Consider the following 72,089-nt stretch of genomic DNA (forward strand, 5'->3'; position numbering starts at 1 on the left):
AAGATCTCTTGAATGTATATGGTTTACCAATTCTTATTTTTCAATTGTCTAATATTTGTAGAAGGTTGTCGGTTCTCTCTTGCAATAGATAACCGGCTTAGGACTGAAAAATGTACCTAAATGTGATCAATTAGATATGAACCTACGTTGTCCTTACACAGGATTGCACCTATTACTATGCTTCCCTCAGATATCAACATAGAAGTTCATAGCTTCTTAACCCATAAAGATACAAGGATTGAATCATAAAATCTATCCTACCCTCTTGAATATTCTCATTTCCCCTTCAAGGTTATCCCTCAAACATCCTTACACGGGCTTGCACCTGTCACGTGGATCCCTCGGAAAATTGAGTGAGAGTTAATCTCTAAAAAGTCTATAAGATATCCAAACAATTAATCAAGAATGAGAATTAAGCCCTAATCACAATTAATCATTCAAGATCCAATTGATACAAACTAGGCAACATCATAGAAACAAAGAAATGGCAAATCCACAAGAGCTTACATCAATTTATCTCACAAATACTCCCTCCATCCTAGAACAAAGAGATCTACTCCATAAAACGAAGAAAAAAACCAAAGATAAGAAGATTACAAGCATTTCTTCAATCCCAATCCAATAAGAGGAGAGAAAGAAAACTTATCTACAATATAGCTCCATCTTCGGATCCAATCCTCGCTCCCGGAGTCGAATTCGCCAAGATCTCCCATTAGATCGCCCAAAAATCCTCCCAAGAATGGGAGGAATCCACCAAATCTTGCTTTCTCCCAAAGGAGAGAAGATCCCCTTTCAAATCTTCAAAGAGACTTTAAATAGAGGGGGGCTTTCGGGCGCCACACGGCCCCGAGGCATGGTCGTGTGAGGTTCACACGGCCAGAGCCTTTCCCCTCTCTGCCATCCATACACGGTCGTGTGGTGTACACGGTCGTGTACAACTCCCATCAAGATCTCCAAGCACGGTCGTCTAGATCCACACGGCCTGGACTGCCTCAACTTCTGGAAACCTGGCACAGCCATGTGGTGCACACGGCCAGAACACTTTTAAGCGCTGGGAACCCTGCACGGCCATGTGATGCACACGGCCAGGGCCTTCTTGGTCTCTAGAAACCTTACATGGCCATGTAGATCCACACGGTCATGTAAGGATTGAACTCTGATTTGCTTCAAAACTTGGCACGGTCGTGTGAGGTTCACACGGCCAGAGCACTCCACCCAAGCAGGGCCGTGTGTGGCACACGACCAAGTGCTTTCTCCAATGCTTAGCTCATAAGTTTGTCCAAGAATGTAGAATCTTCACCAAATTCGACTCCTGTGTACAAAAAATGCACAAAAAGCATATCTCCGAACAAAAAGAGTAAATATGCTAAAAGAAAAGCTGGAAGTATAAAAATGCATAGATCAAGCAAACTCAAAGTATGTAAATGTGCATCAAAACATGCATAAAAGTATATAAAATCTACTCACATCACCCGACCGATGCAACATGATCCGCCAAGGTATCAACCCTATAATCTCCCCTTGCCACAATCTAAAGAAAATAAACACTGACTCCTAAGGTGGCTTATGGGTTTGGAATGGGGTCCTCAGAGGGTAACCTTCTCTTATCTTTTGTGAGTTTCATCAAGAATATGGACATGTTACTTGCAATTGTCGAAGGTTAGAGTAATAGTTAGAATGAATGATTGAAGTATATCCTTGTATGAGAAACATACATGATAGTCCTTGCCACGCAATGGCAAAGATAACTTCATCATTACCCCCCAAGACAGAATCCTCGAGGTCCTCAACCTCTTCTCCCATCTCCTCAAAGTCAACTCCAAGCACCATCCCTAGAAGAAGTGGTAATCCAGAAGCCTCTACCTATTAGGGGAATGATCAACATGATTTTTGGAGGTACCTTAGATGGTGATCCCAATCGATATCATAAAATATATAGCCAAGAAGAATGCATGATTGTTCATGCACATGAAGTTAAAGCCGAGCCTAGTTTGGGGTTTAGCCCTACTAACTTGAAAGGCATCATCATTCCACACAATGATATTTTCATAATACATGCTTTAGTGGCTAACTATGTGGCTAGGGTATTTATGGATACAGGTAGTGCTAGGGAATAGGGAGCCCGATGTGAATGCATACTAAAACATGTTTCATAAATATGCAACAGAGGCAAAAAAACAAATATAATAACTAATTATTACTTCACAAGCACCACATGGATATAGGGATACATTCATGCAGACATAATCGTAATATAAAATTTTATGGAATAACATTTATTCTACTTATATTGATAGATGATGTGAAGAGGAAATGACATCAACCAAGCGATGCTATTGAACCTCTCCTCTATCTGTATTCATGTCGAGTGATTATTAAGATGACTTCACAAAGTCATGAGCCTCGAGTTCATCTTTAGTAATAGCCAACGTATAGAGACAAATCTTCTGAGAGAGACCTCTTCGATGATTTGGTATCTGGCGGTGTTAGCAACTAAACAATACTAAACATGAAGGTAAATGGATAGCTTTGATACCTAGTGGCTTATGCAACCAAATGTTACAATACTAAGTGAACAACGGTCTTGTAACCACTATCTGGAGGGTAGAAAACCTGCCACTAACATGGGAGAGAGTCTAGGATGTTGAACACCTGGAAGAAGCTGGTGGAGACCCAACTCAACCCAACGGTTAGGTTGCCGATGGTGGATAGCAGTAGGCGGCTATTGTTCTCTTACTTGGCAATGGCTACCACTATCCACTGTTAGCGGTGCTTGACCCCGGATGTGGCTAGGTGGCCAGAGGGAATTAGGCCACCGATTAGGTGTTCCAATGGTGGTTTGTCGATAGTGAAACAAGAGGGGCAACCCCTCTTGTTGGTCGACAATGGCTAGGAGAGAGAGAGAGAGAGAAACCTAACTTTTAGGTTTTCCACCTTTAATTATTTCTCTCTTCAACATGATATAAATATATCTCTTAACAGGTTTGGATCCAAATCTAAAACTTGTATCCATTAACCCATTAACCCAACCCACCAACTTAAATTTGGTTCAAAACCAAACCATGTTGGTTCAAGACTAGACCACTTGGTTTAATAACCAAACCATGTTTAATTAAAACCAAACTAATTTGATTCATAATGCAAACAAATAAGGTCAAAATCATCTTCAAAAGATATGGCCCATCTATGCTTTCTTTTCGAAAAAATATCTTTCATATTTATCTTTCGTTTGGTCCAACCAAATTTAGTCTCTCTCAACTTGAGAATTTTATTCTCAAACTTGTATTTATGTCTTTCTAACATACTCATAGTGTGTGTGATCCAATAAATTTCTATTTATGTTGGTTATTCATAATTAACCATTAATCATGGATTGACCATGAGTGGCACCTAGTAGTATATCATGATCCTCAATTAACAAAAAAAAATCAACGGTTGATTCCAAAACTTCTTCTAAACTCTTTAGTAGCTATAGTGAGTCGTGTCTCATTCCTTTCACTCGTCTTATACCCACTTAGTTTAGGACATGGTCTATGTGTCAGTCCCCACTAGGCTGACTACATCACACCTATCCAAAGTAATACTTCCTTGTCCTTTGGATTTAAATTACTCGGACATGTGTCCAAGAGTACCTTACTCTTGACATGTGATGCTTTGGCTAAAAACTTCAAGTAATAACTCTGACAAGAAACTGTAGGATGTACATCTCCTTTTTAAGGAGAGGTGAATCCTCTATGGGCTATCTAAATACCTTTGGACACTTTGCCTTATACCCAATCATCCCAGGTCCACACCTCCACAAAGATGTATGCTTATGATATCAAAGTATAAGTCTCCATGACCATGATGACTTGAATATCTCAAGTTGAAGGAAACTTGTGATTGAACTTGCAATGAGATCTTCATTGACATATCTATAAATGTATAGAACCATATGAAGTCTCATAACAAGTCACTCCAATGAACTAGTTACCCTTAACTAGAATTCACGTTTAACTCTTGACATCCCAATATCTCTATTTAGTGAGGAACAATAGCTTTTTAAACCAAGGAGTACAACATATGCTAGTCTCACAGAATTATTGATGTCCAAATTCATTAATTCATTGACTAGAGACTATTTTAATATATTCATAATTATACTTATAAAAATACTCACTAGAACTAGAATGCTTGCAACCACAGAGTTAATCTACTTACACATCATACTATTATCCTGCCTAAATTTATGTATGAAAAGTGCATAATTTAACTAAAAATCAAACACATAGAGGCAGAAAACTAGCTCTAATACTAATTGTTGGTTACTACTCAGAATTCCATTCTGCTTCCCCTGTACAAAAATTTATACAAGCACAAAACTTTCCTAACAACCTATGTGTTCCTCATGAGTTAAACTTGAATTGGAAAAGAAACTTAACAGTTTTACTTCAAGTTCAACTCATGCGTTCTTTAGTAATTAAAACTTGGATTGCAAACGATACTTAACATTATTAATCCAAGTTCATCCCGTGTTACCGAAGTTGATTAAATATCTATTTCAAGTATTGGCTTCCAGGTTAAACATGGCGAGGCACTCGGCCTTCTTGGGTATGAGATCATCCACCACTTCCTAGACAAAGCCTTTCAAAGAAATTGGATATTTTAACTTCTTACAGTAACCCTAGGTTTAACTATAGAGACCTCAATAGAAGCACAAGATCAAAACACTAAATGGAAACACAAAAATCAAAACATGAAATCGCTAGCCTCTTGTGTTGGTATTTCAGGATCTATACAAAGAAAAACTAGTTTCGCTACGGAATTAAGAATTAGTTATACTTTTCTTTGTAAACAAAGGCCTCTTGATCTTCTGCTGTATTCCTCTCCTCCTCTTGGACGTCGTGTGGGAGATGATCTACCAAGATGAAATCCACCCACACCTTCTTCTTTGCCTACAAGTTTCGGCCACCCAAAGAATGCCAAAATAGGAAACTTCCTTCTCTTCTCCTTCTTCTCCAAGCAACCGTCGGCCCTTATGTTCTTCCCCTCCAAGGAAGGTTTTGGCCACCAAGCAAGATGAGAAGAATAATAGCTAAAAATAGTGGTCGACCCTAGGAGAGAACAAGCAACGAAAGAATAGAGAGAGGGGTGTCGGCCACCAAGGAAAAGAGAGGAGCTTTTGAGAGATTTTTTCTTCCTCTTGTAAGGCACCCTAACTTTATAACAAATTAATAGTTGGTTTTTTTTTGTCACACAAATAATAGTAGTGACTCTGTTGTGGAGAATACTATTAAATGTGCCTATGTGTATACCATTACTGGATACTTAGTCCAATAAATAGGATTGTGCCCCTTCAGTTGGAGAAGATCACACGCTCCTAAATAATTTCCTATAACCATCCATAAAGGAAATTTGATCTAATGATCCGTAAACAAACTCATCCATTGTGGAGGGAGGCACTTAGAGCCAACACGCAAGTTTGTTGCATCACTTATAAATCAGTAATGGAGACCATGGAATTTATTTACTAATCCCTCTCCCACTTTGTTTTTTAAGATGAGGATTTTATCATGCACACACATCACAACAAATAAAAGCAATAAATATGGAAAAACAATTTCCAACTATTATGGCATCTTCCATCACTGTCCTCCGTGTGCTGCCAACCCTAGCTGCTGCCATCTTTAACCATCGCAATCTGGTCTAGTCACCGCATCTATCTTGCTTCTTTTTCCGCTGCACCTCTGGTCCTCAAATAGCACCACACCTCGCAAGGATATGATCCGCAATAAAAATAGAATTTTACATATATCAATCCTATATTCCACAAAGGAATGTACATAGAGTCTAGATCAAACAATAATGTAAAATCCTAAAACTAATACAGCTCCTTCTATATTTAATACATACAACCATGCACCCACATAAAATGCCCTCGACAAGTCCGAGGGTCCAATCACACACAATCACAATAGGCCATAATAGTTGGAGCCTGCAACCACAGAGTTAATCTATTTGCACATCCTACTATTATCCTACCTAAAATATATATGACATGTGCATAATTAAACTAAAACCAAACACACAGAGGTTAAAATCTAGCTCTGATACCAATTGTTGGTTGCTACTCGGAATACCCTCCTAGTTCCCCTGTACAAAAATTTGTACAAGCATAGAACTATCCTAGCTACCCATGTGTTCTACTAAAGTTAAATTTGGATTGCAAATGATGCTTAACATTATTAATCCAAATTTTCCCTTTAGAAGTTAAACTTGAATTGAGAATGAAACTTAACATTCTTACTTCAAGTTCAACCGATGTGATCTTCCTAAGTTAAACCAAATTACAGAAGTTGATCAAATATCTATTTCAAAGATTGGCTTCCAGGTCAAACGTGGCGAGGCACTAGGCCTTCTTGGGTATGGGATTATCCACCACTGCCTAGACAAAGCCTTTCAAAGAAATCAGATATTTAAACTTCTCACAGTAAACTAGGTTTAACAATAGAGACCTCAATAGAAAAATATTATCGAAACATGAAATTGAAACAAATATCGAAAACAAAAATGATAATTAAAATTGATAACCTCTTGTGTTTGGTTTTACAAGAACTATACAAAAGGATGCACTAGTTATGATGTGGAAACTTATAACAGGTTATATCTCTTGTATCTTATAGACCTCTTGATCTTCTATTGTATTCCTCTTCTTATCTCGGGCGTCGTGTGGGTGACGATCTACCAAGACGAGAATCCACCCAAGCCTTCTTCTTCCTTCCAAGTTTCGGCCACCAACTTTCTCCAAGAGATGATGAAGTTCGGCCACCAACTTTCCTCCAAGAGATTCTAGACAAGAGAACCTCCTTCTCTTCTTCTTCTCCTTCAAGCAACTGGCCATTAATGGATCTCCACACCAATATGTCGCCGGCCACCAAGAGGGAAAACAAAGGAGAAGAGAGAAAGAGTAAGGGCAGGCCACCACCAAGGAAGAGAGGAGAGAAATAGAAGATGTATTGTTGGGTGAGGCACCCCCTCCTTCTCTTTTATATTCCTTGGTCTTGGCAAAAAAGGAAAGTTTTGTAACAAAAAATAAAACTTCCTTTCTTATCTATGACATGGTCGGCCACATGCTTATTCTCCAAACAAGGAAATATTTTAAACAAAATTAAAATCTCTCTTTTAAAATCCTTTTTGTGAATAGTTATAAAAGGAATGTTTTATAAATTAAAATCTCTCTCTTTTAAATCCTTTTATAGATATCTATAAAAGATAAGATTTAAAATAAAAAAATGGTTTCATAAAGGAAAGTTTTATAACAAAAATTAAAATCTTTCTTTCACATTATAGATAACTACAAATAAGGAAAGATTTCAAATCTCTCTTTTATTCCTTTGTAGAAATTTATAAAAGGAAATATTTTAAAAAATTAAAACTCTCTTTTAAAACCAACATAAAAGGAAAGTTTTTAACAAAATAAAAACTCCCTTTTATTTCCTTTTATGACCTATCTAAATAAGAAAAGTTTTATATTAAAATCATCCCTTTAAATCCTTTTTATGGATCTCTATAAAAGGAAAGATTTTACAAAAAAATAAAACTTCCTTCTTAATCATGGTGTGGTCGACCCCTTTCTTAGGCACCAAGCAAGGCTTGGATGGCCTTAGCTTGGGCTCCAAGCTTAGCTTGGGCGTCCCCTTGCTTGGTCACCAAGTAAGGCTAGGCCGGCCCTAGGTTTGGCCTTAAGAAGCTAGGCTTTGGGTGAATATAAGGCTTTATATAAGAGGTTACAATAGGGACTGAGAGGAGGAATTGGTTTTGGTCTCCCGATGAGCTTGAGCTTCCCATGTTCGCCCCAAACACTCAACTCAAGTTCATCAATAATAACTTATACTACTAAAGATTTATTATTACACTACCGCACCAATCCCATATTATAATATGGGCTCCTTTTTATCATGAGTGTGTTAATCTCCCTGTGTTTAAGATATTGAATGTCCACTAATTAAATGAGTTACTGACAACTCACTTAATTAATATCTAGCTCCAAGAGTAGTACCACTCAACCTTATCGTTATGTCAGACTAAATCCACCTGCAGGGTTTATATGACAATCCTTATGAGCTCCTCAAGAGGGCATCATCAACCTAGATTACTAGGACACAATTTCATTCTATAATCAACAACACACGATATAAATAATATCATTTCCCAACTTATCGGGCCTATTGATTTAACGAGCTAAATCGCACCCTTTGATAAATTAAAGAAATAAATATTAAGTATATGTGTTTATTATTATATCATGATTAAGAGTACACACTTCCATAATAACAGAATTATTGTTCTCTTATATAGTCAGTATAAAAAGAAACTACTTCAAATGGTCCTGCTCAATACACTCATAGTGTACTAGTGCAATTTATTAGTCAAGATAAAATAATACCTAATTACACTACAACCACTCCAATGGTTTGTCCCATTCCATCTTGGTTGTGAGCAACTATTTTAATTTATAAGGAACTGATAACATGAACTTCTATGTGTCTCCTCACACCATGTTATCTACAATATAAATTAAATGGACAACTACACTTAGCATAAATGTAGACATTTGGCCAATATGATTCTTATAAATGTTTATAAAGAACTAGACTTTTAGTATACACTCTAACAATCTCCTGTTAGGATCCTTCGTACGGCTAGAGAGGGGGGGGTGTGAATAGTCGACCCCAATCTTTCTCGTTTCTTCCTACGATTAGGTTAGCGCAGCGGAAATACAAAGTAGAAAGAAAACAGGAGAAGAAAATCAAACCTTAACACAGCGATGTACGAGGTTCGGAGATGATACTCCTACTCCTCGGCGTGTCCGTAAGGTGGACGAGCCCTATCAATCCGTCGGTAGATGAGTCCCCGGAGAACCGGCTAATATCAACTCCTTGTGGGTGGAGAAACCTCGCCACAATCACTTGCAACAGCAAGCTAAGAGTACAAGAGAATAGCAAGAACAAAATGAATGTAAAACAAACAAGCTTGCCTTCTCGTCGACTGAGGTCCCTGATGAAGTAGCAACTCCACGGACAGATGCAACAGCAAGCCAGTCGAAAAGCCAGGGAAGCTCACACGAAGCTTCAGCGGTTGAGCTCAAGAAAGCTCGAGCACCGTAAGCGAAGCTTCAGTGAGAGAACTCCGAAGGAAGAAGGAGAGACGACGCCAGATGCCCCGATCCTTTATACGCGAAGAAGAAAATGAAGAAACTAGCGTTGCGTCGCAACGGTTAGACCCCGATCGTCCACGCATCGATCAGGAAGAGGTGGATCGGTCCACGGACCCGATCCCCTTCCTTTCCTTCTCGCGATGCTGGTCTCGATCGATCCACGCATCGATCAGAGATGGCCCGATCGGTGGACCGATCAGCCGCTTTCTTTCGCCTCTGTTTTTTCGATCGGCCACGTGATCGATCAAGAACCGAAAGAGCTTGTCAGATCCGATCGGTCACCGACCGATCGAGAAAACATATACCGATCGGTCTCGGTGACCGATCCGAGCTTGGTTTTGCCCAAACCAAGTCCCAAGACTTCCAAACCAATATCCGGTCAACCTTGACCTATTGGTACTTCATCCCTAGCATCCGTCACCCTTGACCTGCTAGAACTCCTCGCCAAGTGTCCGGTCAACTTTGACCTACTTGGACTTTCCAACACCAAGTCCGATCATCCCTGATCCATCTGGATTTTCCTTGCCGGATTCACTCACCGGGACTTTCCACACCGCCTAACATCCCGCTTAGGACTTTCTCATTGGCTCACTCACCTGTGACTTTTCCGTGCCAAGTCTCCATACTTGACTTTTCGCCAAGCTCCCTGGACTTTTCCGAGCCAAGTCTCCATACTTGACTTTTCCAATGCCAAGCTCCCCGCTTGACTTTTCGCGCTGTGCCCCCGCTGACTTTTCAATCAGTCAACCAGTCAACCTTGACCTAAGGTTGCACCTACAATCTCCCGAACACCTATTCTTGTCAAACATCAAGAATACAACTCTCTCACAAAGTCAAACATCAACATCAACTCAACTAGGTCAATCTCGACCTAAGGTTCATCAACCATGACCTAAGGTTGCACCAACAATCTCCCCCTTTTTGATGTTTGACAAAATCCAAAATCAAGTTAGGTTAACCCGATAACCTAACTTAGGTTTTCCAACCATCTTCCAATGTCCAATGTTCTTTTCTTGAACATTCTCCGGACATTCTCCCCTTAGGTTAACCCGATAACCTAACTTGGGTTCTCCAATAATTCTCCCCCTTTTTGACACACATCAAAAAGTATTCCAATGTTCTTCCTCGAACATTCCTTGACATTCTTCCCCTAGCTTAGGTTAACCCGATAACCTAACTTGGGTTCTCCAATAATTCTCCAATGAACGCTCTCCCCTTTTTGACACACATCAAAAAGAAAAAGAGGGTATCAAGGTCAAGAGTTTCTTCCTAATGAAAGTCCCATACCTTTCATTGAAACTCTTAAATTCCCCTTGATACTAAACTCAACAACCAACTTAGTGATAATCCCATATCACTAATCCTTAAAAGTCTTTTGGAGTAAAAACTAAAATTCAACTCTCCCTTGACAATTAGGTAAAACTTCCCTAAAGATCAACTCCCCTTGACCATTGCACCAACAATGTCTCGTGAGTTTCAAACCTTTAGAAATCCACAAAACCCAACTTCCACCTGAAATTTAGATCAACAAATTGAAAATCGAATCGGCACGCGATCGATCGGTCCCGCATCGATCGAATCTCGATCGGTCCCGACGATCCACGCTTCATCGATCGCATCGATTGTCACCGATCGGTCACGGCCGATCGACTTCGGATCGGTCCGTGACCGATCCACACTCGAATCGAGATTGATTTCCTTCCTGGAAATTCAGAAACTCCTAATAAATTCCAGAAAATTCCAAAAATCGTAAAATTTTGAGGATACACTCCTCATACCATATACTATCACGGAAAAATAATTTTCTATGAAAATAGTTTCCATTTTTCAATCTTGATACAAAGTTCAAAAACTTTGAAATAGTTCAAATTTAAGTCATCTTTGTATCATCTTGCTCAATGAAGAATGCTATCACTAGGAAAGCTTCATCAAGGTTTTTCAAATCAATTTTAAAATGTTTTTAAAACCATTTGAATTTAGGACCATAATCTTAGGGCTAGATGTACATGACTTGTACACAAGCTTTCCCTATGATCCTTAATTTCTTGAATTAGGGTCATCTAGGTACAATGACTATGCACCTTGATCCTAACTCATGATCCTAATATCTCACACACATCTAAGGTGCATCAAACCACATTCAAGTCAATTTGATGTGAGATATGGGTTAAGGTCAACTTAGGCTAAGTTCTCATGCATTTTCTAAACATCAATTTGATCTCAATATCAAATTATATGTTTGTCCTTAAATCAATTTTATTGATTATAATGCAAAAGATGATGACATGGCATATATGATATCATAAATGGAAAACATGTGCCAATGTCATGATGTCATGGCATAAAGTATGAAAACTTAAATAGAGCATGACATATAAACTAGCCTAAGCACTATCATGACATTTCAAATGATGATAAAACTAAATATGATGTCATGGCATGGCATATGACAACCAATCATGGGAAGTTAGCACAAATAAAATACCTAAATTCCCTATCTAAGTATCCTTAGCCTTAGCTAACTTAGAATCTAACCCTAGATTGCCCATATATCCCTAAGAGACAACCAAAATCCCAATTATGGTATTTCTCTAGGTTTTCTTAAATTGTGCCAAATGAGATTAAAATCGATATTTTTCAAATATGGCACAATTTACTCTTTAAGGAGTAAATAATAATCCTTTTTCATTTTCAAGGGTTATCAAGACCTTGAAAATGCTCCTTGAGTGTCAATTTCCTCAAAGTTGGGTTAACTACCCTTCTAATTGGAGTTGACACTCTCTAACCCATCTATGGGATAGAGAAGATGCTCCTAGGAACCCAATACCTATTAGAGCTCATTGGGTTCACTAAATATTCACTAGGGATAACTTCCCTAGCAACCCTCCTAATGACCCTCTTAGGCTTTGAAGCCTTGGTCATTTGGGTCTCATCAAGGTCAACTATAGGGGTGACTCCCCTTGTAACCTTGGTAATGGTCTTCCTAGCCCTAGGTTTTGTTCCATAATCAAATGGAACATTGTGGTAAGTGGGCTTGACCATTTGGGACTTAGGTTTGTGACCCAAACCTTTCTTGTCCTTGGACTTGGGTTTTTGACTCTTAAACCCTAGAGATGACTTCTCCATGTTTTTAAGAGCCTTTTCTAAATTATCAAGTCTTGACCTCAAGACTTGATTCTCCTTCTCTAGTACCTCAATTTTTGATTTGTCATTTTTCTTTGAGGCATTCCTAGGCATGTGTCTAGTTGATTTGGGATTCCTACCTAGGTTCTCCTTAACCTTAGATGAGGTAATTCTAGGGTTGGCTTTCCTAGTGTTATCCTTATCTAGGCTCACATGTTTGGCACCTAAGCATGTGTATCGATTTCTAATGTTATCATGCTTATCATTATTGACTAGTGCAATAAAATTTCTAGCATGCATCTTACTAGTATTGCACGAATGAGACTTAAATGATACCTTAGGGTTTGCCTTAGCTCCCCCTATAGAAGTGCTCGGTCTCTTGCCCTTGTGAGGTTGCCTCCCCCTCGGACAATGACTCCGATAATGTCCCCTTCGCTTCGGCTTCCTTGACCTTTGGCGCCGGTGGAGTCTTTCTTACCCTCTTTGGACACTTACTCTTGTAATGTCCATGTTCCCTACACTCAAAGCACATAATGTGTAATTTAATTGAACTTAAATTGCTTGAGTTACCTAGGGTTGAGGGTGGATGCGAGCTCTCTTCTTCATCCCTTTCGGAGGTAGAAGCTTCTTCTTCTTGCTCCGAACTTGAAGAAGAACTCTCCTCCTCTTTGTCCTTAGATGTTGAGTAACCCTCAACTTCTAATTCGCTCCCTCCATGATGTGAGCTACTTGGCTCACTAGGCTCCTCTTCATGGCTTGAAGTGGAGCTCTCCTCATGGTACTTGGCCAAGTTATCCCACAACTCCTTGGCATTGTTGTATTTACCTATCTTACACAAAATATTAGTAGGTAATGAAAATTCAATTGTTTTAGTTACCTCATTGTTGATCATGGATTGGTGGACTTGTTCCTTCGTCCACTTGTTCTTCTCTAGAGGCTCTCCTTCTTTATCCATTGGAGGAGTAAACCCTTCTTGTACACAAAACCAGTTCCACATATTAGTCCTAAGAAAATACATCATCCTTACCTTCCAATATGCGAAGTTGTCGTTGTAGAAGGGTGGAATGGTGATGTCTTCTCCGAATTGATCCATCTCTAGCTTTTGCTCCCACGGGTGTGAATCCGATGAAGAGCGACCTCGCTCTGATACCACTTGTTAGGATCCTTCGTACGGCTAGAGAGGGGGGGGTGTGAATAGCCGACCCCAATCTTTCTCGTTTCTTCCTACGATTAGGTTAGCGCAGCGGAAATACAAAGTAGAAAGAAAACAGGAGAAGAAAATCAAACCTTAACACAGCGATGTACGAGGTTCGGAGATGATACTCCTACTCCTCGGCGTGTCCGTAAGGTGGACGAGCCCTATCAATCCGTCGGTGGATGAGTCCCCGGAGAACCGGCTAATATCAACTCCTTGTGGGTGGAGAAACCTCGCCACAATCACTTGCAACAGCAAGCTAAGAGTACAAGAGAATAGCAAGAACAAAATGAATGTAAAACAAACAAGCTTGCCTTCTCGTCGACTGAGGTCCCTGATGAAGTAGCAACTCCACGGACAGATGCAACAGCAAGCCAGTCGAGAAAACTGTCGGGGAAGCTCACGCGAAGCTTCAGCAGCGGTTGAGCTCAGCAAAGCTCGGAGCACCAGAAGAAGCAGAAGCTTGCATGAGAGAACTCCGTAAGGAAGAAGAGAGAGACGCACGCAGATGCCCCGATCCTTTATACCGCGAAGAAGAAACAAGAAACTAGCCGCGTTGCGCATAACGTTAGACCGATCGGTCCACGCATCGATCAGGAAGAGGTGGATCGGTCCACGCACCGATCCTTTCCTTCCTGATCCTTCTCTGATCGGTCCACCGACCGATCAGGAAGCCTCTGATCGGTCCGTGGACCGATCAGTCGCTTCTTTTCGCCTGTTTTACCGACGGCCACCGATCGACAAGAATCAACAGAGCTTCGTTGTATCGATCGGTCACCGGACCGATCAGAGAAAACAGAGATCACTGGATCGGTCTGGTGACCGATCCAGAGCTTGGTTTTTGCCCAAACCAAGTCCCAAGACTTCCAAACCAATATCCGGTCAACCTTGACCTATTGGTACTTCATCCCTAGCATCTGGTCACTCCCTTGACCTGCTAGAACTCCCTGCCAAGTGTCCGGTCAATCCCTTTGACCTACTTGGACTTTCCAACACCAGAAGTCCGATCATCCCTGATCCATCTGGATTTTCCCTTGCCTGGATTCACTCACCAGGACTTTCCACACTGCCTAACATCCCAGTTAGGACTTTCTCATTGCCCGGCTTCACTCACCAGGACTTTTCCCGTGCCAAGTCTCCATACTTGGACTTTTCGCGTGCCAAGCTCCCTGCTTGGACTTTTCCAGTGCCAAGTCTCCATACTTGGACTTTTCCAATGCCAAGCTCCCTGCTTGGACTTTTCGCGTGCCAAGCTCCCTGCTTGGACTTTTCCAGAATCAGGTCAACCAGGTCAACCTTGACCTAAGGTTGCACCTACAATCTCCCGAACACCTATTCTTGTCAAACATCAAGAATACAACTCTCTTCTCGTCAAACATCGTCAAACATCAAAACACAACTCGAGTCAGGTCAACTCGAGTCAGGTCAACCAAGTCAACCTTGACCTAAGGTTGCACCAACATCTCCCACTTATACTGAAAGACTATGTTGTCATATACCCTGCCATACATCTAATTCCTAACCCCTCAACATGCCCATCAAAAGCTTCTTTCCTTAAGGGCCTTGAAAGGATGTTCCAGGTTATTATCTGATGCAATCTAGGTGACAACAACTTTTTCTCGTTATACGATATCTCGTATTGGGTGGTACTTGCACTCTATGTGTTCGTGGTTCCTTCAAGTTTGCTACTGCACCACTTATTATCACAATACACTGTAATAATTTTTGGGCAAACCAGGAATCACATCTAAGTCCATCATGAAGTTTCTGAGTCATACAGCTTCTATAGCTGCCTCAAAGGTTGCCACATACTCAGCTTCCATGGTGGAGTCCGAAAAGCATCTATGCTTAACACTCCTCTATTGTTATGGATTTACCTCCTAAAGTAAACACAAAACCCCGAGGTCGACTTACTATTATCCCTATCTGATTGGAAGTCAGAATCTGTGTAACCCACAAGGATTAAATCATCTGCTTAGTAAACCAGCATATAATCTCTAGTCCTTATATGCTTTATGGTAGTCCAATGTCCCTGTCATGGATTACTTTGATATCTACTAACCATGCCCCCGGCAAAACATATATCCCGTCTCATTCACAACATATCATACATTAGGCTTCCTACAGTTGAAGCATAAGGAACTGCCTTTATTTCTTCTATCACTTTTGATGTCTTTGGAAACATCTCTTTAGATAAAGATACTCCATGCCTAAAAGGTAGAAAACCTTTCTTGGAGTCTTGCATGCTAAAACGAGATAGGATCCTATCGATATATGAAGCTTGGGATAAGCACAAGATTCTTTTCTTGCGATCCCTTATTACTTTGATCCCGAGAATATGTGCACATTCTCCCAAGTTCTTCATATCGAATTGCTTGGACAACCATACCCTTACTTCCGATAATAGTTTGATATTGTTTCCAACTAACAAAATGTCATCTACGTATAGTACAAGAAATACCATCACGTTTACGTCACACTTCTTGTATACACAAGACTCATCCAGTCAATGAATAAATCCATAAGACTGATTACTTCATTAAACTAGATATTTCAAGATCTTGAAGCTTGCTTCAGTCTATAAATAGACCGACTGGACTTACATACAAGATGCTCTTTGCCTTTTGCAATGAATCCTTATGGTTGCTTCATATGGATATTTTCTTCAAGACTTCCATTAAGGAAAGCTGTCTTAACATCCATTTGTCAAATCTCATAATCCATATGAGTAGCAATAGATAAAAGAATATGGATAGACTTAAGCATGGCTACCGGTGAAAATGTTTCCTCATAATGGATACCCTTTTTCAACAAGTCTTGCTTTGAAAGTTTCCACCTTCCTGTCTATCCCTCTTTTTCTATTATAGACCTATTTACACTCAATGGCTTTTACAACATTTGGTGGTTCTAAAAGTTCCCAAACATTATTAGAATACATAGATTCTATTTCTGTATTCATTACTCTTTGCCAAGATGCTGCATTTTTATCTTAGAGCACTTCGTCATATGTCCGGGGATCAGGTTCATGTTCACCAGGGATCAAGTTTGAAGACTCTCCCAAAAATATGAATTTTTAGGTTGCCTCACAATTCTCCCACTACGACGAGGTACTATCTGTAATTGTGCATCATTTGTGACACGTGTTGCAGTTTCTTGTGGTATCTCATCTTGTACTGTTGGTACTAGATTAGACATGTCCTTTATTATTTCCTTAAAAATAATTTTACTCATAGGCTTGTGGTTTATTACATAGTCCTCTTCTAAAAATCAGGCATTGGTGATAACAATGACCTTCTGATCTTTAGGACTATAAAATAAACCACCTTTCGTTCCTTTAGGATGACCCACAAACAAGCGAACTTCTGTACGTGATTCCAACTTATCAGTGTCTCCCTTCAGCACATGTGCTGGACTACCCCAAATCCGAATATGCTTCAGACTAGGCTTATGCCCATTTCACAATTCTATGGGAGTAGTGGGTACTGACTTAGAAGGTATTATATTCAGAATGTATAATGTTGTTTCCAGAGCATATCCTCAAAACGAATTTGGTAATTCTTAATAACTCATCATTGATCTAACTATTTCCATAAGAGTCATATTCCTTCATTCTGTCACACCATTCTGTTGGGGTGTACCCGGTGCAGACAGTTGGGATTGAATCCCGACCTCTGATAAGTAACTCCTAAACTCTCCTAAGAGGTACTCGCCACTACGATCAGATCATAGTGTCTTGATACTTTTACCCATGATGTTTCTCCATATTAGCCTTGTACTCTTTGAACTTATCAAAGCACTCAGACTTGCAGTGCATCAAGTAAATGTACCCTGAATAGTCATCCATAAAAGAGATGAAATATTCGAAACTACCTCTTGCCTGGATAGTCATAGGTCCACACAAATCAGAATAATTCCAACACATCTTTGGCTCTATACCCCTTAGTCTTAAAAGGCCTCTTGGTCATTTTTCCTTCCAAGTAAGACTCGCAGGTTGGAAAGTTTTCCAACACCAATGAACCCAAAAGTTCATCGGCTATTACCCTTTGAATCCTACTCAAGTTAATATGACCTAGCCTTAGATATCAAAGATATGATTGGTTCATATCCGAAGGTTGCTTTCTCTTATTAGAGTTAGAAGATGTGTTATTAATTTCCATTTGTTTCATCGTGGGAGTTATTAGATTTATATAAATTGCCAACCAACATACCAGAACAGATAACTTCCCTATTTTTCTTGATAACAACTTTGTTATCAAAAGAGACAGAATATCAAGTTCTTTGAATAGTTTAGAAACTGAAATCAAGTTCTTTCTAAAACTTGGTACGTAAAGATAATTTCTCAAAATCCATGTTTTATTCCTATCAGAGGATAAATATCTCCCACTGCAACAGCTGCTACTTTTGCAGTAGTACCCATGTAGACAGTGATTTCCCCTTCATATAGTTGTCGGGTTTCCTAGAACCCCTGCAATGAATCGCAGACATGATCAGTGGCTCTCGTATCTACACACCAAGTACTGGTAGATAGCATCATTAAACATGTTTTAACTAATGAATAAAATAACATCATTATTAATTTTATTGTCTTGTCAACCTATCTTTATGACAAAAAAAATTAATAGTTGGTCTGCTTTCAATCAAATATTTGGTCAAAACTTTAGAATTTAAAATAATATTGATTCCTCAAAACAATATCATTTAAATTCTCCAACACCTCAAACACCGTGAATTTTGTATGCCACGTTAGTGTGGACGTATACAAATTCAAACATTTGTAAGAGTAGGGTCTTACCCATTAATTATCTTGTCAACCTTAAATTACCTCAAACACCATGAATTTTGTATGCCACGATAGTGTGGAAATATACAAATTCAATTGTTTGTAAGAGGAGGTTTTACCAATTAATTTTATTTTGTCAACCTAACTTTATGACAAATAAAATTACCTCAAACACCATGAATTTTGTATGCCACGTTAGTATGGACGTATACAAACTCAAGCATTTGTAAGTGTAACGACCACCCTTTTTACTACTACTCTCTAAGGGCGACCGTTACCTAACTACTACTCTACTTACTAGTGTCACTGACGCTATTATTAGCAATACTTAGATTTATCACGGTTCAGAGGAATTCCTACCAAAAAATTTTGACAGAGTCTCCCCTGTACCGGTGACCAAATCCATAGTACATACGATATATACGCAGCCACAGGTGGCTGGAACTCATTTTTCACAACCACGCAGTTATAAAAATAACAGTAAAAACAACCAACTATATCACTCCACAAATAATTAAAGTGACTAAATGCATATGCGGAAATAAACTCAACTACAATCTCACAAACTTCATAATAGTGTTAAAGAAATGAACTAAAGCATAAACTCTAATCAAATAGGTCCTGCAGGTTTGATAACACTCTCTGGATCTCTCCATAGTCGCAGTCATCACACACCTTCATCACCACCACCATCCTGTCGTCTCCCTTCATATCCTAGCTTTTCCTTTATCTGCAGTAGGAGGAAAGAAAATAGATCTATAAGCGAAAACACTTAGTAAGTACTAATCTATCTCACAAAAACTCGAAGTGCATAAAAAGTAATGTAGTAATACTGAAACTGAAATGCTAAAGCAAATCTGCATGTGCTCATGGTATACAGAAAATGAAACTGGATACTAAACATGCTCACTATCTAACAGGAAAGTAATGAAACAACTACTGTAAGCTTAGAATTAAAGAACTAAACTTTTATTGATTCTAAGAATAAACTTGTTTCATTTTCTTATATCTTTATACCAGAAATTAATCTTTTAATTTCTCTTTCACTTTCTTCTTCTTTTTCTTCTTACTTTTCTTATACTAGAAATTATTTTTTTAATTTCTCTTTCACTTTCTTCTTCTTGTTCATCTTTTTTCTTCTTTTCTTTTCTTTGGGCCTAGGCTTAGTACCATCTTTGTTTTGCACGCTCTCTAATAGTGACTGGGGTAGCGAGCCTCCAGCCCTATGAGGATAAAGACCTCGGTCTTACCAGGGCCAAGACCTCGGAATTGGTCACCTGGATTTGTTTAACGACAAACTCGGAAGTCAGGTACTAGCCTCTTACTTTAATTTACTAGTTATCTCTTTTTATCTAGACCTTGGTCTTTTTCTTTTCTTTCTCAGTTTTCTCATAATCCTTTATTAGAGTTTATTGGAATCCTTTAGGTATACCTAACAAGTGTAGGATTACAATTAACTAAGCATGCTATATAAAAACAATACAAGGGAAACAAATCTAACTCTCTCTAAGCATGTTATAAAATAAAGCAACAGAAGAGCAAATCTAAACTCTCTAACATGCTGTAAAACAAAGGAAAAGGAAGCACATCTGAACTTACTAATCATGCTATAGAATAGAGCAAAAGAGAGCTAGTTTGAACTTTTAAAACATGCTGTGATAAGAGCAAAGAAAGTTAATCTAATCTTACTAATCATGCTATAAAATAGAGCAAAAGTAAGCTAATTCAAACTTGCTAATCATGCTATAAAATAGAGCAAAAGAGAGCTAATTTGGACTTTCTACACATGTTGTAAAATAGAGCAAAAGAAAGCTAACTTGGACTTACTAAACATGCTGTAAGATAGAGCAAAATAAAGCTAACTTGGACTTACTAAACATGCTGTAAAATAGAGCAAAAGAAAGCTAACTTGGACTTACTAAACATGCTGTAAAATAGGGCAAAAGATAGCTAACTTGGACTTTCTAAACATGTTGTAAAATAGGGCAAAAGATAGCTAACTTGGACTTTCTAAACATGCTATAAAATAGAGCAAAAGATAGCTAACTTGGACTTTCTAAACATGGTGTAAAATAGGGCAAAAGATAGCTAACTTGGACTTTCTAAACATGTTGTAAAATAGAGCAAAAGATAGCTAACTTGGACTTTCTAAACATGGTGTAAAATAGGGCAAAAGATAGCTAACTTAGACTTTCTACTTAAAGCAAAGCTGTGAAATTCTGCACATGCTTAAAGAAAAGGCAACTAACTCAATCCTAACAATACAAATAGCATGTGAAATCTCTAATTTCTCTAGCAATTAAAAGAAAGACTCCTAATAAACTCTTAACAAATTCTTAACAAGAATCCATTTAAATCCTCTAACAAGGTCCCAAGCTTCTATGGTTCCGAACATATTTCTATAAACTCTAAACCTGTTACAATAGAAATACATAGCAACCAGCTAATACCTTTAATCATGCTATAACAGGATTACATAGAAGCTAACTAATCTCTTTAATCATGCTTCATCAGAAAATACTAAACGGTAATGAAAGGTACTCAAACTAAATTCTGCATTTGCTAAGAACATGCTTATTCATAACCAGCAAATTAACACAAACAAAACTAATACTTGCTGAATTTTAAACCCTAATATTTGCTGAAATTAAAACCCTTATAATGCTTGTTTCAATGATATAAACGAAATATCAATCTGCACATGTACAGGAATAAATTCAGGACATGCATGCCATAACAGGACACAACCAGCTAGCCAATAAATCCCTTAAGCATGCTATAACCGAACTTAAGCAGGCAACTTCTCTTTTCTACACAGCTTAATCCGAAACAGAAACAAGAAGGTTGAATCCCTAGCTACCCTATTCTGTAAAGCATGATCCGGAAACCATAGGAAGAAAATCCGAACAGAATAAACAACCTACAATTCATACCGAAATCAACAGGTCTTAGCAAGCACTCTGTACAACTCAAACCAACCTTAGCAATTCGGCTAGATTAACAGAGCATAGAAATAAAAGCCCTAGCTTATAAATCCACTCGGCACAACAAAATCCACAACAAAGGGAAACGAAAACCCTAAATTCAGAGCAAGGAAGAAAATCGAAGCTCAGAGAAACTCCTACCACAAGTGAGTAGTACTTACAGACGATTCTTGGACTTACAACCGAAGGAGGCAACTAGGGCTTCGGGAGAAGCTTGAAATCTCGGCTCTTCTTCACGTTTCCGAGCTCCCCTCGTCGAGGTGATCACAAACGGTGAAGACCAGCCGGAAAGGGCCTTTCGCCGGCGCCGGAGACAAAGCCCTAATACGGCTTCGTTTCGCCCGAGCAGAGATGAATCGCGCGGCGTGAAGAGAGAAGAGAAGGAGTTAGGGTTTCGGGGAAAATTTTCGATCCTTTTAAAAAAAAACTGATTCCCATTATAACTACACTATAAGTATCTATCTCTACATATCTGGTTAACAAAACGAGCGTAGCTCAGTTGGTTGGCTGCGTCTAGTTAGGTCGGGCCCGACCCGAGGTCATGGGTTCGAGTCTCACCTTCAACGGTTTTTTGTCAAAACTTCTTTCTTTTTGTAAACATACTAAACGACCTCGAAAAATTACGTAAAAATACTCTTAAAATTTCTAAAAATCTCTAGAATATTTTAAAAGCATTTCCAAATATTTTTATGGACATTTGGAACTCGAAATAGGGAAATTGGGTCGTTACAATCCTCCATACCTTATAAAATGTTCGTCCTCGAACTTAGAATAGCTCTGGATACTTCTGTCTCATACTGTCCTCCCGCTCCCAAGTGATTTCCTCGTGCTCCTGGTTCTGCCAGACGACCTTCACTAGTGGTATTTCTTTGTTTCTCAATCTCTTGACTGCTCTGTCCACTATCTGTGTAGGCCTGCTCTCATAACTAAGATCCTCTTGGATCTGCACTGACTGAGGCTGAATCACTTGGCTTGGGTCATGGAGACACTTCTTTAGCATGGAGACATGAAATACATTGTGTATTGCTGACATGTCTTGTGGTAAGTCCAGCCTGTAAGCTACTTTCCCAATCCTCTCTATGATCAGGTAAGGTCCTACATAGCGAGGACTTAATTTGCCCTTCTTGCCAAATCCCATCACTCCCTTCATAGGAGAGACCTTGAGGAAAATTGAATCTCCTACTTGAAATTTCAATGGCCTACGGCGTGTGTCAGCATAACTCTTCTGTCTACTCTAAGCAGTCTCAATCCTCTGTCTGATCTTCACTTTGCTCTCTTTGCATGTCCTCAAACAAGGTAGACTCTAAGGTCAATGCGGAGAGCTGTCCGTAAATAATTTCAAGTCCAAAATTTGACAACTCCTTCTGCAGTGGCAGGGCTAATGATGACAAAGACATCAGGGATGCACTGGACTTTCTGCTTAGTGCATCTGTCACTTTGTTAGCTTTGCCTGGATGGTAGAGGATCTCACAGTCGTAATCTTTGACCAACTCCAGCCACCTGCGCTGTCTCATGTTTAAGTCCTTCTGAGTGAAGAAGTACTTAAGACACTGATAATCTGTGAAGATTCTACACTGAACTCCATACAAATAATGTCGCCAGAGTTTCAGTGCAAAAACCACAGCTGCCAGCTCAAGATCGCGAGTGGGATAGTTCTTCCCGTAGTCTTTGAGTTGTCTGGAAGCATAAGCTATGACTTTTCCTTCTTGCATGAGTACAGCTCCTAAACCCATCTTGGAAGCATCACTGTAGATGTCGAAACTCTTGTCGCTCTGTGGAACAGTCAGAATGGGAGCACTGATCAATCTCTTCTTTAGCTCTTGGAAACTCTGCTCACATTTATCTGACCATTAGAATCTCTTGTTCTTTCTGGTGAGGGTTGTTAGTGGAGAGGCTATCCTGGAAAAGTCCTCCACGAACTTCCTGTTGTACCCAGCTAAACCAAGGAAGCTTCTGATCTCTCTGACGTTCTTGGGTCTACTCCAGTTGTTGACCGCTTCCACTTTGGCTGGATCCACTTGAATACCTTCTTTAGAAATAATGTGACCTAAAAACGCCACATGATTTAACCAAAACTCGCACTTTTAGAATTTAGCATAAAGCTGCTTTTGCTGCAGAGTTGGCAGTATCATCCTCAAATGCGTGTCATGCTCCTCTGGGGTCCTTGAATATACCAGAATGTCGTCGATGAATACGTTGACAAATTTGTCAAGATATTCTCTGAACACCCTGTTCATTAAGTCCATGAAGACTGCAGGTGCATTAGTCACTCCAAAAGGCATGACCACAAACTCGTAGTGTCCATATCTGGTCCTGAACGTCGTTCTGGGTATATCTCTTTCTTTCACCTTCAGCTGATGGTACCCGGAGCGCAGGTCTATCTTTGAGAACACTGTTGCTCCTCTTTACTGATCAAATAAGTCATCGATCCTGGGAAGGGGGTACTTGTCCTTAACTGCTACTTTGCTCAGCGTTCTGAAATCTATGCACATTAGCACGGATCCGTCTTTCTTCTCAACGAACAACTCTGGAGCTCCTCGGGGTGAATGACTAAGGCGAATGAAACCTTTGTCAAGTAACTCCTGTAGTTGTTCTTGTAACTCCTTCAGCTCTGCTGGAGACATGCGATACGGAGCTTTTGAAATTGGACCAGTTCCAGGAACCAATTCAATCTCAAATCCACTCATTTATTGGGAGGTAGTCCAGGTAGATCTGCTGGGAATACCTCGAGATATTCACAAACCACCCGAACCCCCTCTTTCTTACCTTCTTTCTGTTCTTCTGCACTTACTTGACTGGGGCTCCGAGCTCCCTACTATCTTGATTGGCTTGAACTCTATTAACTCCTCATTGTGCTTGTTGGTGATAGAACTCTTCATAGAACTCTAACTGAAAATCTGCCCAGCTCATCTGATCGGCTGCTCTCTTGGTCTTTATCCTCTCCCACCACATACGAGCATCTCCAGATAGGCAGAAAGAGGCGCACTTGACCTTCTCGACTTCTGGCCAGTCAAGAAGCTCCATAGTGCTCTCTAGTGTTTTAAACCAAGCCTGGGCATCCCAGGGCTCAGTCGTGCCTGAGAAGCTCTCTGGTTTCAGCTTCAGCCACTGTATAAGACAAGCTTCTGGTCTCTGGGGTGCTGTGACGGCTCCCTGGGTAGCTGGTGGAGTCTCAATTACCACTGGAGTCTCTGCAGTGATAGCTGGAGGAGGGGGAGGAACTGCTTGCTGGTTTGCCATCAGATTGGCAATCACATGCTACTGTTCTGCTACTTGTCTCTAGAGTTAGGCAACAACTTCAGAGAGAATGGGCTCAGTTGATCTAAGCTCTTCGTTCTCCTGATCTTGGTTCTCAGTACGAACGGTACGGGGACATCCTTTTTCTTAACATCAAATTATGCAAAGAAAAGACTTGGTATCCTCTCTCTAACCCTTCTAATCATACATAAATATGAATAAAGAAAAGGGAAACTAAATCTTCTATCTTACTTTAGTACTCAAAAAAAAAAACAAGTACTCTATACTGCAGTTAATAATAAGGAAAGCAGAATAAAGAAAGAATTTAAATACTTTCTTACTTGGAGACGGCAAGGATGATGTTGATGTGTGTGTGATGCTGGAGAATGGAACACTGCTCTGATACCAACTATAACGACCACCCTTCTTACTACTACTCTCTAAGGGCGACCGTTACCTAACTACTACTCTACTTACTAGTGTCACTAACGCTATTATTAGCAATACTTAGATTTATCACGGTTCAGAGGAATTGCTACCGAAAAATTTCGACAGAGTCTCCCCTGTACCGGTGACCAAATCCATAGTACATAAGATATATACGCAGCCACAGGCGGCTGAAACTCATTTTTCACAACCATGCAGTTATAAAAACAACAGTAAAAACAACCAACTATATCACTCCACAAATAATTAAAGTGACTAAATGCATATGCGGAAATAAACTCAACTACAATCTCACAAACTTCATAATAGTGTTAAAGAAAAGAACTAAAGCATAAACTCTAATCAAATAGGTCCTGCAGGTTTGATAACACTCTCTGGATCTCTCCATAGTCGTCATCACACACCTTCATCACCACCACCATCCTGTCGTCTCTCTTCATATCTTAGCTTTTCCTTTATCTGTAGTAGGAGGAAAGAAAATAGATCTATAAGCGAAAATACTTAGTAAGTACTAATCTATCTGACAAAAACTCGAAGTGCATAAAAAGTAATGTAGTAATACTGAAACTGAAATGCTAAAGCAAATCTGCATGTGCTCATGGTATACAGAAAATGAAACTGGATACTAAACATGCTCACTATCTAACAGGAAAGTAATGAAACAACTACTGTAAGCTTAGAATTAAAGAACTAAACTTTTATTGATTCTAAGCATAAACTTGTTTCATTTTCTTATATCTTTATACCAGAAATTAATCTTTTAATTTCTCTTTCACTTTCTTCTTCTTGTTCTTCTTACTTTTCTTATACTAGAAATTAATCTTTTAATTTCTCTTTCACTTTCTTCTTCTTGTTCTTCTTTTTTCTTCTTTTCTTTTCTTTGGGCCCAGGCTTAGTACCATCTTTATTTTGCACGCTCTCTAATAGTGACTGGGGTAGCGAGCCTCCAGCCCTATGAGGATAAAGACCTCGGTCTTACCAGGGCCAAGACCTCGGAATTGGTCACCTGGATTTGTTTAATGACAACCTCGGAAGTCGGGTACTAGCCTCTTACTTTAATTTACTAGTTATCTCTTTTTATCTAGACCTTGGTCTTTTTCTTTTCTTTCTCAGTTTTCTCATAATCCTTTATTAGAGTTTATTGGAATCCTTTAGGTATACATAACAAGTGTAGGATTACAATTAACTAAGCATGATATATAAAAACAATACAAGGGAAACAAATCTAACTCTCTCTAAGCATGTTATAAAATAAAGCAACAGAAGAGCAAATCTGAACTCTCTAACATGCTGTAAAACAAAGGAAAAGGAAGCACATCTGAACTTACTAATCATGCTATAGAATAGAGCAAAAGAGAGCTAGTTTGAACTTTTAAAACATGCTGTGATAAGAGCAAAGAAAGCTAATCTAATCTTACTAATCATGCTATAAAATAGAGCAAAAGTAAGCTAATTCAAACTTGCAAATCATGCTATAAAATAGAGCAAAAGAGAGCTAATTTGGGCTTTCTACACATGCTGAAAAATAGAGCAAAAGAAAGCTAACTTGGACTTACTAAACATGCTGTAAGATAGAGCAAAATAAAGCTAACTTGGACTTACTAAACATGCTGTAAAATAGAGCAAAAGAAAGATAACTTGGACTTACTAAACATGCTGTAAAATAGGGCAAAAGATAGCTAACTTGGACTTTCTAAACATGTTGTAAAATAGGGCAAAAGATAGCTAACTTGGACTTTCTAAACATGGTGTAAAATAGGGAAAAATATAGCTAACTTGGACTTTCTAAACATGCTGTAAAATAGAGCAAAAGATAGCTAACTTGGACTTTTTAAACATGGTGTAAAATAGGGCAAAAGATAGCTAACTTGGACTTTCTAAACATGCTGTAAAATAGGGCAAAAGAAAGCTAACTTGGACTTACTAAACATGCTGTAAAATAGGGCAAAAGATAGCTAACTTAGACTTTCTACTTAAAGCAAAGCTGTGAAATTCTGCACATGCTTAAAGAAAAGGCAACTAACTCAAACCTAGCAATACAAATAGCATGTGAAATCTCTAATTTCTCTAGCAATTAAAAGAAAGACTCCTAATAAACTCTTAACAAATTCTTAACAAGAATCCATTTAAATCCTCTAACAAGGTCCCAAGCTTCTATGGTTCCGAACATATTTCTATAAACTCTAAACCTGTTACAACAGAAATACATAGCAACCAGCTAATACCTTTAATCATGCTATAACAGGATTACATAGAAGCTAACTAATCTCTTTAATCATGCTTCATCAGAAAATACTAAACGGTAATGAAAGGTACTCAAACTAAATTCTGCATTTGCTAAGAACATGCTTATTCATAACCAGCAAATTAACACAAACAAAACTAATACTTGCTGAATTTAAAACCCTAATATTTGCTGAAATTAAAACCCTTATAACGCTTGTTTCAATGATATAAACGAAATATCAATCTGCACATGTACAGGACTAAATTCAGGACATGCATGTCATAACAGGACACAACCAGCTAGCCAATAAATCCCTTAAGCATGCTATAACCGAACTTAAGCAGGCAACTTCTCTTTTCTACACAGCTTAATCCGAAATAGAAACAAGAAGGTTGAATCCCTAGCTACCCTATTCTGTAAAGCATGATCCGGAAACCATAGGAAGAAAATCCGAACAGAATAAACAACCTACAATTCATACCGAAATCAACAGGTCTTAGCAAGCACTCTGTACAACTCAAACCAACCTTAGCAATTCGGCTAGATTAACAGAGCATAGAAATAAAAGCCCTAGCTTATAAATCCACTCGGCACAGCAAAATCCACAACAAAGGGAAATGAAAACCCTAAATTCAGAGCAAGGAAGAAAATCGAAGCTCGGAGCAACTCCTACCACAGGTGAGTAGTACTTACAGACGATTCTTGGACTTACAACCGAAGGAGGCAACTAGGGCTTCGGGAGAAGCTTGAAATCTCGGCTCTTCTTCATGTTTCCGAGCTCCCCTCGTCGAGGTGATCACAAACGGTGAAGACCAGCCGGAAAGGGCCTTTCACCGCCGCCGGAGACAAAGCCCTAATACGGCTTCGTTTCGCCCGAGCAGAGATGAATCGCGCGGCGTGAAGAGAGAAGAGAAGGAGTTAGGGTTTCGGGGAAAATTTTTGATCCTTTTAAAAAAAACTGATTCCCATTATAACTACACTATAAGTATCTATCTCTACATATCTGGTTAACAAAATGAGCGTAGCTCAGTTGGTTGGCTGCGTCTAGTTAGGTCGGGTCCGACCCGAGGTCATGGGTTCGAGTCTCACCTTCAACGGTTTTTTGTCAAAACTTCTTTCTTTTTGTAAACATACTAAACGACCTCCAAAAATTACATAAAAATACTCTAAAAATTTCTAAAAATCTCTAGAATATTTTAAAATTATTTCCAAATATTTTTATGGACATTTGGAACTCGAAATAGGGAAATTGAATCGTTACAGTAAGAGGGGGTTTACCTAGCTTTATGACAAATTAATAGTTGGTTTTCCTTTGGCTACACAAATAATAGCAGTGACTCCGTTGGGGAGAATACTAGTAAATGTGCCTAAGTGTATAACATTATTTGATACTTAGTCCATTTAATAGGAGTGTGCCCCTTCAGTTGGAGAAGATCACACGCTCCTAAATAATTTCCTATAACTATCCATAAAGGAAGTTTGATCTAGTGATCCGCAAACAAACTCATCCATTGTAGAGGGAGGCACTCAAAGCTAACACGCAATTTTGTTGCATCACTTACAAACCAGTAATGGAGACTGTAGAATTTATTTACTAATCCCTCTCCCACTTTGTTTTTTAAGATGAGGATTTTATCATGCACACACACATCATAGCAAGTAAAAGCAATAAATATGGAAAAATTCCAACTATTTGGCCTCTTCCATCACTGTCCTCCGTGTGCTGCCAACCCTAGCTGCTGCCATCTTTAGCCACCGCAATCGGGTCTAATCGCTGCATCTATCTTGCTTATTTTTTCGCTGCGCCTCATGTCCTCAAATAGCACCACACCTAGCAAGGATACGCTCTGCGATAAAAATAGAATTTTATATATATCGATCATATATTCCACAAAGGAATTTACATAGAGTTTAGATTGAACAATAATGTAAAATCCTAAAACTAATACAGCTCCTGCTATATTTAATACATACAATCATGCACACACATAAAATGCCCTCGACATGTCCGAGGGTCCAATCACACACAATCACAATAGGCCATAATAGTTGGAGCCTGCAACCACAGAGTTAATCTATTTGCACATCCTACTATTATCCTACCTAAAATATGTATGACATGTGTATAATTAAACTAAAACAAAACACACAGAGGTTAAAACCTAGCTCTGATACCAATTGTTGGTTACTACTCGAAATACCCTCCTAGTTCCCCTGTATAAAAATTTGTACAAGCATAGAACTATCCTAGCTACCCATGTGTTCTACTAAAGTTAAATTTGGATTGCAAATGATGCTGAACATTATTCATCCAAATTTTCCCTTTAGAAGTTAAACTTGAATTGGGAATGAAACTTAACATTCTTACTTCAAATTCAACTGATGTGATCTTCTAAGTTAAACCATATTATAGAAGTTGATCAAATATCTATTTCAAGGATTGACTTCCAGGTCAAACGTGGCGAGGCACTAGGCCTTCTTGGGTATGGGATCATCCACCACTGCCTAGACAAAGCCTTTCAAAGAAATCGGATATTTAAACTTCTCACAGTAAACTAGGTTTAATAATAGAGACCTCAATAGAAACACATTATCAAAACATGAAATTGAAACAAATATCGAAAATAAAAATGATAATTAAAATTGATAACCTCTTGTGTTTGGTTTTACAAGAACTATACAAAAGGATGCACTAGTTATGATGCGGAAACTAATAACTAGTTATACCTTTTGTAACTTATAGACCTCACGATCTTCTGTCGTATTCCTCTTCTTATATCAGACGCCGTGTGGGCGACGATCTAGCAAAATGAGAATCCACCCAAGCCTTCTTCTTCCTTCCAAGTTTTGGCCACCAACTTTTCGGCCACCAACTTTCCTCCAAGGGATTCTAGACAGGAGAACCTCCTTCTCTTCTTCTTCTCCTTCAAGCAACCGGCCATCAATGGATCTCCACACCAATATGTCGCCGGCCACCAAGAGGGAAAATAAAGGAGAAGAGAGAAAGAGTAAAGGCAGGCCACCACCAAGGAAGAGAGAAGAGGAATAGAAGATGTATTGTTGGGTGAGGCACCCCCTCCTTCTCTTTTATATTCCTTGGTCTTGGCAAAAAAGGAAAGTTTTGTAACAAAAAATAAAACTTCCTTTCTTATCTATGACATGGCCGACCACATGCTTATTTTCCAAGCAAGGAAAGATTTTAAACAAAATTAAAATCTCTCTTTTAAAATCCCTTTTGTGGATAGTTATAAAAGGAATATTTTTTAAATTAAAATCTCTCTCTTTTAAATTCTTTTATGGATATCTATAAAAGATAAGATTTAAAATAAAAAAATGGTTTCATAAAGGAAAGTTTTATAACAAAAATTAAAATCTTATTTTCACATTATAGATAACTACAAATAAGGAAAGATTTCAAATCTCTCTTTTATTCCTTTGTAGAAATTTATAAAAGGAAATATTTTAAAATTTTAAACTCTCTTTTAAAACCAACATAAAAGGAAAGTTTTTAACAAAATAAAAACTCCCTTTTATTTCCTTTTATGACCTATCTAAATAAGAAAAGTTTTATATTAAAATCATCCCTTTAAATCTTTTTTATGGATCTCTAGAAAAGGAAAGATTTTACAAAAAATAAAACTTCCTTCTTAATCATGGTGTGGTCGGCCCCTTTCTTGGGCACCAAGCAAGGCTTGGTCGACCCTAGCTTGGGCTCCAAGCTTAGCTTGGCCGACCCTTTGCTTGGTCACCAAGCAAGGCTAGGTCGGCCCTTGCTTGGGCCTTAAGAAACTAGGCTTTGGGTGAATATAAGGCTTTATATAAGAGGCTACAATAGGGACCGAGAGGAGGAATTGGTTTTGGTCTCCCGATGAGCTTGAGCTTCCCGTGTTCGCCCTGAACACTCAACTCAAATTCATCAATAATAACTCATACTACTAAAGAGTTATTATTGCACTACCGCACCAATCTCATATTACAATATGGGCTCCTTCTTATCATGAGTGTGTTAGTCTCCCTGTGTTTAAGATATTGAATGCCCACTAATTAAATGAGTTACTGACAACTCACTTAATTAATATCTAGCTCCAAGAGTAGTACCACTCAACCTTATCATCATATCAGATTAAGTCCACCTGCAGGGTTTACATGACAATAATTATGAGCTCCTCAAGGGGACATCATCAACCTAGATTACTAGGACACAGTTTCATTCTATAATCAATAGCACACCATATAAATAATATCATATCCCAACTTATCGGGCCTATTGATTTAACGAGCTAAATTGCACCCTTTAATAAATTAAAAAAATAAATATTAAGTATATGTACTTGTTATTATATCATGATTAAGAGTACACACTTCTATAATATCAGAGATATTGTTCTTTTATATAGTCAGTATAAAAGGAAACTACCTCAAATGGTCCTGCTCAATACACTCATGGTGTATTATTGCAATTTATTAGTCAAGATAAACTAATACTTAATTACACTACAACCACTCCAATAGTTTGTCCCATTCCATCTTGGCTGTGAGCAACTGTTTATAATTTATAAGGAACTGATAATATGAACTTCTGTGTGTCTCCTTGTTGGTTAGACCTAGGAAAATCATACCGGTTTCACTGTACAAAAAATTTGTACAAGTGTCGAACCTTTCCTTAAATAACCTATTGTGTTCTTTAAAAGTTAAATTAGAAATCGCAAATGGAACTTAACATCATTGATTCTAAATTTAACTTATCTGTTCTTAATGGTTTAGATTTAAATCGCAAGCGAAACTTAACACTATTGATTCAAATCCACAAATGTTATTAATTCCATTAAATATTAATTTCCAAAATTAGATTCCAGGACTGCATGGCGAGGCACATGGCCTTCTTGGATATGGGAGCAACTACCACTGCCTAGACTATAATGCCCCGCCCCTCCTGCTAAGGCGACGGGGGTTACTTGCGACACATACATACTTAACACAGCGGAAGTCTTACTTAGAGATTGTAAAAACCTTTTCTTACTTAAAAATCACAATAGACATAAAAAGATCCACATAGCATACCTATCATAAATTTTGGGTCTTAATACCCAAACACATACTTAAGGTCATGGAGTCATAAAGTAAAAAACATCAACATGGCAAATTTCTTATTAAACAAAAGCAGGTCATTTCTTTTAGCCAGTCCACTACCGCACACATCCTTCTAGCCCCTCCTGCTGCTCCCCTAGTACATCCATTCCTTGCCTTTATCTGCGGTACAAGAAAGTAAGCTGTGAGCACTCATGGCTCAGTAAGTTCCTTTCCTACTCACAAAAACCGTCAAGCATATTAAAATCACAAGTCATAAGGCATAAAGACAAATGTATCATGTCAAGAGCATATCATGGCATATCGTAACATAACATAAAGTATCATGGCATAACATAACATGATCACCAAACGTGTCCTGTCATAGCATAACATCATCATAACTAGCATGGCATAATCATAAAGTATAAGCATGGTAAATTCCTAAACATATATCATGCAACATATGCAACATGTCTTTTGAAAACTTATACAATACATACTTAAACATAATCTCAACATGATTGGGGCCCCGACTTGTACCACATACATAAATGCGCGCGTCCTATGTAGGTCCAAGGTAGCAAGTCTTGAACCCTACAAGGCATACATACTAGGCCCGTTTCTTAGTCCATCGACCTAGGGGCACTTAGGAGCCCATCCCTAACGAGGCCCGTTTCTTAGTCCATCGACCCCGAGGCGCTTATGGAGCCCACCCTTGGTACAAGCCATACATAAAGTAAAGTAGCATGACATACATATCATAGTTCTTATCATTTCATACATATCATATTTCTTAACATATCATAAAACATGCATATTTGGGCACACAGCACATGCATGAATCATAGGCTTGCATAATGAACGTATCATTTTCTCATATCATAGAGTAAGCATATTTGAGCACATAGCACATACATGGGTCATAAGCATACATGAAAGAACATATCACATAACATAAAAAGACATAACCATTCATGAAATCATTAAATATCATTTCTTGATTCATTCATAGCATGTGAGGTATATCTAGGTCACTAAACCCATATGACCAAAAGTCATGAGTAGAGGCATGATCTCTAGACAACATAAAACATAAAAATCTCATGACATCTTCACATACTAACATAAGAAAGGTCATAAGCATGTTAACCTAAATTTTAAGCCCTCCTAGGTTTCAAATTCCTTCATGGCCGAAACCTTTCATGAAGAGCAAACAAGTTCTAAGCAACATGCAACATGTAAACCCTAAACTCATATCATATCATATTTCATAGGGAACTACTTAAGCATATTTAGTTTGGGTTCTAAGTTCCTTGAGCTCCTAATCTTATCATGGCCGAACCCTAGCTTGTCTCATTCTAGGTTACAAGTAGCATGGAAGTGTTGAACCTTAAGCCAATATCTTATACATTTTCATGAGGAACAACATAAGCATATTTGTTTTAAATTTCAAACTTCCTAGACCCCTTAACTCAAGGTGGCCGAAACCTATAACTCATGGAACTAGGTTTTTAGTGGCTTAAGAACATGGTAACCACAACTACATTTCATAGTACTTATCACAAGCATCATCATGAACATATGTAAGTTGGTTTTCAAAATTTCTCTAGGCCTTTACTCTAGTATTGGCCGAAACCTATCAAGCATGAAACTAAGGTTCTAGTGGCATGAGAGCATGCAAAACACAACTACCTTTCATAGTACTTACCACAAGAAACATCATGAACATATATAAGTTGGGTTCTAAATTTCCTAGGCCTTTAATCCAAAGGTGGCCGAAACATATGAGCTTAGTTTTGTTTTTCATATGGCCTAAAAGCAATGAAACCCTACACAATTTTCATGGCATCATAACAAGGAACAACATGAGTAACTTAGTTACAAATCTACACATCCTAGCTTTAAAAACTTGGTGTGGCCGAAAGTTATATATAACCAAAATTCTATGTAACAAGCAACCATAAAACATCAACTAGTTTCATATTATTTTATCAAGAATGTCATGAGCCTCCTAGCCTTGGTTTCAACTTTCCTAGACATTCAAATCTCATCATAACCGAACCTTCATAGGCATGAAATAAGATTCATAACTAACATACAATCATGTCATAACATTTTAGCTTCATATCTTGTCTTAGGAAAAATCTTAGCATGCTTAGTCTTAGGTTTAAAACTCTTCTAGGCCTTTACTTCTTATATGGACGAATATTCATGAGCATGGAAATGGAGTTTCAAACAACATACAAGTAAGAGAAAAATTTAACAACCTCATTATCATAGGGTACATAACAAAAGAATAAGGAAACATGCTTAGTTTGAATCTTAACTTACCTAGTCTTCTTGTTCATGCTTGGCCGAGAGTCTAAGGCTTATGGATCTAATTTTCCATTATTTATTCTAGCATGGAAACCTTAGATTAACCTCTTACATAAATTACATGTCACAAGAAAAGTAGTAAGCATAACCAATTACAACTTTCTTAGACTCTTCTTCTTGTTTTTGGCAGAATTTTCTCAAAGCAAGTCCTAGGTTTTTTAAGCGATCTATCTCCATGGAAAAACCATATAAACTATTGTACCACAGGTGAGGGGAAGCTTACCTAGTGTTCACTTGTTAATCTTTAAAGAATTGGTACCCTTGGTGAAGAGGAAGAAGAGAGCTTCTTCTTCTTCTAGCACTCCTCTTGATTTTTCTCTTGTTTGGAAGGGTACACCTTGAAGGCTCCTTCTTGTAGTTTAGTTTTCTCTTAGAGAGAAACCTAAACTTGGCTTGTGGAGGTGAGGAAGGAGGCTTCTAGTCTCGGCAAGGGTGAGGGAGAAGGAAAAAAAATGAAATCCTTTAGTTCCTTTCCTTTTTATGCTAAGTGGGTGGAAGTTACAAAGGTGAATTTTGCTTCCTTTCCTCCTTAATGTATGCATGTATTTTCTAATGAGAATATGTCTTCATTCCTTCCCCTTAACTCTTCTCTTCATTATCCCCTTAAACCCCACGAAAATAGAGAAGGAAAGGGAGAAGACAACTTGTCTTTTGTTACTTCTTTTCTTAACCAAGAGGTAAACAAAAGGAAGAAAGCTACTTGATTTTCTCTTGTTTCCTCACTAAATTGTATCCTTTACTTTTAACTACAATTCCCATCATTTCCCATTCACTTATTATTCATTATCCTAGTGGTTATCATACATAGTTTTATTTCTATCCTTTGTGAGAGGTTCAAGGTTCAAACATTCACCTCTTCTCTTTATTTCTTCATTTGATTCTTTTTACCTTTATGTTCTAAAGCAACTAACACCCATATCATTTATCTTACAGTTTTGTGGGTGTTTCATAGACAAAGCCTTTTAAGAAAAGCTAATATTTAATTTCCTTAAATAACTCTAGGTTAACCAAAAAGAACAATCGAATCACAAATTCAAAAAATAAAACAAAAGAAACACAAATTCGAAACAAATCTGATAACTCTAGAATCATATGCCTCTTGTGTTTGGTATTTCCAAAAATAACTATACAAAGAAAAACTAGTATGATGCGGAAAAATAATTACTAGTTATACCTTTCTTTGTAAGCAAAAATAACCTCTTGATCTTCTATCGTATTCCTCTTTTTATCTCGGACGTTGTGTGGGTAACGATCTTCCGAGATGAGAACCACCAAGCTCCTTCTTCTCCAAGCTAGATTTGGCCACCATTAATTCTCCATGAGAAGTAAAGGTCCGACCACCACCACCAAGCTCCAAGGGATGCTAGAAACGAAGCCTTCTTTCTCTCCTTCTTCTCCTAGCTAGAACCGGCCACCATGGACTTCCCTTAAGTTGATGCCGCTGACTACAAAGGAGGAAGAGAAAAGAAGGAGAAGAGGAGACCCTAGGACCGGCCACACCAAGGAGGAAAAGAGAGGAAGAAAAATAATAGAGTCGTTCGCCATTAAGGCACCTTAACCCCTTCTTTTATAATCCTTGGTCTTGGCAAATAAGGAAATTTTAATAAAAACTTCCTTAATTCTTTTACCATGAAAAAGAAAAATTAATTAATTAAAAAACAATTTTCTTTTTCCAATTTTCTTGGCCGGCCACTTTCTCCCCAAAACAAGGAAAGTTTTAATTAAAATAAGAATTAAAACTTCCTAATTTGTTTCCGGAAAATTTATAAAAAATTTCTCCAATAATTTGTAAAAAGCTATAAAAGGAAATATTTAAATTTTAAACTCTCTTTTAAAACCATAATATCCACATAAGAAATAATTTTAATAAAAATTTCTTTTAATTGTCTAGTGGTCGGCCACCTAAGCTTGGGACCCAAGCTTTGGCCGGCCACCAACTTGGCTCATCCACTTGGTCTTGGTCGGCCCTAGCATGGGTTCCAAGTTAGCTTGGCCGGCCCCCATTAGGATGGGTAAGAAGGTGGGTATGTGGTGGATATAAATCTCTATATACAAGAGGCTACGATAGGGACCGAGAGGAGGAATTGGTTTTGGTCTCCCAATGAAATTAAGCTTCCCGTGTTCGCCTCGAACACACAACTTAACTTCATCAATAATTGTCACGCCCCAGAGGAGTCTCTGTCCGAAGAAATTTCGGCAGCATCTCCCCTGTACGGCGGACAATATGAAACTTTCTACATATCACATATACTTCAGCCACAGGCGGCTGGAATGATAACAAAAATAAAAACAAACACCACGCAGTTTATAAAGATATTCAGCCTCTGGCTGTCACAACCACGCAGTTAATAATAGTAATCAATAATAGTAGGACTCTGACTCGAAATCCACCCTACTCCACTACACTCGTAAAGCTCAAATCCAACGAACTCACCTCTTCTGCCGTCCAGGCAGGCATATAGTAGAATAAAAACCAAACCATCCAAAAGACCATCAAACGGTAACAATCCGTACAATATCCATAAATAAAATCCAAAACAAAACTAAAACATAGTCTGATGGAAGAAAAACCAAAATAAAGCAAATAACAACCTAGTAGAGAACTAGCTCTACGTGCAGATGGGGGGCCAGCGACTGGAACTGCTCCGGACAGCCTCAACCTGAAAATATCAACAATGGAGGCGGGGTGAGTCCAACACTCAGCAGGTACAACTGATATGCATAATAAAACAAATAACAGACAACACTAATCATGCGTACAGTCTCCTGAATATGAGGAGGATAAATGCAACTGAAATGAAATCAGAAGATAACTGTACTGACCGGATCAAAGTATAAAGGTAACAGGTCGTCAGACCGAGTGAGTCATAATCCTGTATGCATGTCAATCAATGCATCCAAACAAATGCAGCATATAAGTGCATAATAAATAAACAAACAACATGTAACAGATCATGTAGTGACCAACCGAATCAAAAAGATAACACAATCATTGCTATATGTTAAACACTTTATTATGCATATCAAAAGACATAAGTCAAAGTACCCGCCTCCAATCGAAATGGTCCAACTCGGACGTCGAGATGCTCGTCTCGAATCAAAGTCCTGTGTTAAATCGCACAGTTTAGCTAATTTAATTATAAACAAATAGCTAAACAAATTTCTAACCCACTAACCAGTTAGGGTTAGTTTCGTTAACCCCAATTACACCATTACATAACTTCCAAACCTAATTATTAATTATTGCTAACTCAACTAGCAATAATCTACCACAAATATCAAAACCCTAATCCTTACCTTAATTCAACAGGCAGGAAAGGTGCTGTCGATTGCTACAAAAAGTGGCTGCCGGAATAGGGCAACTCTAATATCGCCGATCTGTTGTACCAAGGATCTGAAAAACCAAAAGGTACCGATCTAATGTTATGATCAACAGTAGCTATAGAACAAGAACAGAACACTAGATCACGACCTAAACCCTCACCTTTCTGTCACAATACCGTATCACCACTGCTCTGAGGAGGAAGAAATGCTCACAGCTAGGGCACAGAGGATTCCCGGCCGGCAGCACTGCTGTGAGAAGGTCTCGGCTCCGGTTAGAGTGGCGGCAGAGAAGTAGAAGGGCACAGAGCGATCGGCGGTGGCTCTAGTCGCCGGCGGCAGAGAAGAAATTGGCCGGCACTGTGCAAAAGAGCAACAGCGGCAGTACACAGGGAGGAACTAGGCACCGGAGACTGGTGCTGAACCTGTGGCCGGCGCTCGGCTTCGTCTCGGCGCTGCCACCAATCGAGAGAAGGCGCGGGTTCTCGGGTGGCGGCGCTAGGGCACACGGAAAGAAGAAGAAAACAAGGTTCGGGGTTCGGCCGGCGGTAGAACTAAGGCAGAGAGGAGGGTCGCTGGCGTCGGCAGAGGAGAGAACCGCCGGGGCCGGCGGTTAGGGCAAGGAGTCGAGCACGAGGAAGAGGCGTCGGCGCGAGGAGAAAGGGTGCGCTCGGGTGCGCGAGTGAGAAAAGAAACGGCGAGGAAATAAAGAAAAATATAAAGAACAAGAAAAAGAAAAGGAAAAGGAAAAGGAAAAGAAAATAAATCTTTTCCTCATTAAAACAGGGTAACCTAAACAGACCTTTCCCGGACCCTGTTTTTGTCCCCGTTAACATGTCCATACGAGCTCCGAAAAATTCTCGAAAAATTTCTAAAAATTCCGGAAAATTCCCTTATCATTTTCGGTATTTTACAATAATAGTTCATACCACTAAAGAATTATTATTGAACTACCGCACAAATCCCAAATTATATTTTTGGACTCCTTCTTATTATGAGTGTGTTAGTCTCCCTGTGTTTAAGATGTCGAATGTCCACTAATTAAGTGAGTTACTGACAACTCATTTAATTAATATCTTAGTCCAAGAGTAGTACCACTCAACCTTATTGTCATGTCGGACTAAGTCCACCCGCAGGGTTTAACATGACAATCTTTATGAGCTCCTCTTCGGGGCATTATCAACCTAGATTACTAGGACACAGTTTCCTTCTATAATCAACAAGTCACACTATAAGTAGCATCATTTCCCAACTTATCGGCCATTTTGATTTATCGAGCTAAATCTCACCCTTTGATAAGTCAAAGAAATAAATATTAAATATATGTGCTTGTTATTATATTAGGATTAAGAGCACACACTTCCATAATAACTAAGGTCTAGTTCTTTTATTAAATCAATATAAAAAGAACTTACCTTAAATGGTCCTGCTCAATACACTTAGAGTGTACTAGTGTAATCTATTAGTCAAGATAAACTAATACCTAATTACACTACGACTATTCCAATAATTTGTTCCTTTCCATCTTAGTCGTGAGCTACTGTTTATAATTTATAAAGAACCGATAACACGATCTTTTGTGTGTGACACCACACACTATGTTATTTACAATATAAATTAATTGAACATCTACATTTGGTATATATAAATGTAGACATTTGACCAATGTGATTCTTATAAATGTTTATACAAAAGCTAGGCTTTTAGTATACACTCCAACACTCCTCGCACCATGTTATCTACAATATAAATTAAATGTACAACTACACTTAGCATAAATGTAAACATTTGACCAATGTGATTCTTATAAATGTTTACAAAGAACTAGACTTTTAGTATACACTCTAACAGGACTAAGTCCACCTGCAGGGTTTACATGACAATCCTTATGAGCTTGGGGACATCATCAACCTAGATAACTAGGACACAGTTTCCTTCTATAATCAACAACACACCATATAAATAATATTTTTTTCTCAACTTATCAGGCCTATTGATTTAACGAATAAATCTCACTCATTGATAAATTAAAGAAATAAAAACTAAGTATATGTGCTTGTTATTATATTGGGATTAAGAGTACGCACATCCATAATAACAGAGGTTATGTTCTTTTATGCAGTCAGTATAAAAGGAACAACCTCAAATGGTCCTGCTCAATACACACATAGTGTACTAGTGTAATTTAATAGTCAAGATAAACTAGTACTAAATTACACTACAGTCATTCCAATAGTTTGTCCCAATCCATCTTGGTTGTGAGCTACTATTTATAATTTATAAAGAACTGATAACATGATCTTCTGTGTGACACCGCACACCATGTTATCTTCAATATAAATTAAATGGGCAACTGCATTTTACTAAATGCAGACATTTGACCAATGTGATTCTCATTTCAAAATAAATGTTCATACAAAAAACTAGGCTTTTAGTATACATTCTAATACCCCAGACTTGAACCTTTGCTTGTCCTCAAGTAAAATCCTGCAAACTATGTTCATGAGTTCCTGCAGTGTTTCATAATCCCTAGTGCATTCGCCTAACTCTATCAATTGATAAGCATGATTGGGGAGTAACCTAAGTATGGCCTAATCATAAGTTCTTTGTGCTCAGTGCAATAAGTAACTCAAACTCTTCAAGTTTCAATTCTCTGTCTTAGTTAAGTCGTCATACAATTGAGTTCCTAATGTTCCCGGTGATAGCCACTTACCTGCCACACATTTGGTTCGTTTTTCTTAATTTACACAAGGTCTCAAAGGATACTACTCAGAATCAAGAGAAACATAACATTCATTTCCCTAGTAACCTAACTCAGTCTCAAAGGGGTGAATTGTTAGTTTCCACTCACGACAACTATTTTTTATCCTTATCCAATTTTTTTTTGTGCTAAAGAGGTGTAGCACTAATCACAAATGTTAGATGCATATGTTGGGATTTAGATTTTTCCAAATGAGCTTCCATGATCCGAGGTCATCCGGTAACCAAAATGTAAATAAGAAATCACCATGGGAACAAAAGTACTAAACAATTTGGATGAATCATAATTATTTCAAAAATATTTCTACTATTCAAGCTTAAGTACTTAAGTGTAGTGAAAATAAGATCCTTAAGGTTAGGCCAAGACTTATACCAAACTCCATACAATACTTAGCTTATTTCATATTACTAAAGATAGAGAAAGGAGATACACCAAACATACTAACACTATCTTGACAACACATGAACTAAGAAAATGCTAGTATTTTGCTATCGGACAAGTAGTAGAAAAAGTAGAAGGTTTGATGTTCTCAAATATGCCTCAAAACCCTTTTTTTATATTTTTTCACAAGTAGGAAAGTGCAAATGAGATGAAAATAGAAATATGAAACTAATAAAATGCGAATAAACAAAGCAGACTAACAAAATATGAAGAAAGAAAAGAAAAACTCGACTCGACTTAGGTTGTGCAGACACAACACCCCCCCCCCCCCGGACTTAGACTTTTTATCGTCCCGATGAAATCAAAATGGTCGATGAGGCTAAAGGTCGGGGAGATCTGGAAGCTCAGGATAAGTCTCAACTACCCATCTCAGGTCCCTTACCTGTTTATGATATGCGAACAACTCATCAATATTACTCTGAAAGTTCCTCATAGACCACCTAAAATCTTCATTCCAAACCATTCTCTTTCTATGAGCCTCCATAAATTCAAGCATTCATGTGCATAACTCTCTCTCACTCTTAAAACACTCCTGTAAACACTTAAATCACTCATCCTTCATGCAAATGTTTCTAGTGAACAGTTCATTATTTTGTTCTAAGTCATGATGAAGAGACTCAATGATAGGGTGAAATTCTTGGTAATCGAATCGCAAAATATCTCGACTAACTGAAGGCATATTTATAGGAAGGGAGGTTGGAGGTGGGTTAATCTATTGCTTTGCTAAAGTCAAACACTAATTCTCCTTAACATGGATCGTGGTCAAAGCCGGGTTGGGCAATATAAGGGAAAAACTATCCTTAATCACAAGACTATACCCATATTCCTCTTGAGAAATCAAACTAGTGGTTAAACAAAAATTTAAATCCATTCGATAAATATCTTCAATTATTTCAAGGTAACTCAGATCATAACCTAATACTATTGCAATATAAGTAAGCAATCCACCTAAAATAATGGGGGTAGGGGACGAAATTTTCCCAAATTTTACCAAGTGCTTCAAAAAAAAATATCCTGAATTAATAGACACATTTTCTACCATTGCCCATAAACAATACAAGTCTGAAAGTCTTACAATTCCTTCTTTACCGCCCCTTCCAAATATCGTGTTCCTCATCATTATATGGACATATCGAAAAATTGGGTTAATGATACTACTACCATTAGAAACATGTGGATTAAAGCAAGGTTGCCCACCAATTTGCTCCTATAAATTTGAATTTTCAAAAGTAGGTAGGATTATATAAGCTCCATCCCTAGGCAAATCATAGCATATATTAAAATCTTCAAGACTCCATTCATAGTCATCATTAAATAAATAAAATTTTAATTTTCCTCCTCCTTGAACATTATCAACAGTAATGGAGCTTAAAATTTCCAAGATGATACGAGGATAAGTTGGGTATTTCAGGGTCATTATGCTAGTCCAACCTATTCTATCAAGCAACCAATCAATATCATTCCCAAACCCCAATACTTCTAAGTTTTCTCGGTCCATAAACCTAGTGCTCAAAATGGAACATTTAGATAAAGAATGATAACGATGCAATTGTTCATCAGTAGAGAAAGTAATGTTGAAGTTGTTCGATATACCTTTGAAGCGTGCATTCTCCTCATTTGAGACAACCAACAATTCTTTTCCTTTCCTTTGACGAGAGCTCCCTCCGACGAAGTTCGACATCACGGATGATGAGAAAGGTAGATTTGAGTGAGATGAACATGGGAAAGGGGGGGTAGCACCTTGGGAAGTTGGAGGAAGGAAGGAAAAGAAATGAGGTATGAGGAAGGGGGTGAAGGTGGCGGCACGGGCGTGCAAGCCTCCGCACACCCATGACCTAATAAGGAGAAATTTTGGGCAGGGTCGTGTAGGGTTGCACGCCCTCCTCTTCGTGATTCTGCATGATTGTGCCAATTGGCACAACCCCCTCTATTCTCCCCTCGGCCAAAGTCGCACCGCTGTGCCAGTTGGCACGGCCCGTGCCTTCTTCCTCTCTGCCTTGATCGCACGGTCATGCCAATTGGCACGTCCTGTGTCTCTTTCTCCACTGGTCTTCTTGCACGGCCGTGCCAATTGGCACAACCCATGTCTTCCTCCTCTCTGCACAGGCCACACGGCCATACAAGGTTGCACGACCAATGGCCTTTGTCCCTCTGTCGGCTTCGCACGGTCATGTGGGGTCACACGGTCGACTCCCTTAAGCACACGGTGACACGCCTTTCGTCATTTTGGTTCCTCTGATGCCTCTATGCCCATGAAACGCTCATGGCCAGCTCATGGAGGTTATGCACATCCTGAAAACGAATATCCAAAAATAAAGAAATAATAAAAGTGCTCGACTTGAACGTTACTAGAGAAATAAAATGATAAACAGAATGATGAACTAAAATGAAAAACCCTTGGGTAGCCTCCCAAGAAGCGCTTGTTTTAGGTCTTTAGCTCGACCCCATTTTAACATATTCAGGTGGGCGTTGATCCGAGAAGTATATCAGCATATCTTCCTCTGTCGGAACATCGTAGAGGTATGTTTTTAAATGCTGTCCGTTTACTATAAATTCTCCATGCCCTCGCTCCAAATGTCCGAATGGGTAAACCTTTTTGAATTGGAATGGTCCTGTCCATCTCGATTTTAACTTTCCAGGAAAAAGCTTCAATCTTGAATTAAACAACAACACTGAGTCCCCTTCCTTGAATTCTCTCCACATGATATGTTGATCATGTCATCTCTTTGTTCTCTCTTTGTAGGATTTGGCATGTTCATAGGCATCCATCCTCAACTCATCAAGCTCATTTAATTGGAGTTTCCTTTTATCTCTTGCTGACTTCAAGTCCATGTTAAGCTGTTTTATCGCCCAGTAAGTCTTGTGTTCTAATTCTACTGGAAGATGGCACGGCTTCCAATACACAAATCAAAATAGGGGCATACCAATTGGAGTCTTGAAAGCAGTACAATATGCCCATAAAGCATCATCCAATTTTAATGACTAGTCTTTGCGAGAATTGGACACTATCTTTTCTAATATTGCTTTGATCTCCCGGTTGGAAATCTCAGCTTGTCCATTGGGCTGGGGATGGTAGGGTGTCGCTACTTTGTGGCTCACTCCGTATTTCTTTAGTAAATTTTCAAACTGTCTTTCAATGAAGTGCGAACCTCCATCACTAATAACTGCCCTAGGCACACCGAACCGTGGAAAATCACTTTTTTAAACAATTTAATTACTGTTTTGGCGTCACTGGCAGGAGAAGCTATGGCTTCTACTCATTTCAATACATAGTCCATTGCCACTAAAATATAATTGTTTCCACATAATGAAGGAAAGGGTCCCATAAAGTCTACCCCCCATACATCGAACAGTTCTACTTCGAGGATGCAATTCAGTGGCATCTCATTTCTCCTAGTGATGTTCTCGGTCTTTTGACATTGGTCGCAAGACTGCACACAGAATTTTTTGTGTCTTTAAATAGACTTGGCCAAAAAAATACTACTTGTAAAATCTTTGCAGTTGTTTTTGATACTCCCAAATGTCCGTTGTACAATGATGAGTGACAGTGAAATAACATGTCCTTGATCTCGTCTTCCGGTGCACACCTTCGGTAGATTGTATCTCCATATTTCCTAAAAAGTAGTGGTTCGTCCCATATGTAGTGTTTGACATCTGAGAAAAACTTCTTCATCTACTGCTAGGTGAATTTTTTTTTTTTTTTGGGGGGGGGGGGGGGGGGGGTACTCCACTTACGAGATAGTTAACAATATCCATATACCAAGGTACTCTCTCAGAATTTACTGCTAATAGATGCTCGTCAGGGAAAACATCATTTATAAGTGGATCAAAATCCACATCTTTCTGCCCATTTGGCCATACTCGGGATAGATGATCTACCACAACATTTTCAGCCCCTTTCTTGTCTCTAATTTTCAGATTAAATTCTTGAAGAAGCAAGATCCATCTAATCAAATGAGGTTTGGCATCTTTCTTATTAAGCAAGTATCTTATGGCAGCATAATCAGAGTACACTATCACTCTTGAGCCCACTAGATAGGACCTGAACTTGTCGATTGCAAACACTATGGCTAATAATTCCTTTTCGGTGGTAGAATAATTCATTTGGGCTACATCCAATGTCTTGCTTGCATAGTGGATTGCATGCAGTACTTTGTCCTTTCTTTATCCTAAAACTGCACCCACTACAAAGTCACTGGCGTCGCACATGATTTTGAATGGAAGTTCCCAGTCTGGAGCTTGAATTATGGGAGCTGAGATGAGAGCACTCTTGATTTTCTTAAAGGCCTCATTGCAGTCATCATCAAAATAGAATTCAGCATCTTTGATCAACAGGTTAGTTATTGGCTTGGAAATTTTTGAGAAATGCTTAATGAAACGCCTATAAAATCCAACATGCCCTAGAAAGCTCCTAACCCCTTTTTACATTAAGAGGAGGATGTAGTTTCTCAATTGTCTCTATTTTGGCTCTATCTACCTCAATTCCTCGTTCTGAAATCTTATGCCCTAAAACAATTCCCTCTTTGACGATAAAGTGACATTTTTCTCAATTCAGAACTAAGTTCACATCCTCACATCTCTGGAGAACTTTAGAAAGATTCAGAAGACAGGAGTTGAAGTCATTCCCATAGATTGAGAAATCATCCATGAATACCTCCATAATCTTTTCTATAAAATCTGAAAATATTTCCATCATACATTGCTAAAATGTAGCTGGTGCGTTGCAGAGTCCAAACGACATTCGTCGATAAGCATAGGTACCAAAAGGGCATGTGAAAGTGGTCTTTTCTTAATCTAGGGGATGTATTGGAATTTGAAAGAAGTCAGAGTATCCATCCAGATAGCAAAAATAGGAATGTTTTGTCAATCTTTCTAGCATCTCATCAATGAATGGTAAGGAAAAATGATCTTTCCTAGTCTCCTTATTTAGCTTCCTATAATCGATACACATCCGCCATCCTGTGACTACCCTCATTTGAATCAATTAGTTGTTTTCATTTCTAACCACCGTCATTCTCCCTCTCTTGGGGACCACATGGACCAGACTTACCCACTCACTATCCGATATAGGATAAATGATTTTAGCGTCAAGAAGTTTCAATACTTCTTTCTTCACAACTTCTTTCAAATTTGGATTTAATCTTCTTTGATGCTCAATTGAATTTTTATATCCTTCTTCGAGCAGAATTATGTGCATGCAGATCAAAGGGTTGATCCCTTTTATGTCATCAATGGTGTATCCGATTACTTTTCTGTGTGCTCTCAGCTCCTTGATCAATTTCTATGTCTCTATCTCAGTCAAATTTTCATTAATTATTACTGGGAAGGTGGAATCTGGACCAAGGAACGCATATTTAAGGTTAGGCGGCAGAGGTTTTAACTACACTTGAGGTGGTACAATCTCAGGCAAGGTTGGTTCCTGTTCTAATAACCGTATTTCCTCATTTACCATGAATTCTTCTGGCGCTTCCTCAATTTCTTAAGCCATTCTTTCAATATTATCGTCATCATCCAAGTTCTCCACCATAAATGATGCGAAGGTACATATCAAACCTCCCGGCGATTTTAATAAGACCTCTCCACATCAAGGAAATATTTTTTGTACATCCTTGCACCATACACTGATGGATTCTTCTAATTCTTCCTGAACCTCATTTCCTGTGTATCTTAACTTATTTTCGTCCATTGGCACTCCCATATCCTCTCCTGCTTCGATCGGGTGTAGAGATAAGTTTAGCACATCTTGTCCTGACCACTCGTTGAGATTGGATACCACCATATTGTTGGTCCCTTTGGAGGCCGGCAAGAGGGGAGGGGTGAATTGCCCTACAAAATAAAACTCGAACCTTTCTCGGATTTCAACTATATAATGAACACTTGTAATAAATAAATAAAAGAGACTAAGTAAAGAAAAACAGACACCAGAGTTTTACTGGTTTGCAATAAGGGGATTGCTAATCCAAGGAATGTAAGCGCAATATCTGATTCTCCTCTGGGCGGAGAAGCCTCTTTACAACGTTGACAGCACAAATGAAAAGAACATATTTGAAAGCACAGAAGGAATTGATTACAAGTTCGTTTCTGAATGTACGGATCAGTACTTTATTTATAGTACTGGTCCGGGTGCCTGGAAGGGGTTCCGGGCGCCCCCGGGGGGATAAATTTTATCCCCAACGGTCAGCTCGAGATCAGCTTCAATCTGGTCAAACTATGAAGGGTTCCGGGTGCCCTGGAGGGCTCCGGGCACCCTGGACTAATCCGGGCGCCCTGGAGCCCAAAGTCAACAACGTTGACTTTTTCACCTCCGGTTCAGCTCGTCTCGGTCCGGGTCTTGTTCGCTCCGGCTCCGCTAGCTTGGGTGATCTCGGCCATCCGGAATAGGGCTCACCCGAACCCAAGTTCCGGCCTTCTCCTCGAGCAGCTTTCCTTCCCGGTTTCTCGTCCCTCGAACGCCGCGCACGTTCTTCTCGTCCACCGGTGTACTCTTCCGCGGTCACCTCGTCCCTCGGACGCACCGAGCCCGTCGGCTCTCTCCCCGTGCCGTCCTTCTCGCTAGCCGCGTCTTTCGCTCGACTTCCTGTGTTCCTAAGCTCCTGCACACTTAGACACAAGGGTTAAACACACGCAGGACCTAACTTAGCTAGTTTGATCACATCAAAACACATTTGGGTTCCAACAATCTCTCCCTTTTTGATGTGAGCAACCCAAGTTAAGTTAGGGTGACCATATGCAATAAAAACAATTTATATTCAAATAAGTCCAAATATTTTTCAATTGAAAAATTATAGTACCTCCCCCTAGACTTAACATACTTCTCCCCCTTTGATCACATAAAAATTGGGGTTAAAAACAAGTCTAAGGTAAATTCAAAATAAGAACTTTTAAGTGTAAAATATTTAATAATGTCTAAGTAAAATTCAATTTAAAGACACTCTTCAGAATTTTTCTTTCGAAAAAAATTTAAGTAAAACATTTTTCAGATAAAACAGTCATAAGTGTTAAAAAAATTCTAAGTTAATATTCATAAGAAACAATTCTAAGTCAATTTTAAAAAATTATAAGGCAATATTATCATAAAAAAAATTCTAAGATAACTTTAAAAAAAATTTCTAAGTCAATTTTCTAAGATAATAAAAAATTTAAAAAAAAATTAAATATTTTTTAACACAAATTAAATAACTCTTTTAAAGCATTAAGTAATTTAAATTAATGCTTTTTCAGTTAGTCAATTAAACTTTTCATTTCGATACTTGGCTTCCAGGTCGTGGCGAGGCACTAGGCCTTCTTGGTTATTGGAGCAACAACCACTTCCTTAGACAAAGCCTCATAAAGAAATTAGTTGTTTAATTTCCTTGCTGAAAATGCTAAGTCTAATTTTAAATTTTAAATTAAATAGGTTTTTGGAACCCAATAGAGGTTCCTACCTATAGGATTAACCAAGTATTTCCTAGGTATATAGATTTTTGATATATTTCTAATTTGATTTTGATGAAATCTATAATACCAATTTAAACCTCCATAATTTCTAAAAGTAGAAATATTTGAACCATTAGATTTTTCAATCTTTCTATTTCTTCTTTTAGTTTTTCATTTTCAATTTTCAATTTTTCAAAATCCTCTATAAGACATGATTTTGCCAAAATTCTCTTTGTTTCTAAAATTTCATTTTCTAATTTGGCATTTTTATTTTCTAATTTATACATGGATTTAGTCATAGCTTTGATACCAAAGTAAAGTTCATCAGGGGGTAAGAGGCATACCTCACTTACCATATCAGACTTGAAGCCTGAATCTCCCCTGCTTCGCTACTTCCATCTGAGGTCGCTCCACCTTCATCGATGTTGGGATCTGATGTACTTTGTCCTTCGTGGCTTGCCATCAGTGCAATTCCCGCATATTCTTGAGCTTCTGATTCAGATGAAGAAGTGTCATCCCAAGTTGCTTTTAGGTTGTGTTTCTTGGGTGTCTTCATTTTGACCTTCTTGAGTTCTGGGCAGTCTTCCTTTGGTGTCCCTCCTTCTGACACTGGTAGCACCGTACCTTTCTTCTACCTTTTTGATTCTTTTTATTCTGCATTTTAAATTTATTAGATCTAAAAAATTTTTTAAAGTTTCTTACCATGTACGCTTCTTGATCGTCTTCGGAGTCTGACTCGGGTTCATCCTTGTTGGTTGCGTTCAGTGCCACAGTCTGGGTTGTGTCCTTTGATATCTCTGCATATCTAGTTTCGTGTAATTCAAGGGTAGAAAACAACTCTTCTAAAGTACTTACTGTTGGTGCGGGAAGCATCCGACGATCGAACCTTAGTTTTGATAATGGCAAAGGATTCAAAGTTAAGTTAGTGTGTGATCTAACATGTTTGAATGAGTGTTTCAGGAAAGTCCTAGCTGCGGTTAGGCAGGTGAAAAACCCTAAGGGGTGGTAACCTTAGGTCCTAGGGGGCGGTAACCCTAGGTGGAGGAAAACCCTAAGGGGCGGTAACCTTAGGTCCTAGGGGGTGGTAATCCTAGGTGGAGAAAAACCCTAGGGGGCGGTAACCCTAGGTCCTAGGGGGTGGTAACCCTAGGCGGGAAGTCCAGTCGGTCTGGAGGACCGGACTGGCATCAGGTAATCTCTCCTGAGGGGAGTAGGTGAGGACGCGTTCCCCGTTGAGGGAACAGTAGGCGTCGGGTCGACCTAGGGTTTCTAGTTGGGAATCCAAAGTCAGACTCGGACAGTCCGAAGACTGTCAGTTATTCCTTACTGTGTTTTATCAGATTCTAACACTGTCTTGCAGGGTATTTTGCTCGGACTAACATTTGTTTGCAGGTTAGGAACCTGCTGGAAAAAGGTGGTCCGGGCGCCCGGGATGGATCCGGGCGCTCGGAGGTCCAAGCGCCCGGAACAGGTCCGGGCGCCCGGGACCAAATTTTATCCCTGCCGCGACTTCGCCACGTGGAGCATCCTAGTTGGTTGGCCACGTCACACTCCAGGCGCCCGAAAGGGATCCAGGCGCCCGGGATGTCATATAAAAAGAGGGTCGAGGGAGCAGCTAAGAACAACAAGGATTTCTAAGCTTTCTTCTGTGAAGTGCTGCCAACGAGACGACCTTGAAGTGCTACTACTCGACGTCGACAACCCAAAGCTCAGACTCTTCGATCTTTTGTTGTCGGTATTAGTTTTTTTATTACATTAATTGTAATTCAAATTGTAATCTTTCCGATATTATAGTTGTTGCCCACCGAAAGCGGTCAAGGACTGCGGGCCTTCGAGTAGGAGTCGCCATAGGCTCCGAACGAAGTAAAACATCTGCGTCTGTTGTGTTTTTGCTTTTACTTTCCGCTGTGTTTCAACTCTGTCTTAAAAATGTTAAAATAGCCACGAGCGCTATTCACCCCCCCCCCCCTCTAGCGCTTTCGATCCATCAATTGGTATCAGAGCGGGGTCATTTTGAATCGGTGCAACCACCATTCAAAATATTTTTTCGTGGTATTTTTATTTTATTTTCGGAGTCAATTAGAATTTAGCCTCATAGCTATTTTCTAATTCTTTTTCTCTCGAATCGGTTTTTCTCGGAAGTGGTGCAACACCACCCGAGTTCGCGATCCTTTTTTTTTCCTACCACACTACTAAGCCAGGACCAAGTCCTGGGACCTTCCTTTTTGGTTGTTTTTTCGGTTTAGGTAAAATGGAAATGGCCCTTCAAGAAGGCTACAGTACTGCCCGCCCTCCACTATTCACCGGAGACGACTTTGGGTATTGGAAAGGTCGGATGGAAGCATATCTCCAGACTCACTTTGAAGTCTGGATGATTGTCAAAACCGGATTCGAACTACCATCTGACAGCGCCGGCAAACCACTATCGTACAAGGACTGGGATGCATCTTTGATCAAGAAAGTGGAAGCTAATGCCAAAGCAACCTGCACCCTCCAGTGTGGCCTTTCAAAAGAAGAACTCAACCGCGTCGGCCCCTTCAACAGTGCCAAAGAGTTGTGGGAGAAACTAATTGAACTTCACGAAGGGACATCCGACACCAAAGTAAGTAAAAGAGACCTAATTTTTAATAAATTATTTAACATCAAATTGCAGGAAGGTGAAACAGCTGCCCAACTTCATGCCCGGATTCAAGATCTGCTCAATGGGCTTCATGCAATTGGACAGAAGGTAGACAACCGGGACATCATAAGGTATTCTCTAAACATATTTCCAAGGAACACCTTGTGGGCATCCATGGTAGATGCCTACAAGGTCTCCAAGGACTTATCTACCATTAAATTAGATGAACTGTTTGCAGAACTCGAACTTCATGAACAAACTAATGCACGCCCGACCGAGAAAGGGTTGGTTTTGGTTGCAGGAACAGGGAGATCGCGTGAGTCAAAAAACAAGCAGAGAACCGAACCTGAGTCAGAAGAAGAATCAGATTCAGAAGATGACGATGAACTTACAACCGAAATAGTCAACTTAGTAAAGAAGCTCTGCAAAAAGAAGGGCTTCAACAAAAAGGATCTCAGAAAGGCCATTCAGTCTAAAGAAGCCCAACCAAGCTCGAAGGTTAAATTCGAAGTGACCTGCTACGGATGCAATCAGAAGGGTCACATCAAGGCAAATTGCCCGAACCAGAAGGATCCAAAGAAACCCAAAAGAAAGAAGGCATTGAAGGCAACATGGGACAAGTCTTCTTCTGAGGAATCCGACGACGAAGAACTAGAACAGACGAACTTTCTCGCCTTGACAGCACGGGACTACACCAACGGATCCGGAAGTGAGGACGAATCAAAAACCGAGTCCGAGAGAAGCCACGGATCCGCATCCATTTCCGAAGGACCGAACCTCTCTGTAAGTAAAAATCGTTTATATAGCTTAATTAATTATTTAATGCATAAAGTAGCTAAGTCCAAGATTCGAATCAAAACGCTTCTAAAGGAGGTAACACTGTAACGACCCAAATTTCCTCAATTAGAGTCCTAAAAGTAATTTAAAAATATTTAAAAATGCTATAGAAATATTCTAGGGATTTTTAGAAATTTTTAGAGTATTTTTATGTAATTTTTGGAGGTCGTTTGGTATTTTTACTAAACGAAGGAAGTTTCGACAAAAAAATGTCCAAGCCGAGAATTGAACCCACGACCTTTGACTCGGTCAAAACCCAGCTGACCAGGTGGGCAAACAGATTTTTCTATTTAGAAAAGGTAGCAAATTTATTTAAGATAGTTAACAGAATATTATAAAAGGGATAAGATGATCTTGGATTTGTTTGTTTAGAAAAGGTAGTGAATTTATTTAAGATAGTTAACAGAATATTATAAAAGGGATAAGTTGATGTTGGATTTGTTTGTTTAGAAAAAGTAGCGAATTTATTTAAAATAATTAACAGAATATTGGATTATAAAAGAGATAAGTTGATGTTGGATTTGTCTGTTTAGAAAAGATAGCGAATTTATTTAAGGAGTTAACAGAAATATTAAGTTATAAAAAGGGATAAGTTGATGCTCTGTTTTCCCATGACTTAAACCATTCTCTCCTTCTCTTCTGCGTACGATGGTGGAGCTCGGGCAGAAAATGAAAGGGAGTTAGGGCATCATCTTCGGCGGACGGCTAAGGTCATAGAAGCCCTTTTTGTTCGGTTGTGAGTCCAAGAAGCAAGGTAAGTGCTTCTCACCTGCAGTAGGAGTAGTTTCGGACCTTTGTTCTTCTTGAATTCGAAGCATAAGAAGCGCTTATGGTGTTGATTTTTAATTAAGCGCTTATAGTGCAGATTTTTAATTAAGCCTATAGTGCAGATTTTTAATTAAGCTTATAATGCGGATTTTTATGTAGAGCTTATATTGCATATTTTAATTAAGCGCTTATAGTGCAGATTTTTAATTAAGCCTATAGTGCAGATTTTAATTAAGCTTATAATGCAGATTTTTTATGTAGTGCTTATATTGCAGATTTTAATTAAGTTTATAGTGCAGATTTTATGTTTGCATAGTATGTAGAAATAGTGTAGCATAGAATGCAAAATCTTGATTAGAATAGTATGCAGAATTTTGATTAGCATAGTATGCAGATTTTTGTTTATGCATTTCAAAATTAGAATTTGTTTAAACATTTCAGTTTTTAAAGAATCATTCTTTTATTAAAGGTATTAACAAGTATAAGAAAGATAAAGAAAAGAAAGAAAAAGGCCAAGGCCTTAAGTAGATCCCAAAGTCAAGACTTTAGGGATTTTGGCACACAAGGTGCTTAAAGAAAATGCCGAGGCATTATATATTAGAAGTAATAAAAGATAACAAGTATTTTACTTTATTTAAGAGGCTAGTACCCGACTTCCGAGGTTGTCGTTAAACAAATCCAGGTGTCCAATTCCGAGGTCTTGGCCCTGGTAGACCGAGGTCTGCTCTTTTAGGATTGGTGGCTCGCTACCCCAACCTATTAGGGAACGCGCATAAGATGGTACTACGCCTGGGCCCAAGAGAAGTTGATTATTATTTTGAAGTATTAAAGTATAAGTTTTTAAACAAATGAAATAAGATTCAGAAAGTGTTTAAAATTCAGCAAGATTATGCTAGCATGATTGTATAGATTTGTTTTACACGTTTAACATTTCAGTATGTTTCTTTTGCTTGTAGATGATCATGAGTAGTTTTCCTTTTGAGCATTCAGCTTTTAGATTTTAGTATATTCACATGCATATTCGAGTTTTGTGAGTTAGATAGCGCTTACTAAGCAATTTTGCTTATAGATGCATTTTCCTCTTACTGCAGATAAAGCAAAGGAAAAGTTATAGCAAAGGAAGGCGACAAGGAGGTGCGGATGGATGTGTGATGCCTGGACTATAGAAGCCTTGGGATTTAGCATAAGAATTTATTAAGATTGTCATTTATTAAGAATGTATTAGATGAGTCATTTAGTCTTCCGCTGCTAGTTAATTGTATGTTTTGAGTTCTCCGAGAGTTTTAGGAATTTCTATCAACATGTGAACAAGGATAGTTAAGTAAAGTTAGTAGTCCAGTAGCGCTCGCCCTCGCAGACTAGTAGTGAGGAGGGTGGGGTGTTACAAACACTCCTTGAAGAAACGCCAAACAACGAATCCTTAACTGATCAAGTTCAGACTGGAACCTCAAATCAAGTTCAAAAACTTGAGGAAGAGAATTCCAATCTGAAAAGTCAGGTAAAGGATTTGAAAACTACCCTAGAACGATTCTCCTTGGGATCCAAGAATCTTGACTTGATTCTTGGAATACAAAGGGCAATCTACAATCGAACTGGACTAGGATATAAAAAGAAATATAAATCTTACCTATCCTTAATAAACAAACCAAATAGAAAAATGGTCCAAGCATGGGTTGCCAAGTCCAACCTGATCAATCAAGTTGGACTTGGACATTATTGGGTTCCTAAGGATCAAATACATTACCTCAATAAACCTTATCGAGGCTATGATCCAGGGGGAGCCAAAATAATAAAAATTCAAAATTAATTTAAAAACTCAAATTTAAAAATTCGAAATTAATCTAAAACTCAAATTTAAAAATTTGAAATTAATCTAAAACTCAAATTTAAAAATTTGAAATTAATCTAAAACTCAAATTTAAAAATTCGAAATTAATCTAAAACTTAAAATTCAAAATTCAAAATTTAAATTCAAAATAAATTTAAAACTCAAATAGAAGGAGGGTCCAGAATAGCTGGCAACTCCGAAATCTATTTACCCGACAGGGTAACCGAACTTAATCTACCCGAAATGGGTAAACAAGAGTAGATTACCCGGATGGGTAAATAAGGATAGATTAAAATAAGGGTTAAATTTTAATTTGAAGCACAGTACTGGTGAAGTTTTTGTATGATAGTACGTTGGGAAAACTTGGGCATCGCATGTCTAGGAAGATATGGCTTCGACCTGGTGCATTTGGCCAAGTGGAACTAACCGAAGCTACCCTTAAATGGATCCTAACTAGTTAGACCAAGGTTTAGTATTAAGCTCAATGGGTAGGACTATTTGGGAAACCTCGAAGGCATGGTTACTTTAATGAGCTCCTTGTAACTCACCATAGCTCAGAAGTTTATCCAAAGAACGCTTACTTGTTGAACCCAAAGCTAAACCCGAATCTAACATAAAGTTAAACAAAATCCTATAAATTGAACTAATTCATCTCACAGAATAATAGGAGCCCTGATTGAAAACATAGATCGGGTGAGATGACTAAGTAAACTAAATTTTAAATCTTACTTAAGTTAAGTTAAACATTTTTCAAAATTAAATTAACTCAAATATCTCCAAACTACTTAACTTAAACATTTTTAAAATCAAAATTAAATTAAACGTTTTTTTAATAAATTAAAAAACGAACAAACGTTTTTATTAAACATTTTTAATAAATTTAATCAAATTAAATGTTATTAATAAATTAAATTAATAACTTAACTTAAAAACGAACGAAACAAAAATTCAAAAACCGGGGGCGGGCGCCCCCAGTATTCGGACTCAGGGCGCCCGCAGAGAACCCGGGCGCCCCGCCTCACACGACCCCGGGCGCCCGGAACAGGTCCGTGCGCCCGGACTCCCTTATATATAGGGGGCAGGAGGCACCCCCTACCCTTGCACCCAAGTCTTCCTTAAGCTTCTTCTTAGCTTCCCTGCGAAGACTTTCAAAATTAAAATTTTTCCGCGGTTGATACGAAGTCGTGACTCAACCGAGGTCGTCAGTTCTAAAATATCTAACAATGGCTCCTCGGTAAAATTTCTATCCCCTCCTAAACTTTATTTCTTATAATTTTTTCTTAGTGTAATATTAGTTTGAAATTTAGGAAGTGTACTAAATCTGGTGCTGGGCCCTCTACACCTAGCATTGACCCTAGGTTTCCCACCGACGAACTTAGGATTAAGTTTATGTCAACAAATTACATGGCCATTAGAACCAAATGTATAGATAGATCGTTCTTTCTACGCTCTTGTATTCCAGTCTCCGAGGCTATAAACCACTATAGGTTGCGAAACCTTGTTGAGTGCACCAGCCCAGTAAACATAAGTTTATGTGCCGAATTTTACAACAACCTAGTGAAAGTAGACGACTACTCCTATACCACTAGGGCAGCTGGCACGGATATCACATTATCTCCCACTACCATTCGTGAGTTTCTAGGGTTACGAGAGTCATCCTGCACCTTTTTATGCCATCCTCCTAGGGAGCTACCTTTTGGAGATCCCTACTCACATATTACCCTCGATACGATCTATTCGTATTTCTTTGAGGACCAGCGTGATCCCACTGAGACCCAGTTTAGGTCACTTAACCTTAGAATTCAGGACTATGCCCTTTATAGGGTTCTAGTGCTTTGTATTCTACCGCTGACCACTCACGACATTGTGGTGATGCGTCCATTTCACTCCTTTCTTCTCTATGCCCTGTGTCATAGGTTAGACATAGACATCAGCCTACACATCTTTTCCACTATTATTTACGCAGCTGGATACGTGACCAGCAGACGAGTACATATGCCTTACTGTCACATTCTGACAGCTTACATGTCCTCATTGCACATTGATGTCACCGGAGGTGACATCCGCCACATGACCGAGTTTGACATCATAGGAGCTAGGAACTTTTCCCTAGCAAATATCCATATAGACGATGAGGGTACCATGTCCTGGCGTAGGGGGGCACAGCACCAGCAGGCGGGGGAGGCAGAGCAAGATGAGTTCATGTTGGCACTATTTCCTGAGGAGGCTGCTCCTGCCCCACCACCACCTCGAGCACCACACCCAGCTCCCCGCACTCTAGCTGATCGAGTTTCCAGACTAGAGAGGGCTATGTCGAGTCTCCAGCACGAGAGCTCCGAGTTTCATCAGTCCATGCGGCGAGAGGTCTCCGATCTTCGACGAGAGGTCCGACAAGAGGTCTCCGACTTACGACGAGACGTACGGCAGGAGCTCTCCGACCTGTGCCGAGATCTACGAGAGGATGATCGGGCTCGTCACACTGAGCTCCTGACACTACTCCGGTCGCTGGGTTCCGGACCACCTCCCTCATCATCTCAGTAGCTCCGACTGTAGCTCTATTATGACTCTAGTACAGCATGTAGCAGCTCTATTATGACTCTTTTATCTATGTTGATTATTTAATCTAATAGACTATTTTACTTCAGACTTGATTAACTATACCTTAATCTAATAGATCAGTCTTTTAATAACATTTTTAAAATTCTAGGCAAAACTTGATTTTTCAAAATCCCTACTTTACTAAACTTTCAAAAGTTGGGTTTAGCCTAGGATTTCCCCTAGAAGTCATGTTCCCCCAGGACTCGGCCAGAGCATCTCACAAACACCTAGGTTTACCTTGATTGTGTTTGTAAAACATAGAACGGTGCGAGATGTATAGGGTACAGCCTGGACTCGAGAATGCTTATTTCTGTGCATCAATATGAGTCTGAGCGTTAAATACGTGATTAAAAGTAATCAAATCAAGTCTTCCAGCCTTAGTCAACTCTAACTGGATCAATTGACTTGAGTTGACTAACCAAGTGAACACTGTTGCCCTCTAGGCAATCAGCAAGTAGCTAAACGGTTAGACAGTTGGTGAAGGAAATAATAAGTTTAAGCATGTCTGTACTTAAGGGATCTGATACCTGATCAAAACAAATCTTGACTCATGCTTGGACTTTAGGGCTCTGATACCTTACTAAAACAAATGGCAAGCTATTAAAAATAAGGTTATCGCTTCTCCTTTGCCTTAAGTATTCTTGAAACTCATTTCAAAAACATACCTTAAGCAGCCTTCTCAAAAACTTTCTCCAAATTTAAAATTTTCAAGTGTCCTCTACTTTGAAAATTTGTTTATCTTGTTAGAAAGTTATTTAAGCTGAAACTTTTTCGAAAATTCGTTAAGTTAAAAAAAAAAAACTTTGAAATTTTTTTTAAGTTAAAAATTTTCCTTGGAAATTTTCTTTAAAAACCTGAATATTTTTTTCCAGAAAATTTCTGAAGTTGAAAATTTTGTTAGAAAATTTTTGAAGTTGAAAATTTTGTTTGAAAATTTCTGAAGTTAAAAATTTTGTTTGAAAATTTCTGAAGTTAAAAATTTTGTTAGAAAATTTCTGAAGTTGAATATTTTGTTAGAAAATTTCTGAAAATGAAAATTTTGTTAGAAAATTTCTGAAGTTGAAAATTTTGTTTGAAAATTTATGAAGTTGAAAATTTTGTTTGAAAATTTCTGAAGTTGAAAATTGTGTTTTGAAAATTTTCCTGTGAAAATTTTGGAAACTCCTCAAAATACACTAAGTTAAAAAGTGCTCCTTTTTGCTATATCTATTCAAGCAAAATCAGTTCTAAAGTGTTGCCTTTCACTTTCTCCTTGCCTAAGTTAAAATGTTTTCTGCTAAATTCTGTCTTGAAAAGTTAAATTTTTCAAAACTACCTCATTTTTTATATATGGCAAAGGGAGAGAGTAGAGAAATTAAAAGAAATATTTTAAAGGGAACTTGTATTAAGGGGGAGCTATGGCTATTAGTAAAAAATTCAAAGAGAATAACTTATATTAAGGGGGAGCTATGTTTATCTGGCTATCACGCTTATCTTGGTTCTTGTGCTTATACATAACTGCATAATTTTTACTTAACATTGAATTTCGGTTGTCATTATCAAAAAGGGGGAGATTGTTGGTGCGGGAAGCATCCGACGATCGAACCTTAGTTTTGATAATGGCAAAGGATTCAAAGTTAAGTTAGTGTGTGATCTAACATGTTTGAATGAGTGTTTCAGGAAAGTCCTAGTTGCGGTTAGGCAGGTGAAAAACTCTAAGGGGTGGTAACCTTAGGTCCTAGGGGGCGGTAACCCTAGGTGGAGGAAAACCCTAAGGGGCGGTAACCTTAGGTCCTAGGGGGTGGTAACCCTAGGTGGAGAAAAACCCTAGGGGGCGGTAACCCTAGGTCCTAGGGGGTGGTAACCCTAGGCAGGAAGTCCAGTCGGTCTGGAGGACCGGACTGGCATCAGGTAATCTCTCCTGAGGGGAGTAGGTGAGGACGCGTTCCCCGTAGAGGGAACAGTAGGCGTCGGGTCGACCTAGGGTTTCCGGTTGGGAATCCAAAGTCAGACTCGGACAGTCCGAAGACTGTCAGTTATTCCTTACTGTGTTTTATCAGATTCTAACACTGTCTTGCAGGGTATTTTGCTCGGACTAACCTTTGTTTGCAGGTGAGGAACCTGCTGGAAAAAGGTGGTCCGAGTGCCCGGGATGGATCCGGGCGCCCGGAGGTCCAGGCGCCCGGAACAAGTCCGGGCGCCCGGGACCAAATTTTATCCCTGCCGCGACTTCGCCACGTGGAGCATCCTGGTTGGTTGGCCACGTCACACTCCAGGCGCCCGGAAGGGATCCAGGTGCTCGGGATGTCATATAAAAAGAGGGTCGAGGGAGCAGCTAAGAACAACAACGATTTCTAAGCTTTCTTCTGTGAAGTGCTGCCAACGAGACGACCTTGAAGTGCTACTACTCAACTTCGACAACCCAAAGCTCAGACTCTTCGATCTTTTGTTGTCGGTATTATTTTTTTATTACATTAATTGTAATTCAAATTGTAATCTTTCCGATATTATAGTTGTTGCCCACCGAAAGCGGTCAAGGACCGCGGGCCTTCAAGTAGGAGTCGCCATAGGCTCCGAACGAAGTAAAACATCTACGTCTGTTGTGTTTTTGCTTTTACTTTCCGCTGCGTTTCAACTCTGTGTCTTAAAAACGTTAAAATAGCCACGAGCGCTATTCCCCCCCCCCCCCCCTCTAGCGCTTTCGATCCATCACTTACCTCCAGGTCTTTTGAGATGTAGTAAGCATCGACGATTGATGTCCACTCCGGAGTTCTTGGAAACGCGTTGAGCGCGTAGCATATAGTGTCCCGGTTTGTTACCGTTTCACCAAGGTTTTTGAGACCAGTAACTAGTTCTTTTACCTTTGCATGTAGACCGGCTACTTTCTCACCTTTCTCCAGACGGATATTCATCAGTTTGTTGCGGAGGATGTCCCTTCTAGCGAGCTTTGCTTCGTACGTGCCTTCATGGAGTTCCAAGAACTTCTCCCAAAGTTCTTTAGCAGATAAATAGTTTCCGATGCGGTTGACCTCTTGAGGCGGTAACACCCTCAGCAGGTGATGTTCCGCACGGCTGTTTGCTACCGACTCATTCTGCTCCTTCTTTGTCCAATCGCTCTCTTCTTTTTCTTTTCTATCTTTATCTATTGGAGCTACAAAACCATATTTCATAATAAACCGAATTTCAAAATCTGTTTTTAGGAATACCTCCATACGACGCTTCCATTCTGCGAAGTTCCCCTCGAATTTTGGTGGAACGATGCTTGGTCCGGCCATCTTGTTGCTTCGATCGGTGGTTAGTCCTCCTGAAGCGCCTAGCTCTGATACCACTTGTTGGTCCCTTTGGAGGCCGGCAAGAGGGGAGGGGTGAATTGCCCTACAAAATAAAACTCGAACCTTTCTCAGATTTTAACTATATAATGAACACTTGTAATAAATAAAAAAAAGAGACTAAGTAAAGAAAAGCAGACACCAGAGTTTACTTGGTTTGCAATCAGGAGATTGCTAATCCAAGGAATATAAGCGCACTATCTGATTCTCCTCAGGGTTGAGTAGCCTCTTTACAACGTTGACAGCACAAATGAAAAGAACAGAATTGAAAGCACAGAAGGAATTGATTACAAGTTCGTTGTTTTTAAGCTTCTGGACCAAGGCTATATTTATAGCCTTGGTCGGGGCGCCTGGAAGGGTTCCGAGCGCCCTAGGGGGGATAAAACTTATCCCCCAACATTCAGATCGAGTCAAAACTCGATCTGGTCAATTTTACTGCTCAGGGCGCCCTGGAGGGTTCCCGGTGCCCCGGAGGGCTCCGGGCGCCCCGGACTAATCCAGGCGCCCTGGAGCCCAAAGTCAACAACGTTGACTTTTTCACCTCCGGTTCAGCTCGTCTCGGTCCGGGTCTTGTTCGCTCCAGCTCCGCTAGCTTGGGTGATCTCGGCCATCCGGAATAGGGCTAACCCGAACCCAAGTTCCGGCCTTCTCCTCGAGCAGCCTTTCTTCCCGGTTTCTCGTCCCTCGAACGCCGCGCACGTTCTTCTCGTCCACCGGTGTACTCTTCCGCGGTCACCTCGTCCCTCGAACGCACCGAGCCCGTCGGCTCTCTCCCCGTGCCGTCCTTCTCGCTAGCCACGTCTTCCGCTCGACTTCCTGTGTTCCTAAGCTCCTGCACACTTAGACACAAGGGTTAAACACACGTAGGACCTAACTTAGCTAGTTTAATCACATCAAAACACATTGGGGTTCCAACAATCTCCCCCTTTTTGATGTGAGCAACCCAAGTTAAGTTAGGGTGACCATATGCAATTAAAACAATTTATATTCAAATAAGTCCAAATATTTTTCAATTGACAAATTATAGTACCTCCCCCTAGACTTAACATACTTCTCCCCCTTTGATCACATAAAAATTGGGGTTATAAACAAGTCTAAGATAAATTCAAAATAAGAACTTTTAAGTGTAAAATATTTAATAATGTCTAAGTAAAATTCAATTTAAAGACACTCTTCAGAATTTTTCTTTCGAAAAAAATTTAAGTAAAACATTTTTCAGATAAAACAGTCATAAGTGTTAAAAAAATTCTAAGTTAATATTCATAAGAAACAATTCTAAGTCAATTTTAAAAAATTATAAGGCAATATTATCATAAAAAAAATTCTAAGATAACTTTAAAAAAAATTTCTAAGTCAATTTTCTAAGATAATAAAAAATTTAAAAAAAAATTAAATATTTTTTAACACAAAATAAATAACTCTTTTAAAGCATTAAGTAATTTAAATTAATGCTTTTTCAGTTAGTCAATTAAACTTTTCATTTCGATACTTGGCTTCCAGGTCGTGGCGAGGCACTAGGCCTTCTTGGTTATTGGAGCAACAACCACTTCCTTAGACAAAGCCTCATAAAGAAATTAGTTGTTTAATTTCCTTGCTGAAAATGCTAAGTCTAATTTTAAATTTTAAATTAAATAGGTTTTTGGAACCCAATAGAGGTTCCTACCTATAGGATTAACCAAGTATTTCCTAGGTATATAGATTTTTGATATATTTCTAATTTGATTTTGATGAAATCTATAATACCAATTTAAACCTCCATAATTTCTAAAAGTAGAAATATTTGAACCATTATATTTTTTTCAATCTTTCTATTTCTTCTTTTAGTTTTTCATTTTCAATTTTCAATTTTTCAAAATCCTCTATAACGCATGATTTTGCCAAAATTCTCTTTGTTTCTAAAATTTCATTTTCTAATTTGGCATTTTTATTTTCTAATTTATACATGGATTTAGTCATAGCTTTGATACCAAAGTAAAGTTCATCAGGGGGTAAGAGGCATACCTCACTTACCATATCAGACTTGAAGCCTGAATCTCCCCCTGCTTCGCTACTTCCATCTGAGGTCGCTCCACCTTCATCGATGTTGGGTTCTGATGTACTTTATCCTTCGTGGCTTGCCATCAGTGCAATTCCCGCATATTCTTGAGCTTCTGATTCAGATGAAGAAGTGTCATCCCAAGTTGCTTTTAGGTTGTGTTTCTTGGGTGTCTTCATTTTGACCTTCTTGAGTTCTGGGCAGTCTTCCCTTAGGTGTCCCTCCTTCTGACACTGGTAGCACCGTACCTTTCTTCTACCTTTTTGATTCTTTTTATTCTGCATTTTAAATTTATTAGATCTAAAAAACTTTTTAAAGTTTCTTACCATGTACGCTTCTTGATCGTCTTCGGAGTCTGACTCGGGTTCATCCTTGTTGGTTGCGTTCAGCGCCATAGTCTGGGTTGTGTCCTTTGATATCTCTGCATATCTAGTTTCGTGTAATTCAAGGGTAGAAAACAACTCTTCTAAAGTACTTACCTCCAGGTCTTTTGAGATGTAGTAAGCATCGACGATTGATGTCCACTCCGGAGTTCTTGGAAACGCGTTGAGCGCGTAGCGTATAGTGTCCCGGTTTGTTACCGTTTCACCAAGGTTTTCGAGACCAGTAACTAGTTCTTTTACCTTTGCATGTAGACCGGCTACTTTCTCACCTTTCTCCAGACGGATGTTCATCAGTTTGTTGCGGAGGATGTCCCTTCTAGCGAGCTTTGCTTCGGACGTGCCTTCGTGGAGTTCCAAGAACTTCTCCCAAAGTTCTTTAGCAGATAAATAGTTTCCGATGCGGTTGACCTCTTGAGGCGGTAACACGCTCAGCAGGTGATGTTCCACACGGCTGTTTGCTACCGACTCATTCTGCTCCTTCTTTGTCCAATCGCTCTCTTCTTTTTCTTTTCCATCTTTATCTATTGGAGCTACAAAACCATATTTCATAATAAACCGAATTTTAAAATCTGTTTTTAGGAATACCTCCATACGACGCTTCCAGTCTGCGAAGTTCCCCTCGAATTTTGGTGGAACGATGCTTGGTCCGACCATCTTTGTTGCTTCGATCGACGGTTAGTCCTCTTGTTGGTCCCTTTGGAGGCCGGCAAGAGGGGAGGGGTGAATTGCCCTACAAAATAAAACTCGAACCTTTCTCGGACTTCAACTATATAATGAACACTTGTAATAAATAAATAAAAGAGACTAAGTAAAGAAAAGCAGACACCAGAGTTTTACTTGGTTTGCAATCAGGGGATTGCTAATCCAAGGAATGTAAGCGCACTATCTGATTCTCCTCTGGGCGGAGTAGCCTCTTTACAACGTTGACAGCACAAATGAAAAGAAAAGAATTGAAAGCACAGAAGGAATTGATTACAAGTTCGTTGTTTTTAAGCTTCTGGACCAAGGCTATATTTATAGCCTTGGTCGGGGCGCCTGGAAGGGTTTCGGGCGCCCTAGGGGGGATAAAACTTATCCCCCAACGTTCAGATCGAGTCAAAACTCGATCTGGTCAATTTTACTGCTCAGGGCGCCCTGGAGGGTTCCGGGCGCCCCGGAGGGCTCCGAGCGCCCCGGACTGCTCCGTGCGCCCTGGGAGCCCAAAGTCAACAACGTTGACTTTTTCACCTCCGGTTCAGCTCGTCTCGGTCCGGCTCTTGTTCGCTCCGGCTCCCCTAGCTTGGGTGATCTTGGCCATCCGGAATAAGGCTCACCCGAACCCAAGTTCCGGCCTTCTCCTCGAGCAGCCTTCCTTCCCGGTTTCTCGTCCCTCGAACGCCGCGCACGTTCTTCTCGTCCACCGGTGTACTCTTCCGCGGTCACCTCGTCCCTCGGACGCACCGAGCCCGTCGGCTCTCTCCCCGTGCCGTCCTTCTCGCTAGACGCGTCTTCCGCTCGACTTCCTGTGTTCCTAAGCTCCTGCACACTTAGACACAAGGGTTAAACACACGCAGGACCTAACTTAGCTTGTTTGATCACATCAAAACACCTTGGGGTTCCAATACATATAGATTATTTCTTGTGCTTCATCCAAATCTTTTTTCATGAGTGCCCCCCCTAACTGCTGCATCCAAAAAGCTCTTGTTCTTGAATGAAAGTCCAATGTAAAATACGTGAAGAATCAACCAACTCTCAATACTGTGATGTGGGCACTGATATAGAATTGATAAGTACCTATCCCAAGCTTGATACAATGCTTCTTCGTCACGTTACTTGAAGTGTAAAATCTGATCCCTCAACTTAGTGGTCCTTTTTGGAGGAAAGTATCTATTTAAAAATTTTCTCTCTAATTCATCCCATGTCCTGATGCTTCTCGGTTGCAGATTGTTGAACCAAACCTTTGCATTACTTCTGAGGTTGAATGGAAAAGCTATAAGTTGTATTGAATCAGCCGGAACTCCCTCAACTCTAAATGTATTACAATAACTGTGGAAATCTAGGAGATGCAAGTAAGGATTCTCTGAATCTAATCCCCTAAACTGATTTTCTTGAACTTTAGAGATGAACGAAGGTCTAAGCATAAAATTCTTCGCTAGGATTTCTGGAAACACAATGGGCCTTAGCTCTTTAGCAGACTTCGGGGCTCCATAATCCTTTAATGGCCTTAACATCATGTCCTATCCAAACAAACCGAGAGCGCGAAATAGACAGACATGTGGGGTAGTTGAATCCCCTGCAAGATTAGCTCTTTGCATGCAAGAACAAGGTATGCAATATAGTAAAGAAAAGAGATGAAATAATAATATTTTTTTAGGCATTTTAATAAAAATGTAGAAAATAAAGAAAAACAAAAATAAAATTATTTATCTCTAAAATGCAAAATATTACAAAAAGGAAAGATAAAGGAAGAAAACAAAGTCTAGTTTGATCTAATATGATTTTTGCTAATGTTATAGATGCAGTCTCCGACAACGGCGCCAAAACCTTGTTACGATTCCACAAGTGCATGGATTCGTCGTCAGTAATAAAGATTATCGATCCCACGAGGACTAGTTATAAGCACTAGCAATGGTTCACTTAGGATTAGCTAAACTACCGATGGTTATAAGTTATCTAAAGGAAAGAGATTGGGAAGTGGAAACAAGAACTAGTGAAGAGAGAGTAATTAACTTGGTTTATGAAGAGTTGTAGGAATTCGGTTTCATTGTGGTGGTATTGATGTATCACATTCTATCCTTTACTCATTGTCCATCAACATGCATTCGTCGGAAGCTAAGGCAACCATCCTTAAGCACTAAATAGAGAAGATCCCTATGAAATCCTATCATGATTAACCCCTGTCACTAGGGCTCCTCGGTAGATCACAAGAACGCAACTCTAATTAGTGTCATTAAGGATAGAAATAAGAGCTTGGTTTGGTCTCTTGCTTCCTTGTGGAGAAGTTGCCTCTCCTTTCAAGGAAGTACTCGAGATGTCCGTGAATGGGTTACCCCTGTCACTAGAGCCCCTCAGGTATACGATCTAAGATACTCTCTCTACAAGGTTAGCAATCCCTACACAATCAATTAATACGTAACAAGTCTCATGCATAGTAGTTGAAACAAAGCAAGCGAAATCATCCAATGAATAAAGGCATAAATGTGAGTCTTACATCAAAACCAATCCACAACTACTCCCTAATCCTAGAACAAGGAATCTACTCCATAGATGTCGAAGAAAACCCCGAAGACATAATGTAATTAAGCATACAATTCTCAAACAAAAAGAGAGAAAGAGAAAGGACTTTTATCCAACGACGACGAGTGATCTTCGGATCCAATCTTTTGCTTCTGGAGTTAATGTGGTGATGAAGGATCACTGGGCGGAGGTCCTGGACGGCATGGAATGGCACCAAGGTGATTCTCCCTTTGACGGCTTGCCTCCCCCTCAAGGAGAAGGGTTAGAACCCTTTTATAGGCTAGGGCACAGCTGCAGCGGCACGGCCGTGCGGATGTGGCACAGCCATGCCTTCTTTTGCCTCTGGCCACGCTGCACAGTCGTGCAAATGTGGCATGGTCGTGCCTTATTTTGCCTCTGGTTGTGCTGCACAACCGTGCCAATTGGCACGGCCGTGTCGATCTAGGGCTCTGCTCCTGGGACACGGTCGTGCAAGATTGCAAGGCCATGCATTGTTTGGCTACGTCGTGGGGGGCACGGTCATGCAAGTTTGCATGACCATGCAAGGATCCATCTCAGTTTGGATGGACGGTCGTACAAGAGTTGCACGGTCGTGCACTGCTCTTCTTCTGTTTGGCCACACGGTCGTACGAGGTTGCACGGTCGTGTTCTCTGCCTCGTTCCTATGCATCGACAATCGCTGTTTTTGCTCCGAAAGTTGTCCCTGTCAATACAAAATCAAACAAAGAGCATATATCCGAACAAAAGAGTATTTTTGATGAGTACATGATAAAAGAGACGATCATGCAAAGAATATATACGTGTAAAGCAAGTGAATGTGTGTTAAAACATGCATAAATGATCATAATATTTATGCACATCACAGAACGAAGGAATAGGACTCTTATGGAAATGGTTGGATTAATGATGGGTTATTCATAATTACCAAATTTGTTTTGGAGATATGCTCTGGAAAATGATAGTGTACATTCTGAACTTGGTACCTTCTAAGTCAGTAACATCTACTCCCACAGAATTATGGAATGGGTGTAAGCCTAGTCTGAAACATATTTGGATTTGGGGTAGTCCAGCACATGTGCTGAAGGGAGACGCTGATAAGTTAGAATAATGTACAGAAGTTCGCTTGTTTGTGGGTTATCCTAAAGGAACGAAAGGTGGTTTATTTTATAGTCCTAAAGATCAAAAGGTCATTGTTAGCACCAATGCCCGATTTTCATAAGAGGACTATGTAATGAACCACAAGCCCATGAGTAAAACTATTCTTGAGGAAATAAGAGATGACACGTTTAATTCAGTACCATTGGTACAAGATGAGATACCACAAGAAATTGTAACACGTGTCACAAATAATGCACAATTACAAGTAGTGCCTCGTCGTAGTGAGAGGGTTGTTAGGCAACTTGATAGATTCATGTTTTTGGGAGAATCTTCGGACTTGATCCCTGATGAACATGAACCTGATCCCTGGACATATGATGAAGTACTCCAAGATAAAGATGCAGCATCTTGGCAAAGTGCAATGAACTTTGAAATAGAATCTATGTACTCTAATCAGGTATGAGATCTTGTATAACCACCAAATAGTGTAAAAGTCATTGGATGTAAATGGGTCTACAAAAGAAAAAGAGGGACAGACAGGAAGGTGGAAACCTTCAAAGCAAGGCTTGTTACAAAAGGGTATACTCAAAAAGAGAGAATCGATTATGAGGAAACCTTTTCGCCGGTAGCCATGCTTAAGTCTATCCGGATTCTTTTATCTATTGCTGCTCATATGGATTATGAGATTTGGCAAATGGATGTTAAGACAACTTTCCTTAATGGAAGTCTTGAAGAAAATATCCATATGAAGCAACCAGAGGGATTGGGATTCATTGCGAAGGGAAAAGAGCATCTTGTATGTAATCTCAATCGGTCTATCTATGGACTGAAGCAAGCTTCAAGATCTTGGAGCATCCGGTTTAATGAAGTGATCCAATCTTATGGATTTATTCAGTGTCCAGATGAGTCTTGTGTATACAAGAAGAGTGACGGAAATGTGGTGGTATTTCTTGTACTATACATAGATGACATTTTACTCATTGGCAACAATGTCAAAGTGTTGGCAGACGTAAGGGTATGGTTATCCAAGCAGTTTGATATAAAGGATTTGGGAGAATGTTGACATATTCTTAGGATCAAAGTAATAAGGGATCGCAAGAAAAGAATGTTGTTCTTATCCCAAGCTTCCTACATCGATACTATTCTAGCTCGTTTTAGCATGCAAAACTCCAAGAAAGGTTTTCTACCTTTTCGGCATAGAGTACGTTTATCTAAAGAGATGTCTCCTAAAACATCAAAGGAAATAGAGGACATGAAGGTAGTTCCTTATGCTTCGGCTGTAGAAAGCCTAATATATGTGATGCTATGTACGAGACCAGATATCTATTTTGTCGTGGGCATGGTTAGCAGATTTCAAAGTAACCCAGGACAAGGACATTGGACTGTCGTAAAGCATATATTGAAGTACATGGAAATGACTAGAGATTATATGCTAGTTTACCAGGCAGATGATTTACTCCCTGTAGGTTACACAGATTTAGACTTCCAATCAGATAGGGGCAATAGTAAGTCGACCTCAGGGTATGTGTTTACTTTGGGAGGTGGAGCCATAGCATAGAGGAGTGTTAAGCATAAATGTATTTCAGACTCTACCATGGAAGTTGAGTATGTGGCAGCCTCTGAGGCAGCCAAAGAAGCTGTATGGCTCAGAAACTTCTTGATGGACTTAGATGTGATTCCTGGTTTGCCCAAAATTATCACAATTTATTGTGATAATAGTGGTGCAGTAGCAAACTCAAAGGAACCACGAGCCTATAAGGCAAGTAAACACATTGAGCACAAGTACCACCTGATACGAGACATCGTAAAGAGAGGAGAAGTTGTTATCGCCAAGATTGCATCATAAGATAACCTGGCAGATCCTTTCACTAAGGCCCTTCCAGCGAGAGCTTTTGATGGCCATGTTGAGGGGATGGGAATCAGATGTATGGCTGCATATATGGCAGCATAGTCTTTTATTATAAGTGGGAGATTATTGGGATGTATAATAAAAGCCTAGCTTTTGTATAAACATTTATTTTGAAATGAGAATCACATTGATCAAATGTCTGCATTTAGTTAAATGTAGTTATCCATTTAATTTATATTGTAGATAACATGGTGTGTGGTGTCACACAGAAAATCATGTTATCAGTTTCTTATAAATTATAAATAGAAGCTCACAACCAAGATTGATTGGGACAAACCATTGGAATGGTTGTAGTGTAATTTGGTACTAATTTATCTTAACTATAAAATTACACTAATACACTATGTGTGTATAGAGTATGACCATTTGAGGTTGTTCCTTTTATATTAACTGCATAAAAGAACAGAACCTCTGTTATTATGGATGTGCATACTCTTATCTCGATATAATAACAAGCACATGTACTTAGTATTTATTTCTTTAATTTATCAAAGGGTGAGATTTATTCGTTAAATCAATAGGCCTGATAAGTTGGGAATAAATATTATTTATATGGTGTGTTGATTATAGAAGGAAACTGTATCCTAGTTATCTAGGTTGATGATGTCCCCATGAGGAGCTCATAAGGATTGTCATGTAAATCCTAAAGGTGGACTTAGTCCGACATGACAATGAAGTTGAGTGGTATTACTCTTGGAGCTAGATGTTAATTAAGTGAGTTGTCAGTAACTCATTTAATTAATGGGCATTCGATATCTTAAACATAGGGAGATTAACACACTCATGATAAGAAGGAGCCCATAATGTAATATGGGATTGGTGCGGTAGTTCAATAATAACTCTTTAGTAGTATGAGTTATTATTGATGAACTTGAGTTGGGTGTTCGGGTCGAACACAGGAAGCTCAAGCTCATCAGGAGGTCAAAACCAATTCCTCCTCTAGGTCCCTGTTGTAGCCTCTATGTATAAAGTCTTGTATCCACCCAAGTCATCCTTATGGCTGGCCACATCCTTGCTTGGTGCCCAAGCAAGGGGTCGGCAGCAAGGGCACCAAGCAAGGGGTTGGCCAAGATGAGTTTAAAAGTGGGTTTTTAATTTTTTAAATCTTTCTTTTTTTAGCCATCTACAATGTTTTAAAAGAGAGAGTTTAAATTTTAAAAACTTTCCTTTTTTGAAGCTATCCACATAGTTTTAAAAGAGTGTTTTAAATTTTAAAAATCTTTCCTTTTGTAGCCAACTCCGCCCATGATGACCGGTCATGGCCGGTCCCAAGCCCGGATAAAGGAGGAGGGTTGCGTTAGGTTGTCAGCCAGCGTCAAACTATGACAAATATTTCATGAATGAATCCATTAAACTATTGTGCTAATGCTAGGTTGTTCCCCGGAAGGAACGCGTTGTAGGGTCCGACTGTAACGTCTCGGCAAGGACCGCTACATCTCCAGAACTCGGGTGTAGTGATAAATATGCAAGAGTTCGCGTTACAGGGTCTGATTGTAACGTCTCAGCAAGGACCGCTACATCTCCATGAGAACTTGGGTGTAGTGTTAAATAGGCAAGAGTTCTCACACCATAGGTTAGATAAGAACAAATATGATAGGAAAACTAATAATCTAAGATTTGGAACATGGAACATAGGAACTCTCACTAGTAAATCAATGGAGGTAGTAGATATGATGATTAGGAGAAACAGTAATATTTTGTGTGTACAAGAGACAAAATGGACAGGTGAGAAGGCAAAGATGATAGAGAACTCGGGTTTTAAGTTATGGTACACTGGAAAGAGTAAAACAAGAAATGGAGTGGGTATTATTGTAGATAGTTTGTTAAAGGATGAAGTTGTAGGAGTAGTTAGAAAAGGGGATAGAATTATAGCCCTTAAGATAATAGTGGCGAAAGAAACTATGAACATAATTAGCGTATATGCACCACAAGTAGGATTAGATGAAGCTACCAAATTAAGGTTTTGGGAGGACTTAGATGAAATACTACAAAATATTTCACCAAATGAAATGATTTTAATAGGAGGTGATCTAAATGGGCATGTCGGAGTGAAAAATAAGAAATATGAGAGAGTACATGGGAGCTATGGGTTTGGAATGAGGAATGAGGAAGGGAAAACTATATTAGATTTTGCGATAGCATATGACCTTATATTAGCTAATACGTTTTTTAAGAAAAGAGAAGAACACTTAGTCACATTCAAAAGTGGGAATAATAAATCGCAAATTGACTTTCTTATGGTTAGGAAGAAGGATAGAAATATTTGTAAAGATTGCAAAGTCATCCCTGGAGAAAGCTTAACTACCCAACATAGGGTAGTATTGTTGGATATACGCCTTAAACATAGTATCAATAGAAAGAAAATATATACAATTCCTAGAATTAAGTGGTGGAAGTTAAAGGATGGGAAGCAACATATATTTAAGGAGAAGATAGAAGTACAAGCATTAGGTGAAATATATGATGACTCTAATACAACATGGGATAAGATGGTATCAAAGTTAAAAATAGTAGCTAAGAGTGTCCTCGGTGAGTCAAAGGGGCATGCACCGCTAAGTAAAGAATCTTGGTGGTTGAATGAGAAAGTACAAGAGAAAGTGAAGGAAAAATGAATAGCTTATAAGGAATTATATATTTGTAAGAATGAGGAAAACTTAAAAAAATATATAATAGCCAAGAAAGAAGCTAAGAAAGTGGTGAGTGAAGCAAAAAATGAAACTTTTGAACGGTTATATCAAAAATTGGATACAAAAGAAGGGGAAAGAGACATTTATAGAATAGCTAAAGTGAGAGAAAGAAAAACAAGACATCTTAGTCAAATAAAATGTATTAAAGATGAATGTAATAGGGTATTAGTAAGCGATGGAGAAATAAAAGAGCGGTGGAAGAGGTATTTTCATCAACTTTTTAATGAA

General features: G+C 39.1%; 1 long non-coding RNA gene across 1 annotated transcript; it reads right to left on the reverse strand.

The window, feature by feature from the left end:
- Window positions 1-37,680: 37,680 nt before the first annotated feature.
- Window positions 37,681-38,211, reverse strand: LOC122039691. Its single transcript, XR_006128336.1, has 3 exons — window positions 38,120-38,211; window positions 37,933-38,029; window positions 37,681-37,740 (listed from the first exon to the last, which is right to left on the reverse strand). It is a non-coding gene; the product is annotated as an uncharacterized LOC122039691 (long non-coding RNA).
- Between the last annotated feature and the right edge of the window lie 33,878 nt (window positions 38,212-72,089).

This window comes from Zingiber officinale, chromosome 2A, assembly GCF_018446385.1.
Source record: "Zingiber officinale cultivar Zhangliang chromosome 2A, Zo_v1.1, whole genome shotgun sequence".
Classification (NCBI taxonomy): Eukaryota; Viridiplantae; Streptophyta; class Magnoliopsida; order Zingiberales; family Zingiberaceae; genus Zingiber; species Zingiber officinale.